Below are 72,089 nucleotides of genomic sequence, written 5' to 3'. Positions count from 1 at the left end.
GTTAGGTTAGGAATTGTGGAAAATTAACAGTATAAATGTTGTTTTCTTCTACTGAAGCAGACTCTTTGTTCTACTATTTATATTAGAAAAGTCTTCATTATTTTCTGAAACTCAACAAGTTAGTAATCATTACCTTTATACTTACAGTTACTAAATGGCACTTCTGTTGTCATTTTTCTGATAGTTCCTTGCATTTTTTGATGGCTTTTTTTGTAGCATTTTTCTACTATGAACCTCTTAGTGTTATGGTTTGATGAATGAGTTTCATAAATTCCTTCTTGAGTGTGCTATAATGAAATGTTATGTTTTGTGAATCTACATAAAGTTAGCATAAGATAAAAGGGTAGGGAAAAAAATAAAATGTTTAACTATTTACCATTTTTGCCTGCATTTCAGCATGCCATAGGTTCCAGAGGAAGATGTCATAACAATTATAGACATATATCCTTCTTTGGACAATGTATAGATAGCTGAAAAAATTTATATAATATGTGTGACATAATAAGAATATATATTTCATCTCTGCTCCTGGTTCTTGACAAAGAGCTACTAAATTTTTTGGAATTTCCTGAGTGATAGAAGCATCTTTTATTCCAATGAAGCAACTCTTCATGGGCTCCAAGGTCACTAGGAGTGACTTCACTCACAGTGAAGAGGACACTGGTCACCAGAAAGACCAGGCCATGATTCAAAACTTAGGACTTTCAGTCATACCTCCAACTTCTTGGGAGGGTAGAGATGCTAGATATTGAATTAATAGTTGATCATGCCTATGTGATAAAGCCTTCATAAGAATCTCTAAACCACGGAGTTTGGAGAGGATCCACTCTAATGAACACATGGAAGTGCTGGAATGATGGCATGCCTGTAGGATGTTGGAAGTTTTGTTTCCCTTCCCCATACCTTGCTCTATTTACTTATTCATGTGGCTGTTCATCTTTTTCCTTCATATTATCCTTTATAATAAACTGTTAAAAAGGCAGTAAGTGTTTCTCTGGGATTTGTGAGTCTTTCTAGACAATTACCAAACCTGGGGAGGGGGCTATGGGAACCCTGATTTATAGCTGATAGGTCAGAAGTGCAGGTGACAACCTGGGACATGTGATTTGAACTGGAGGGGCAGTTTAAAGGATAATTTTGCTGGGTATAGAATTCTAATTCTTTTTTTTTTTCCTTTCAACACTTCAAGTATTTCACTCCACTGTATTCTTGCTTACATTGTTTCTTTTGAGAAGTCTATTGTAATTCTTAACCTTTCTTCTCCTAGGAAAGTGTTCTTTTTTTTTTTTTTTTTCTTTTGGATCCTTTCAAGATTTTCTCTTTGATTTTGCTTTTTTGTTGTATGAATATAATTGTAGATTATTCATTGTATTATTGTATTATTATTATTATATTGTATTATTGTAATATTGTATTGTATTATTATTAATTATTAATTGTAAATGTAGATTTTTTTATATTTATTTTCCTTCTTTTATTTGAGCTTCCTGGATCAATGGCTTAGTTTATGCAGTTACTTTTGGAAAATTTTAGCCATTATTACTTCAAATATTTCTTCTCCTCTTAGTATTCTAATTACACATTAAATCATTTGAAATCATCCCACAGATTTTGAATAGTCTCTTCTGTTTTCTGTGATATTTTGTGTTTTTTTAATTTATTATTTATTTTCCTCTTTGATTTTCCCTTCAGGAAGTCTTATTAACCTATTTTTAAGCACTCTCGTTCTTTTTTAGACCACTTCTAGTCTACTGATGAGCTTATCAAAAACTTTATTTGTATTACAGTGTTTTTGATATCTAACATGTTCTTTTGATTCTTAGATGAGTTTTTTGTCTCTCTGCTTACATCATTCCTGTTATCTTTTCATTTGTCAACTTTTTCTATTAGACTTTAACATTAATTATAGTTCTTTTAAATACCTTCCTTATTAATTTCAAAACTTGTCATATCTGAGGCACTTCCTGATGCTTTGTACCTTCAGACAGTTTTTCCCCCTTGCCTTTTAGAATACATGGTAAATATTTGTTGAAAGCCAAACATATCATATTAAATAATGGGACATGAGATATATAGGCACTTAGTGTGAGGATTTATATTAATCTGGGAACAAACACAGAAGTTTATAATAGCTGTAGGTTCCAGAGGCTTCAGATTTCCCAGTGTTTTTATTTTTTAATCTCTCTCTTGACTTTGATCTTGAGTACTTCTTAGTGAAAATCTGCATCTTACAGCTTTTTCAGCCATAATCCATTATATTATACTGGCCCACTCTCGGTGTCATATGGGGCTAGTGTTCTACAATCTTATGGTTAAATGTCAGTGTTTGAAAGGTTTTGTATCTCTGGTCTGTGACTTCACAGGCATTTTTCCAGTTGAATAGCTTTTTCCTTCTTAGGTGAAACAGAAATGCTAGTCAGATAGAAGGGTAGGATGAAACAAGACAAAACCAGAGAGGGAGACAAGCCCCAGGAGATTCTCAATATCAGGAGACAAACTAAGGGTTGCTAGAGGGGAGGAAGCATGGGCGGGATGGGGTGGCTGGGTGATGGACATTGGGGAAGGTATGTGCTATGGTAAGTGTTGTGAATTGTGTAAGATTGATGAATCACAGACCTGTACTCCTGAAATAAATAATACATTGTATATTAATTTTAAAAAAGAAGAAGATGAAGAAGAAGGGTAGGGTGAACTTGCCCTACTTGAGATAAAGCTCTGGTAAAGTCTTTTTTTTTTTTAAGATTTTATTTTTTTAAGATTTTATTTATTTTATTTTATTATTACAAGTAGGCAGAGAGGCAGTCAGAGAGAGGAGGAAGCAGGCTGTCTGCTGAGCAGAGAGCCCAATGTGGGGCTCGATCCCAGGACCCTGGGATCATGACCTGAGCTGAAGGCAGAGGCTTTAACCCACTGAGCCACCCAGGTGCCCCTGGTAAAGTCTTTTTGCTTCAGAATAGACCTTTGATATGAAGAAATCTCTAATTGTATTTCACAAAAGATTAATCTTTCCCTGCCAGAGGCAAGAAGGTGTCTCTCTTGAAACTTTACTTTGAGAATCTTGAGGGTGAACCCCTTCCCAACACAAGAGTCACCAACAGTTTCTCTCTCAAGCTAGTCCACACTCATGCTCCAGCTAATTGTCATAATTACCATTTAAATATGCATACCAATTTATGGCTCTAGTTGCTTCTGCTGCAGTTGGTTCTTGCCTGTTTGTTTGTTTTCCTGACTTTATGTCTCTCCAGATTTTGTGTCAGTTTGCCTTGGACCCTCAGTTCTCTGATGAGTCCAAGAAAATTGATGAGTGAATTCTCACTTCATCTTTTTTTGTTGTTGTAAGGAAGGAAGTGGCAACTTCCACACTCTTTACACATCAGTGATGAGAACAGAAGTATCCCATTTTTGCTTGTTTGTTTACATAGCTCTTTCTTTTTTAAGATCTCAAGCTCAAATAGCACATATTTAAAATTGTCTTTCTGAGAATAAATGAAACAAGATGGGATTGGGAGGGAGACAAACCTTAAGGGACTCAATCTCACAAAACAAACTGAGGATTGCCAGGGGGAGGCAGGTAGGAAAAGGGTCGTGGGGTTATGGACATTGGAAAAGGTATATGCTATGGTGAGTGCTGTGAAGTGTGTTAAACCTGGCTATTCACAGACCTGTACCCCTGGGGCTAATAATACATTATATGTTTATAAAAAAATTAAAAATTTTAAAAAATTGTCTTTCTGTCTAAAATAGATACCTTCTACGATTACTTGCTACAGAGTAGTGCATACATTTGCTTAACAATTAAAAATGTTATCATTTTTAGGTTTGGTTTAATTGATAGGAGTAGTCTGATCCTCACATTAATACCTGAAATTACAAAGTCCCAGAAAAGCCACTACCAGAATTGAGATTTATAAGATTAAGAAATAAGCATTTATGGTTTAAAGCTGCTAACATATTTCAAAAGAGATAATGTTTATATGGTTAACGTGTATGAACTATGCTTCTCAGAAACACCAGGCAGCTTCTAATTGGTTATATGATTAGCATATGGTTTTTACTTAAATAGCTGTCAAGAACATATAATCAGTTTTTACAAAATGGAGAGTACCCAGCAATTAATGGCTGGGGGATGATAGGAAAGAGACTAGACCTTGGCAGAATTTGGCTAACATGGAGACTACATGAGGTTAGATGTCAGAGGTAGAGAAGAGAAAAGGTAAGAGACGTTGTGCCTGAATACGGTTGACCAAGACCAACAACCCATAGAACACCCGTGTCTTTGTGCTCTACAATCCTCACATAAGAAAATGTAAGGGTTTTTAAAAGTAGAATCTTGTTTGTAGGTAGGATGAATAATAAAAGATTAGCTGTACACCCCAGATAACTACTCCTACTCCCGTAATTATGGAGGTAATCAAAGATTAATATTCCTTTCATGAAAAATGGAGATGGAAAGAACATGTTGGTGTAAATCTTATGTATAAACCAACAGGAGTTCAACAGTCTTAAAAAGCAATTTAAACTGAGCACTTCCCAGCTTTGATTTACATTATATAGGCAGCCTGACTATAAAGTTGGCAGTTCTCTTATTACAAATGTAACTCTACCATGCTTCAATGAAACATTTTCCTACTTCTAAACCTAAACCTCTTCTTAAAAATAAATTAACATTTTGGTTTTCAATACTGTATTTTAGATGCAGTTTTATGTTACTTTAGAAACAATAGAACCTTTCATTTGTCCTCAAACATGATGGACAGTGTAATTTATGTTTATTAAATTTTGTATAATCATTAATATAAGCTGCAGCAGCCAAGAACCTTTATTTGGATTATTGGCAATGACTTGAAACACTGTAGATAGGATAACAGAAATAAGGCTTTCCCTTGGTGACCCCGTTTTTTTAAAAAAGATCTTATTTATTTATTTATTTATTTGACAGAGATCACAAGCAGGCAGAGAGAGTGAGGGTGAAGGGGAAGCAGGCTCCCCGCTGAGCAGAGAGCCTGATGTGGGGCATGACCAGAGCCGAAGGCAGAAGCTTAAACCACTGAGCCACCCATGCACCCCCCTTGGTGACCCTTTTGAAATCAAAGTACCTGTGCTCACAGTCTGAAACTTGCCACTTCAAAAGACAACAGAGACAATTAGAGTCAAATTACCTAAGTACTGTGTTTTTTTTCTCTACCTCTTTTGGAACAGATTTTGATAACAAATACAGCACAGTCATTAGGAACATGGATTTTGGTGTCAGCTGGAATCAGGTTTGAGTCCCTGACTCTGCTACTTCCTAACTGGTTTTATGGAAGTCTTATCCTTTTTAAGTCTCAATGTCCGTTTCCTTAAGATAGATACTAGTAGTACTTACCCCACAGGAATGTTTTAAGTACAGAAAAAGATAACGTCATTAATGTGTTAGCATTGGGAATAGAGGAGAGGAAACATTCAAAACATATTAAGATTATTTTAATAATATTCTTTTAACCGGAATCCCTCAGATGTGTAAGTTTCTTGCACTCTGGGGAAATGGTCATATAAAACCGAATTAATTCAATAATACAAGAAAAGTTTGCCAAGCAAACTGACTCTTTAAATTTTCATCTGTGACACTTTATCATATGTGTGTGTGTGTGTGTATGTGCGTGTGTGTGCATGCACGTACGTGTGGGTTTCCTTTTTGGCAGAATAGCCTCCATCTCTGCTACCGTGGATACTCTGTTCATAGGATCAGTGTGCAAGTACCAGCATAGCTAAGGACAGCAGCTGGCTGACACCTACTGGTTGAATCATTTTATCCAGTGGTTGTCCAGCACTACTCTTCTGGAGTAGGCACTTCCTACTGTGTACACTGATGCAAGACACAAACATATACACTACTTAGTGCCCATTCCTGTAGGTCTCCATCTCTGAATCTCTGTTCCCTTCCTCTATCCCCTGCCAACACAATTCTGACAATCTTGCTTACTGTGGTCCATCTTTGTCTCTAAACTTCAAAGAGCCGCTAGAGGCCTTTGTGAGGATACTGGATTCTGAATCACAAAAGATTGTTTTATTTTTAATAAATCTCCCCTTTCTTGCCTTATATTTGGAACCCTTCCCAAGGCAAAACTCTAAGTACATTCTCATAAGTAATCTCTTATTTTCTGCCACTACATCTTGTAAAGGTTCTTCAGATTTTTGGTGAACAGTCCATACCAAGGATGGATCTTACCCACTTATGCCAGGGGAAGACTTGATCCAAGTTACTGATCTGGAATTATTTGGAGAGAGGCAAGTAGAGGAGGGCTAACATCCTCTCTCAGGCACTGACCTCACATGAAACCTTTAAATGGTCTCCAGACAAGGGAACAATGCTTTCCTCTGGCAATGATGAAATTTCTTAAGCTAATTTACCCATTAAATGCCTCATCCAAGGTCCTGATGTCTCACTACTTTTCTATCATGGCCCTGACTTTGGCATAGAAGACTCTCGGGGGCTATGAATTTAGATTCATTTGAGATTACACCTCTCCTGTGATCAAATGATGGACCTAAATGCCAGCCTGTTCTGCACATCAGCTGCAGGAGAGGATCTCAAACACTGCCATGAAAGTGTTCTGCCTTTACAGATCTGGATTGATAGCTGGCTGACCTATGGCTGCCATTCTTTTTTTTTTTTAAGGCTTTTATGTCAGTTATAAAAAGTCAATCTGCTCCACAGTTCCCATATTTATTCTCAGTTCTTTCAAGTTCTAGAGCATTAGCTCTTAAACTTTGCACTGCATTAAAATTTCTTGGAGAGCTTTTTAAAACACAGATTTTTGGACCTCAATCCCTGAGTTTTTTATTCAATAAGTCTGGGAAGGGGCAAGACCCCATATGATGCTAGGGCTAGGGTCTGGGGACCACACTCTGGGAACCAGTGTGCTAGAGCCATTAAGTGCCAAGCTTTCTCTTCCTTGTTTCTTTTCCTAATATACCATAAATAAGAATGTATGTAACTGTGATGCTACATCATGACTGAATTATGACATCCAATTTTCCATCAAAAGTGGAATTCCTATTTCTCTCATCAGCAAGCAATTAGATTCCACAGTCTACTCCTGAAAATCTGCTTTCTGATGTGTCTATTGTAACTAAAATTTTCAGTTTGGATTCCTCCACAAGCAGGCCCTGAAACAAAGATTTGGGTGCAAGTAGTTTATTTGGGAGGTTTATGGGTCTGTCCTGTCAGGACACAGGACTCACACAGAAATTTAAGCATAGAAGCCTTTATATAAAGAGGTATTAACTATAAAATGAGATTGGAGTGACAGAGATTAGCTGGTAACTAGCAAAGAGAACTCTAAAGAATAAAAACAATAGCAGATATAAGGAATAGCCTCTATCCCCAATACTAACACAGACTGCCAAAGGAAGAACCTATGGTAGAGGGGCTCCACCATTCTACCACACACACACACACACACACACACACACACACACACACACACACACACACACACTCTTCTTTCCAGGACTAACAACCAGACCCTTTTTGAAGGGGATGCACCTTGCTTCCATGAGTTCACGGAGGCTGTGAAGAAGCCTAAGTGGTGTTAAGAAGAGCCATCCCCAGGGAAATGTTGTACCAGTGCCACTTCACTGCCAAGCTACTCTATGGGCTGCATGGAAAATTATTCATAGGGATGCTGTGCTTGAGGCACTTTGCTACAAAACTCTCAGAGAGTTGTGCCAAAAGAAGCTGTTCTTAGAGTGTTGACTGCCAGGTGCTACGGAAGCTTCAAGTGCTCTGTAGCTTACCTATTGGAACATACTGGAATCTGGAATCTGGGAGAAAACTCCCTTCCTCTCCGCTGTGTCTCTCCAGCACCCTCTGCTGAAACTGTTTAATATTATGACAACTGACAGGGGAGATATTCTAAAGGGGTCATCTCTATTGTCACAGAGTACGAGATAAAAGGTAGATTTGGAACAAATGAATTGATCACTGGCATAGGAAGCAAAATGTGGAGGTGAGGAAATTAGATGGGGAAAAGAGAAAATTCATAAAACTTCATTTATGAGCAGGTTACTCTTTTAGGAAACTGGAGTCCATACCTAGTGGGCATCATCTGATAGGATTTCCAGAACACATGTCAGAGAAGAAGCCTGGGGTTCTTGCTCACAAAAAGAAGAAGCAGTTGGGGTTCTTGCTCACAAATTCCCTTTTCTCATTAATCAGAATCACTCCTACAGGTGCTTCTTGCCTTATACTTCTGGTCCATCCATGCAAACGAAGGTTAGGTCTGTAGCCCGAGAACAATCCCAGGCAGAGATATATAGTTAGCAGTAGGCTCACATGGAAACCCTGTGAGGTCACTACTTGGAAAGCCCAAGCAGACATAGGCAGGCATGGCATCAACAGCATTAACCCCATCATCATAAAACCCTAAAACAAACAAACAAACAAACAAACAAACAAAACCCAGAAACTACTTCACTCCAAACCAGAATAAAGTAGAAAACAAAAGAAGCATATATCCAAAATTCAGTTTAAATAAAACTATGTAGGCATTTCAGATGGTCTGTATCAATTCCACAACTCCTGCCCAAGCTCTAAGACCTTCTCATAATGATAATGGTTAACACGTGTCAAATACTTACCATGTTCTAGGCAATGTGCCCACTAATTTGTTTACCTCATTTCTCACTCACAGTGAAAGAAAAAGTTAGATACTACTATTGTTATCACATTACAGCTAAGGAAATGTTGGTCTAAAGTTTAAATTAGTTGGTTAAGTCTCCAAAGACAGTAATTTCTGACTCTTACCTCTGGTCCTTAGATTCCTGATGCCACATTCCTGACCACTGGGCTGTGCTCCATGTGCGTTTGCTCTGTACACTGTACTCACTCAGAAAATGTTAATCAATGATGATGGTCTTCAAAATGAGAATTCTGGAATTCAGTCGTCTAAGAAATATTAAGTGACATTCTCAGATACCATAAAACTGCCAGATTTGTCTCCTTGCTTCTCATCTCTTAGAATTTAAAATATTCTGTATACTCAGTTTGAATACTGAATACTCTGCATTCTCAATATTTTGAAAATACTTGCTTTTTTTTTTAAATCTCTTCTCTCCGATACAGATCAATGTATTCTGACTCAATAGTGTGAATCTATTCCGGTCCAAAATATTTATTTTATCTCCTAAACCATACAATGCTCTTTTATTTTTAGCTAGTTACATATTTCCTTACATTATTGTTTTATTTTTATGTTAATGTTATATTTTATGTTATGCATCTTTTAATCGATAAGCTAATAAACTCTTTAGGGTTTATTTAGAGAATTCTCTATTATGAATCATTCATATTTGCTACTTTATCACTGTTGAGTCCATATTAATTCAGTAAGTGTTGTTTGAATAGGCACTATTAAAAGTAGGAATAGCAACAACAAGACATGGACTTTTTGGTCTTAAAGAGAGAATTAACAAGAAAATCCCATTATCCAAATTCAAATTGTTTCATTTAATCAAGTTTCTACTGTACTATGTTCCCTTTCTTTTCTATGTAATTAAAGCCCTCCCAAGCAGATTAAATAAGCAGAAATAGGGTTTTCCTTAATTTTATTTTCTCTCTTAAATTCAACCAGCATTAAACAGGGAGATGTTCCAATCTCCCAGTCAGAAGTAATTTCTTCCTATTCTAAAACAACTCCTACAACCTCTAAATTACAATTGCTCAGTGAACGCCGCAGAGCAGAGGTTACCATCTGTGAGAGTCATCTATGTACTTACTCATGTTACTTACTAGATTGCGAGATCCTGGGGTTCCCAAATTTTAATTTTGAATCCACAAGCAGAGGGATTAGTACATAAAACACTCCGTAACTATATGATGGTTCTAATTCGATTTACTGATATCTGGAAATATACCTAGCAAGATAATAGTAAGCGTAAATGACAAGCAAAGCTGTAAATGTTTTCAAACGTACTCTCCTAATCTTATCTTATCTTATCATTAATATGTAGTAGAAGTATACAATTATCATTTCACAAATGGAGGAACTAAGTCACATAGACAGTGAAGTTAGGGGTAATAACATTTTGAAACTCCAGCTGAACATTGTGCCCTCTATCATATGTTTTATTTAACCGCTCCATTTTGTGCTAATAACCAGGGCACCAAATGCTTATGCCTATCTTGTACTTAGGTATTATATTTTTATCAGATGTATGCAGTGAGGTTTAAAAAGGTTAAAGAATTTACCTGTCAATGCAGGTAAAGTGGAAACTCGGGTGTTTTTGACTCCCAGCACCACCCATTCATTTATTCAATGGTTACATACCACCCAGTCTAAGACACAAACAAAAGGCACAATTCCTGACCCCAGAAAGTTTACAGTCTGATTTATGAATTGATTCTGAAGACCAGTGGAGTTAGGGAAAGGCAGCTTAGGTGATTGTTTTCCTTCCTACACAACACTTTCTCATCCTAAAGGTCACAATGGTTTTAGAGTAAATGTCTCGGGTTTTAGTGTGCATAGTGGATACCTGAAGCACTAATTAAAATGGCAGATTCCTAGACTATATCCTCCTGGAAGCTACTGTCCAAGTTAATAATGATGCAGGTCACCTTTTCAGAATCTTATGGAAAGAGCTCTTTCAAAAGAGAAGTGATGAGCATTGAGTTCTAAACCAAAGCCAGAACAAAAAGCATGCATAGATAAATTGCCTCTCGTCTCCCCAGACTCAAATAAAAAGCAAAAGAAACAGAACTCTCAGAAAAACCAAAACACTGAACAAATAAATGAAAATAATAAAAAGCAAAAACACACTTATTTCTTTTGTATAAAGGCAGACTCTTTCCTACCAAGTCACAGAGGCTCCACTTTACAACTCTTAGCAGGAAAGGGAGCACCATGAGGGCTTCTGAGAATGCCGCTCTGCGGAAGGACTTGTGAGCACACGATGAGCATCTCTTCAGATCATCACTGAGACACTAGCCTTAATTAAAGGAAAACAAGAAGGAAGGCAGAGAGGGAGGCCAAGAGGTAGAAAAGAGGGGGTGTAAGCAAGCCTAAAAGAAGGAGCAGGAAGGGAGGGAGGGCAGAGGCAGAAATAAGATGGTGAGAGTGTCAAAAATTGCAGTTGCAGAAAAACAAGAGTAGATTTAGAGAAAAAGGGAACAATGCCATGCTCCACTATTATAATCTGGAGAGCCAGAGAGGGCAATTCTACTGCATGCTTTATTAAACTGACTTCTCCATTTCTCCCCAGGCTGGACTGCACAGAGGAAATTCATTAGCTCCATTTAAATGCACACCCCAGAGCCCACCTTCAGTTTCCAGCAGAGCACAACACATTTCACATTGGATAAACCACTATGACTCTAGAGAATGATTTTTTTTTTTTCCAACTTAAATCAACCTTCATGGAACAGTTTGTATTCTTATGATTTTTTCATTATATGTGAAGAACTACTCTATAGACAAGGACTGGGTAAAGTCATTATACTAAATAATTCATAGTAGAGAATTTTGTTGTAATGAGATCAACAAGGCGCTAATGCTCCAGGCCATTGGCCTGGGCTTAGAAATAATTTTATTATTGCAAACTTTTTCCCCCCATATTGGTTCTTGTTAAAATGGAATTTAACTGTGCAAATAAGCGTACATATATTTATAACTCACCAATGAATACCAGTTACCCATAATCAAAACTTTAGAATCATTTTTAACTGCTCGTGTGTAACACCCACATCCAATAAATGATCAAGTTCTATTCTCTACTGGTTTTCTTTGATTCCCCTTGGATCTTCCAACAGTGTCCTCTCAGATGGACAGTCCTTTACTGTCCCTTAAATGTGGATGATCCTTTGAGACTTTTTTCTCTTACTATAGCCTCCCAGGATTAAATTGTCCATTTTCATAAATTTAATTACCACTTCTATCCTGATAGTTTCCACAATTATGTTTCCAGACCACACACTCTTCTTAATTTTATTCGTATATTATCAACTGTCTACTGGTTCTTTTATATGCATGTAACAAAAACTAATGTGCCAACCCAAACTTATCCTACAACCCCCAAGCCACACTTTTATCTCCCCTTGTAATCATTAACTCAGAGAATGACATCACATTCATCTAATCAGCCATGCCAGATGTTCCTTATTCTACCACTCCTCTTTCAAATTATCACCATTGGAGAGACATTTTTAAAAGGGGAAAGTGATGCCTCCCAGCCATGGGATCCCCTCTACTGAGAAGGTTATGGCAACAGTAGTCACTGACTTATTAGAGTGACCTCCTTCTAATCTCATGGACATTACAGACAGAACTTTGTAGACAAGGGAAGGATTTTTCTATGGGAGACTTGTAGAGATCTATTCCTGAGTTTCTGTGAGGAATCCCTGGGGAATTTTTAGAAAAGTCTGTAGTGATACTTTGGGAAGAACAATATCCATCAAGTAAATCTGTAATAACTATGTAAGTTATTTCAGTGAAATGAGACAACATCCTTGAGTCAAAGGCTGGAGAAATCAATTGTACCATTGTAATAAACACACTTGATTGTAGAAGCAAGGAAATGTAGGCCATTGAAAGTGAGAAAATGCCATAAACTAAAGTAAATATGACTTACATACCTTTTCAAATTGCAGTTGATTTGATTTTAAGGAGAATCTGTGTGATTTTTGGCAAGTCAAAATACAAGTTGAAGAATTATAATAATTGAATTTTTATTCCAGTGACATATAGGGATGGGTTAAAAGAAGCAAAGTTAGATAAAGTAGGGTGTTTGTCAATGTGATTTGCTTTCAGAAATGGGTGAAGGTACTGCCTTGCTAGTTGCCCAGTAAGGTTCTGGGAATAAAGATAGGATTCATCTAGGTAATGGAGAGCTACTGGGAAGCTAACAGGAATGAGAAGATATTGTGGCAGGCACTTGACCTCCATGAACAGGTCTAATATTTAGAAATCAACTTTAAACCTGACAGCCCTGGGGAATGCAGCATTTCAGGATCCCGGCAGTAAGTCGCCTTCCTAATGAGCTGGCTGTCATACCAAACAGGTTCTTCACCATCATACGTCCTCTCCCATAGTCCTAGATAGTCTCATCCGTGTCCTAGACATTGACCGCAAATATTCACATGCCCTGCAGAGCTCTATAGACAAGCTCTCCTTCACCAGATATTCAGAGGCGGTGCTCTTCATTCTTGACCTTGCATCAGAAAGGGTTTTAACACTTAAAAAAGGAAAATGTTAACCATTATTTTTCGCACTATAGACCTACAGACTGAGAAAGTTTAGGACTAATCTATGCTGGCTCTAGCCGGGATCAGGAGGCTTGCCCAGTGCTAAGCCTAAGATGTCATAATGACTGGCACACCATGCTCCAGTAGACATGTTTCAGGTGAAAGAGAGTTTCTTCAAGGCAGGCGAAATTTGTAAGCTATACGAAAATATGTTAACTGCGTGCGTGCATGCATGCACGCTGGTGTGTGAGGTGTATGTATGTGTGTTTCTGCTAGTGGAGTATAGGAGTCACTTGCCTGAATGTAATCAAAGCAGTGAGAATCATCATTGAAGTTAGAGTCAGAGATGTCTGGAAGAAATGACTTATTTGCAGCCTATTACCTGTTAAGGAGGGAATTTTCATTGGTTCTCCACAAGGGATCAGAGACATTCAACCTCCCTAACAGTTTTTGAAACAAGAATTTATCTTAGAGATAAAATTCATGAAATAATGAGGAAATTTTATCACATACTTTCTCTTTGTTGTTGTAATTTCTAACTCCATAAAGGATGTCCACAGCCATCACTCCCAGGTCCTTGCCACCTTCTTAATTTTAAAGACTTCTCTGCCTGATAAACTTACACACTCTAACAGATGTTGGAAAGTATTCTGCCCAAAGTTTCTTTTTTTTTTTTTTTCTGTTACACAATCATCAGCTATCAAACATTGTGAAACACCCTATATGGTTTTTTACCTTTATATTTTTAGATTTCTCCGACTAGAAAATCACTTCTACAATTTTGGCCCTGGAGACCAGAGAGCTGGCAGCATTGCAGATGATAGCATTTCTTGGCTGTGATATCCACATCTGACTGCCTGCATTTCTCCTTTTCCTGGGCTTAATGGGAACCTTGAAACCATAGTCAAAACACAATAAATGCTGTTCTTAGCCCTCCCTCCTGCCCCGTTGATACTTTTCATAAATATAATATATTTGTTTCTATTTCTTCTTTCATCTCTTCTCCTTTTTTTTTCTTTTGTGATTACCTGGAGAATTATTTCTTCTAGCTCCAGAAGAGCAGCTGCTGCTATAAAAGTCCACTGAATTTTATCCCTGTGACAAGGAACCTTACACTGTCATAAAGATACCTTTAGCATCCCTCTGCATCCTTAGGCACAGAGGAGAGGAATGCCTCTGGGAACACATAGCTGCAAATAGCCTGAATGTTGCCAAGCATCAGAGAGCCCAGATCTGGCTAGTGGTCAGCTCAGGCCCTGGTATCTAGCCAAAGATTGCTGGGAGACCTGGAGGGGATTTAAAGCTATTAATGACCCTGGCCAACATATTTTTTGCAGTAAAATTAGAATAGTGGTGTCTAGCCGATATCAACATTACATTTCAGGGTTTATTTTCTTTTGCAAAGCTTTTGGAAAGTCCACCAATCGCAGCAATTTACCAATTGGTAAGCAATATGATTCCTACAGGTCACCTGGGAATTATTATGCCTACATAAATTAACACAGAAGCAAAATAAATCATCTGTATAATGTTTCCAAACCACCACTTCACTTTGTCAATGTAGATTTGATGTAACTTATCGTGCCATTTATTAAAATGTCAATAATGGTCTACTGAATCCCATATTAAAGTCTTTACCATCACTGCTTTTGATTGGCTTCAGTCTGGAAACTAGCAGGCTCAACAACATTCTCAAGTCCCCATTTAAAGTGTTCCATGTGGTGGGAGATGCTTTGCACCTCCAGATTAAAACCCATGCTCAGAATCTAGTTGCTACTAGATCAGCCTTGACTCAGTGTTGCACTCAGATAACAGGGTCTACTGGACCCCAACCCCAGGCTATTCTGTGTCATGTTTTTACAACTGAGCCCCATTCTTTTTTTGAGTTCTGGTAAATGACGTAGTAATCATGTCTTCTTTTGAATCAGTGTTGTGAGTTTGTTTTTTTGTTTTTTGTTTTTTTTTAAACCATCTTTTTTTTTAAATTTTTTTAAATTTTTAAGTAAATTTTAAAGTAATTTTTTTAATTAATTTTTTATTTTTTATAAACATATATTTTTATCCCCAGGGGTACAGGTCTGTGAATCACCAGGTTTACACACTTCACAGCACTCACCCAAGCACATACCCTCCCCAATGTCCATAATCCCACCCCCTTCTCCCAAACCCCAAGATGGGATTGGGAGGGAGACAAACCATAAGTGACTTTTTTAAACCACCTTAAATCTCATTTGCTTAGGGAATCTGCCATCATGTAAATCTTGAAGAAAGATCGGTCCCCAATGGGCAGCCAAGGAGAAAAAAGGTATTTTCTGTTTTAAAAATATAAAAAGCAGTTAATGGGAACTCACATGTGATTTAAATTTGTCCCATTTGACTCCTCCTGCCAGGGCATTTGAAATAAATGTTCAAAGAAGCATAAATGATTCAGAATTCATTTGGGCAGAAGTAGTACAGCATCCTTATAAAGTGATAGTAACAGCAAAAACCCAGCTTCCTCATCCCCACCCATGATGCTCCAGGTTTAATTATTTCAGCTGATGGCAACCAAGAAAGAAATCAGAACCTTCTTTGTTTTAGCAGTCTGGATCCGGAAAACCACACAGCAAGAAGCTACTGGCTGCAGAGATCGCTCAACTTCGGAGTGTCATCCAGCCCAGAGTCTCCCCGCCTGCAGAAACAAGGAACTGAAGCAACGATTCTATGCCAAACTCCCATTACCAAGCCATTATATTCACGTTTATGTTCATGTGCAACTTGTGTTTGAGTTAACCTACACACCTTATGCCTGCCCTGGATTCATCTTTCTCCGGAAGCACCTGCAACTGGGTTCACTCTTCCAGGACTGATTTTGTTAAAATGAGTGAGATTTGGTCAGAACAGGGCTTCTCTCAGCCTGACCCCTTCCTGGTCCTGTCTTCAGAGAACTGATAGTGTGTTAAGTGTTGAGATAAAGGTGGGAGGCGGGGGGGGGGGGGGCCAAAATAGATTTTCCAGGAGGCTGAAAGAAACTGAGCTACACTTAGCCAGTCTCAGAGTGGTGTTGCTTCAAAATTATAGGGAGTAACTCTCAAAATTATTGAAGAGTAATTGATTTTTATTACAAATTTTCGTGGAGGAGCAGTATTAAAATTTATAAAAATTTACACATTCTTCCCATAGGTAAACTTCCTTATGTTCCCTTTGCAGTTGTTTTCTCACTGCAGCTGCTCCTATTCATTCCATCCCAGCTGCCCCCCCCCACCCCGCCCAGCACAAGCCCCTCCCCCTAGTTATACACTCCCAGTCACCTCCTCTAAAGGCCTCAGGCAGCATCCCCTCCGGGAACCTCTCCACCCAGTTCCTTCACACCCCCATTCCCATAAATAATAGCCCCTGAGGGGTGCAGTCCCTTTTCCACTTGGGGACTTACTTGTTTTTGCTACAAATCGCCCCTTAGGAATTCTGGTTCTTCCTTGGGAAAATGACTTGTTGATCACCTGTCATATGCAGGTATTGCTCCCTTACACATGGAAATGGGGTAGAAGTTATAAAAAGAATTTTTTTTTTTACCATTTTGTTTTGTTTTGGTTGATTTAAATTTGAAAAGAAACTTTGAGTGAAATTATGCATGATTCTTATTCTATTTTTCATCATTGCTGAATTAAGGATTTTGTAATAGAGAATTTCAACAACATCTAGAAATAAGAAAACAGTTCCCTTCATTTGGGGTTTGCTTAATTCTCCTTTTCTGTAAAACAGCTGGAAATTCATGTAGTTTACATCATCAAATAATAGGTTGTATATGAGGACTGAGAAGCAGGACTGTGTAGGGTGCTCATTGTTGGTGAAATCACTTTAAATGGTTGAGGAGCTGAGGAGTCTCTGACCCTGAAAAATATCTAAAAGCTGCTGAAAGAGGAGAGATAAACAGTGATTCTGACGCAGCTCTTGAGTGACTCTGGGAAAACTGGGGGCAAGAAGTTATTTTTGTCAACAAAATAGCCACACAATTTCATAATTTGTCAGTACACACTCATAGAACACAGTGGAGAGTCTGTCACTTTTCTGTAGTTCCTGCTCTACGGGGCCCCTTGTGGACCATCTGTTACCAGAACTCAGTTAACAGACTTTAGAGGGGTCAACTCACTAATCTGGGTGGAACTAATTCTGTGGGGCCTCCTGAGCACTTCTCAGAAGAAGGAACTGGGATCACAAAGGGCACAGGGAAAACCCAGAAGGAGGCATCCCTTGTTCCATCGCTAAAGTACTCTTGGAACAGATAACACTGCCCTGTGGCTGCTGGGATTGTCTGTTCTGACCAAATCCTGGGGATCAGCCTATGCAAAATTATGGTGGAAAATACATGGGTATTTTGTTCTAGGAATGTAGAGTTGTGCAAAAGTCTACACAGAGAGGGAAAAAGAGGTAAGTATCAAAGACTCAGTGACTGATGTGGGGAAGATGAATTGGGAAGAGGCTGCAAGAGAATCTCAAGAGAATCACACCTTGCTACTCAGCCTGGGTTGAATAAAAGTCAACATTGCACTGCTATTCGTAGAGTAAACATCCCTGGGAATGTTATTAAAAACTATATAGCAGGAACTGCTTAAGAAAGGAAAATAGATTGCAGAGGCTATTCACGGACAGAAGGGATGGTGAGTTTTTAGATGACTAAGCCAAAGACCACCAAGCTTCCAACCGGCATGGCACGAACAGTCTACCTTGAGAATCATGCCCTGCTCAAGAATTCTTAGAAATAGGAAACATTCTAGCAAACAGGCTTTAAATAACCAAGTGTGCCTCCTGCATAAATTGTTAACTGCACATAGGCAAGCCTTCCCAAGGAATGATTTCCAGCTTATAGAGCCACAAGCCTATTCCTGATCCTAGGGACAGAAGGATATAGCTGAGAGAATGGATCTGCTCTCATTAGTAAGTGTCTTAAACTATACATCTTAGCTACAGACAGTTTCTTTCTCCTAAATATGCTCTTGATTACAGGAAAGTTCTCTATGTATTTACTTAGGGAATTTTTAATTTATTTAACCAAAACATCTCCAAATAGCAAGATACTCATATAGAGATCATAACTCAAACTTAGTATTACATGACTTTGGCAATGTTATATAACTTCTCTGGGGCTCAGCTTTTTCATCTATACAATTTGGAAATACAGTGCTTTCCTCACAGGTTAACCAAGAAAATCTATATAAAGAATTTTGAATGTGTCAATACCTAGGTATAAGCTCAATAAAATGTTAGGTAGTGCTGTAAAAGTGGTCAAGATTCCTATCATCATAATTATTTGACTAGAAATACCAAATGCAACTATGTAAACATATGTTTCTTATTTAATTTTATTATAAGACTTGAAGAGTGTGAAGTTTGGGAAGTGATGACCATGGGCAAATATGTTTGACACATTTACCTTTAGTAGAAAGAATAATATATAGTTAGAGATAACAGCCAATGATTTAAGATCACCATTACCAAGAAATGATACTCAATTAGTTCAAGTCATAGAATTTGAGGCACAAGAAAAAAAAAGAAGGAAGAGGAGGCAGAGAAGGAAGGAGTAAGAGGAAGAAACAGTACAAGAGGAAGGAAACAAGAAAGGAAAGGGGGAAGGAAGAGGTTATGTTGCCGTATGTCAGGTTACTGGAAGAATCCAAGAAAACACTACTCATTATCTGTCTGTCAGAACTTGAAGAGAAGATTGGGTTTACCTAACATAATAGGATTGCCATTTGCTAAGGTCTGAACGTGTTCACCCAAAATTCATGTTGAAACCCTGACTGCCACAGGTAATGGTACTAATGGGTAGGGACTTTAGGAGGATATTAGGTCCTGAGGGTGGGGGATTAGAGATTTTGCACAAGAGATTCCACAGAGCTCTCTAGGCCCTTCTGCCATGTGAGGATATAACAGGAAGTCTGCGACCTGGAAGAGGGCCCTTATCTGGCCGTGCTGGCACCATGATCTCAGACTTCCAGCCTCCAGAATGTAGAGTAATACATTTATGTTGTTGATAAACTACTCAATCTGTGGTATTTTGTTGTAGCAGCCTGAATAGACCAAGACAACTGGAGATATATGGAGCTGATGATATAGTTAGTCCTTCCTTCACAGTTTGCTTTGCAGGATCTTCTGCTTTCCAAGTTTGCTCCCCGAGTTGGTAGGCTGGTAGCTGGTTAGGAGGAAGTAGGGGGAACTAAGGGTGCTTCAAAGTAGTTATTTTAGGAGACAGCTGCTGGGCCACAGAGTTTTATGGGGTGGGCCCTCACCTCATAAAATTCAAGAAAAAATAAAAGGAAAAATAAATGTGAAATTTGTGTTTTAAGGGAAAGAAACTGGAGTCAAAGAAACTCAAGTTTGGGTGGCAATAGAGTGATAACAGACTAACTAATGAAGGAAAATGCAGATTGCAATTTTGAGTACTCTGCAGAATGTTGGCTTGTCTTGCTGAGGGAGGGACAATAAATAGACCAAGCTAAGCCAGAGAATCATCAATCCAGCCATCACCACTTTAGATTCTTTGAAAAAAAATTCGTTTTAGTTAAAGTGAGAATTTACAACAACAATTTTCTTCAGGGGAAAGACAAAACAAAAGCAAAGCAAAACACAGAAATCCATCTGATCCCAACAGCTGCATCAACAAGAGAACAACATTTAAAACGAATTCTGCAAATGTTAAGAATTTTATTAAAACATATTCCCAGAAACCATGCATAATTTCCTAATGTTGCCCAGAAGTGATTGCCAGACAGATCTTAGCAACTAACATGGTAGAGTTTTTGTTTTGCATGCTGAGCCAAATCAAGTAGCGTTTAGACAGTCATGTTCTAAAACATGGAGTTCAGTAAATACTAGATGAGCACCTAGCATATGCTGGGCATTGTTGGAGAAGAGAAGAAAGATGACCTCACAGTGAACCTGTGCATGTGGCAAATAACACTACAACAACCTATAAGGGCCTATGAAATCTGAGTGTCTTTGCCTCGATTTCCGGATAGGAGAGAATCAAAAGAAGTTCTTAGGACCTGAGCTCTGTTTTTGTTGTTGTTGTTGTTGTTTTTGTTTTGTTTTGTTTTGTTTTTAAGGTACACTATTTAGGCAGGTGCAGACCTTCCCGTGATTCTACTCCATAGACTTAGAACTGCTCAGCTGTGAATTTAGAGACTCTCTAAAGGACCCATCTCTTATCATATATAAAATGCTCTCGGTTATAAGGTGCAATATTTGACGTTCCTCTAAAAACAAAGACAAAGCATGGGAAAAAATAGGGGAAAGAGAGAGGCACACGTTCTGGAATTCTGCAAAATCCATCCTAAATCCACACTGCAGGAGTAAATAAGACTTAAACCCAACTTTCAAAAAAGGGCAGGTAGGGAAACTTGTATGTTTCAACATTGATACTGGATGGAGGAAGGGAGAAATAGCTCCCATGAAAACTTGAACTACAGTTTACCACTTTTGCAGGTATGCAGCCTGAATTCAGAGTGCTCATGTGGTCCAGAAATCCTCAGTAGAGGATTTAATTTGAAGTGGTCTCGGCTTGATAGTGCCCTCAGGTGACTGGCAAGAACAAACAAAAAAGCTTCCCTGGAAGAAGAAAAATGAGAGTTCAACCCAGGACAGTAGAATTGGTAAGATGCATCAAATGGGAGGGGCATCCTGATTTCAGAGATATGCAAATGTCAATACAGTGCATCCTAATCTGAAGAAATCAGGCAGCTGGTGTGAAATTCTGCTTGGTCAAGCAGAGTGGTTTTCATACATGCTAGATTATGCAAAGGCCATGTGGATTTTTTTTTTTTTTTTTTTTTTTTTTTTTTTGTCTTCATTGGACTTGTTCTGAGATTTCTTTGTTCTTCGGTGCTGTTCTGATTTTGGCCATCCCTGAAGTTTTGGCCTAAAATATCTCTATTCGTTTTGAGTGCACTCTCCTCCTTGTTTCTTATCTCTGGTTTTATAGTACATTCCTGAATTTCTACTTTTTATTAATTATTTTATTCAAGAATATTTATTCAGATGACTCAGAACTTCATGAGACAGATGGTTTCTTGTCTTCATGGAGTTTAAAGATCTACCTGGGGATTTTCAGACTTTAGTAATTATTAAGTTAACTTAGGAAGACTCTTAAGAATGAAGGGGTTCCTGTCCCTGTTTTGGACACTCTGATTCTTAGTAGAATTGTTTTTAACAATGCTACAAGTGAACTGGATGCACCCTAATGTTTGAGAACTCTGGGTTAGCTGTGTGTGCTCCCATCTCACCTCCAAAATTCCAGAGTGGATTCTGCTTTAATCCTGCAAATCACTGCTACTCATGGTCCTCGGTCTAGAGAAATAATTAGAATTAAAACTTGTCCATGAGAATTCATTAAGGCAGGTTTGACCCAAGCCAACAGAACCAAATTATCCTGTAATTAGTTGGATTTGATCAATGTAATGGACTCAGCCATGCAATTCCTACTGCTTCCCATTTCCTACAACCGCAGCTGAATTCCTGATAATGGCCCCAATCTTCCACACCCTCATAACACAGCGCCATGCTTTCTGGAATTCCTGCTAGGTGGTGAGTTCTCAATGGGTATTTACTGAAGTGAATGAGTTGGAGTCCCTAGAGGATTCTTCAGTCCCTTTTGAGTGATTAGGGAAAAGTTATATCAGAAAATGAGGTATTCTGCTAACAGCAGAGAATTATGGCTCTATGAGGTGAATTGTATTCTTATTCCCTGGGGGCACATAACTAATTGCTCATGTGTATAGAAAAATCAGAAAATCCCCTTTTATAATTATCTCAGACATCAGACACTTTTCTGTTTTGCTTGTTACAAGCAAATTTGCAAAGCATACCATATTAAGCACCCTGATCATTTTTCCACTTGATTATTGAAGTAGAAGGAGAGGGAGAGTGAGCAAAGTTTCAGAGTTCTAGTCCTGGCTGTGTCACAAGCAATCTCTCTCCTCTAGACTTCAGTAACTATGCCTGTAAAATAATGAAACTGACTTACACGCAGTCGAAACCCTCAGGTTTACTGTAAAATTCCTACAAATCAGCATGTGACAAACGTGGAATGCAAGGCAGAGCTCTCATTACTAATAATGTCATTAGAATGAAGGAGCCAGCTGTTGTAACTTGGTTACTTTCAATAATAGAGATTCAAAATATGACTGGGAGCATATTACAACCTGTTTGCATGCTGAGTGAATACATGCGCCTTCATTCACTTAGCACCTCTGTAGATTTTCAGGTTAGGAAATAAACCATGATACCACTTTAAGCTTGACATTGCTCCACACCTCTCGATCAGGATTATCCTACATCAGGATATTAAAAAAGACACACCATCCACTTTCTTGGTGATATCTCAAGTCTTTCCTTTATTTTCACTGTTAGCTGTTCCACACACCGTGCTGTGGCTGCATTCTTAAAAATGAGCCAGGGAAGGTTGATTGTCAGGCTGTGTAGCTTTTCTCTAAGGGCAAAACAGCTTTTCTGGATCCACCATTTTCCATCTTCTGTGTGTTATTATACAGACCAGAAAAGTGTGAGTAGGTCCTCAAGGTGATGGCAGATGTCATGATGGCAGATCAGTTGTTCCCAAAGAGCGTCTTAATGACCTTATGTTCTAGGACAAGAAGGAGATGGTATAAGTCAGCATGTCAAACCATTTCAAAAGTTTCAAACTCAACCTTAAAAACAACCCAAGTCATTTTCCTTCCTTCTCCAGGTCTTAAAGACAAATTTTGCAAATTGTCACATGATTTACTATTTGGTTTAACTACTTCAGTGTTATTATTACCTCTCTACTCCCAGTCATTCTTATTTAAAAAAAAAAAAAAAAAAAAGCAAAACAGTTCCTCTTAGGGGCACCTGGGTGGCTCAGTGGTTTAAAGCCTCTGCCTTTGGCTCAGGTCATGATCTCAGGGTCCTGGGATCGAGCCCCGTATCGGGCTCTCTGCTCAGCAGGAAACCCGCTTCCCTTCCTCTCTCTCTCTGCGGGCCTCTCTGCCTACTTGTGATCTCTGTCTGTCAAATAAATAAATAAATAAACTTAAAAAAAAAATTCCTTTAAAAAAAACAAAAGACAAAAAACAGTTCCTCTCCTCAAATCCATAAAGAACCCCCAAATCTGGGTGTTATACAAACTTTCCCATAGAGGCACTGTTGACTGGGAGAAGGGAAAAAAGCCCGTTTCACTGCAGTGCTTATTGGAGAGTTTTTCCTGATAATATTAATTTCCTAAAATAGGGCATCCCATCTTATGCTGGGGAAATTGGAAGCCTGGCACCACAAATCCCATAGGGATTGAAACAGCCATCCATAAATCTGCACAGTGTGCCTGATTCTCCCCCCATTGAGCAACTGTAATAGGAGTTCCATAGACACGGCAGGGGCTGAATCAAGACTACCGAGTGAAAGAAGGCTGCTGTCAGCACTGTGTATGCATTAAAGACAGTAGATGACTGGGTGTGCATCCTGGAGCTGTACAGTTTCCCAGAGAGCTAAGTCCTAGATTTTAAAACCATTTGCGTTTATTTACCAATACCTTGCTATGTTATTTATTAAGTTTGTCACTAGACCCTGTTTTGCATTCACTAGTACTTGCTCATGCATGCCTTATGAATATAGAAATTAGCATCTCATTAACTTGATAATTAGGCCAATGATAAACAGCTGTTTGGTTGCCGTGTAGGGCAAGATTTCTACCGAAGTTACTTATCTGCTGTACACAACTGCAGTGCAATTATTTGTCACACTATCAATTACAGACAAACAACAATAGGAGATAAACTTTTCTTTTACACATTTGCTTTCATTGTAATTAAGATCCAAATTCATGCTCTGCTTTTGGAAAAACAATAATGTAATGTTGTCTAACAATCTTGATAATGTACATTTTTCAGCTTGGGTTTTATATTTCACACATAGTTCAAACTTCTCGCATTGTGCATTCTGCTATAAATGACTGTTTCCAGGACATCTTAAAAACAACAACAACAACAACAAAACCCTCTCCTGTTTCCATTTTGTGATGTTGAGAACACTGATCATTGAGAATTTCTCAAGTTGTCTGGTGCTCTAGTTTCTGTCGACTTCCCCCTCCAAGATTAAAATCTACACCTTGACCTTCTCTTGCTTATAATGGGTTTTGTGCTGAGAGAAATCATTTGAGAGACGTTAGGAGTGCAATGAAAACCATGAAAACGTTTTCTCGATTGTTTATGCATAGCTCAATCCACATTACTTCTGAAAGAATAGGAAAAAAAGAAAAGAATAAAGAAAAAAGAAAACAATGTGTTTCCCTTCAATCCACATGGACTTAAAATTAGAGATGTAATTTAAACACACACACACACACACACACACACACACACATACACAAACAAAAAAAACAAAACCAGAAACTGGTCTTTCCGACTAATAAAAAAGGATATCAGTGCTGTGCTCACAGCTAAGTCATGGAAGATAATTTGAAACTTCAGTTAGCTTCCTGTAGAGAAAAATAACAACCACCAAACTAATGGGTAATCAATGGCCAATTGCTTCAGAAAAGAGGCGCCCCACAGAATTCCCTAGAAATTAATGTGCTACCTAGGAGGCATTGGGAAATGTCCTAAGACTATCCTGGTGATACCACCTTTCTTAACAAATAAGAAAGGTCTAGGGTGCTATTTTTGCTAATAAAGACCTAGAGATGAAATGCTGTCTTCATTTAAGTTTCCCTGTGCTGTTCTCTGAACCACTATATTAAAAACAATCCTTCCCCATGATTTCTAGTGCTGTAGTGGAGTATAGTTTATGTGAAAGTAAATCTGGAAAGATTACCTTTCAAAACTGCCAGATGCTTCGCATTTTCTGGTAGAAATCTGGATTCTAGGTCGGTAATGATATTTCCTGCTGTGCTCAACACTCAATCAGAACGTATGCTTCTTGGAGGGCAATAGAAGGATTCCAAGGCTAACTTGGCCGTTTGGCTTTTATATTTTTCCAGTCCAGCTGGGGGGTATAAATTTAAATTTGGGGCCTCCCAAGCTAAACTTCAGAAGAGGTCTTTGTTAATTTTAGATCTCCTGCTGTTGAAGCCCCTCCTTTCATAAACTTTCCCAGGCAATGCAGTTTATGATTTTATTTATACCAATGAATAAAACATACCTTAAAAAAAAGAAAACTAAATTATTGCATTAATGATACAGGAATGTACGGATTCTCAGTGCCCCTGGCTGTCCCATGTTTAGACTCCAGTTCCTACCCAGTTCGAATTACATTAATGTCCCCTTCCCTTTCTTCCTTCATCCATCTTGTACATTCTTTAATAGGGTATGGTGGTTCTTAGCACATACTCTGGAATCTGCAAGACCAGGTTTGGACTCTTAGCTCTTTCATGTTAATTCTGTTGGACTTTGGGGATGGTTAAGTTAACTTCTCTGATCAGTGATGTGCTCACCTATAAAATGGTGTTAATATTAGCATCTACTGTTACCCTATGATCCTGCAATTGCACTACCGGGTATTTACCCCAAAGATCAGATGTAGTGAAAAGAAGGGCCATCTGTACCTCAGTGTTCAGAGCAGTAATGGTCACAGTCACCAAGCTGTGGAAAGAACCAAGATGTTCTTCAACAGACGAATGGATAAAGATGCTATGATCCATATATACAATGGAGTATTATGCCTCCATCAGAAAGGATGAATACCCAACTTTTGTGATCAACATGGATGAGACTGGAAGAGATTATGCTGATTGAAATAGGTCAAGCAGAGAGGGTCAATTATCATATGGTTTCACTTACTTGTGGAGCATAAGGAATAACACAGAGGACATTGGGATATGGACAGAGTGCGTTGGGGGAAATTGGAGGGAGAGAGAAACCATGAGAGACTGTGGACTCTGAGAAATAAACTGAAGGTTTTGGAGGGGTAGGGGGTGGGGGGTTGTGTGAATCTGGTGGTGTATATTAAGGAGGGCACATATTGCATGGAGCACTGGGTGTGGTACATAAACAATGAATTTTGGAACACCGAAAAAAATTAAATTTAATTAAATTAAAAAAAAATCATCTACTTCCTAGAATTATTGTGAGAATTAAATGAAATAATATAAAGGCAGCATTTAGCACAGTGCTGCATGTAGCACACATATCGGTCCATGTTAGCTCCTTCCCCTAACTGGGGGACAGCCTTATGGAGAGGCAACAGAGATGTGGGGGACTCTGGTACCCGGTCACATTGGTTCAAATCCCTACTTCAGTGCACACTACCTGTCCGAACTTACACAGCTATTAACATCTCTGTGTCCCAGATCCCTCATTTCAAAAATGGGAATGATAGTAGAACCTACCTCATGAAGCTATTGTAAAGCTTAAGTGAATTAATAATTGGTTAATAGTGACAAGTCTATTAAACACTTATTCCAACCTCTCCTCCCCATCTCATTTTGGTCCAGACTTTTCCCCACTCCACTGTCCCCATTTCTCACGGTGCTTCTCTTAGAACTGCAGGGAATTATGTAAACAGGCTTTTCCTGTGTAAGACAGTGTCCAGTGGTGTCACACGAGCCAAAGGTGCTGAGTGAGGCAAGCAGGTCATTGAAGACAAGCAAGCTAGCCTGGGGTTTATGCCATCACTCACAATGGGCTGATAGGAGCCTCTTACATCTGGGGATTCTTTTTTATTAGCACCATTTATTCACCCAGGGACCTTCACTGTTCTCCAGCCTCTGACTCTATACAGTCTAGGACTTACTGGGATGCTTCTTGTCCTTCTAGCCTGGACACACCGGGCCTCAGCAGATCTTCAGTAACGCCAGTCTGGTGCTCTATGTGTGCTCTGCCATTTCCCGGCTTATAAATTGAACTCAACAAAACTTAGCATATAATTGTATCATATTAGTATCTCTGCCATCTTTGAATGATAGCTGCATCATGATTTGTCCTATTGAATATGTGTATTGCTTCCCGAGTTAGTTGGGACGATGCATCATGACTTCAAAGCCTGGCACTATCCTTAGGCTGTCACAGGTAGTCAGGACACTTCTGTGTTTGGAAAATCCCAATAAAACCAGTTAGGGTTATGTTGGTTGTAAGTACCAGAACAAGAAGAAAAGAAAAACCCAAATGATTATGGTTTAACTAAGATCTTAGATTTCCTCTAAACCCAAAAACAATTACTCTAAGGTTCATGTGATGGCCCAGAGTGCAAGGGATCTTGGTCCCTTCTCTCTCATTCCTCTGACTTTGGATCATGGCTTCAGTCCTGAGGTCATTTCATGGCCCAAGAAACTGTTGAAACCCCAGGCACTGTTTTCCCATTGCAGAAAAAAAAAGGGGTGAATAGCTCACTTGAAGAGAACTTGCTGGTAGTTGAACACCAGGCACACCTTCCAGGTTTGCTTTCACTAATGGACCATGCAGAGCTGCAAGGAAGACTAGAAAATAGGGCCCTTGTCCTGGTGGTGATGAGTCCTGCTAAAGGGCACATTTTGAGGATTAAAGAAGAATGGGAGCGTAGACACTGCAGATGACCAGTCCACTCTGCCCTAGCTGCCATGGCTTTTGAGTTCCTGATCTAGATCCTTCCCACTTTTCTTTTTGGTTTTTGTTCACAAAAAGAAGTGTATTTGATTTCTATGATTAAATGTAACTAAAGAAGTCTAAGTAGTTAACCAGCATGTCTATGTAACCATGGAAAATTTACCTTAAGTTTATTGATTTTCAGGATTGGCAACACAAATACCCAGTTCACTTGTCTATGATTGCTTTGCAGAGTTGTAAAAAGTAAAAACAACAACAACAACAAAACTAATGCTATATATTATGGACCAAGAGATGTGTATTTTTACCCTTACAACAATCCCATGGAGCAGATTTTATCCTTTACATATAAAAATAAAGAAATGGAAGAGGTGGCTCAGTGGGTTAGGCTTCTGCCTTCGGCTCGGGTCATGATCTCAGGGTCTTGGGATAAAGTCCTGTATCAGGCTCTCTGCTCAGCAGGGAACCTGCTTCACCCTCTCTTTCTGCCTGCTGCTCTGCCTACTTGTGATGTCTCTCTGTGCCAAATAAATAAATAAAATCTTTAAAAAAAAAAGACAAAAAAAAAGGAAAGAGAAACAGAAGAGGTTAAAAGTGTGCTTTGGCCATACTGTTGCTGAGGACCGTAAGTGAGATCAGAGTCCAAGGCATTTGAACACCTACATCCACTATGTAACTTCTTCCCAATGCTTAATAAAAGTTAACTGTTGAAAAAAAAAAAGTTAACCATTGAAATGCACTGTAAATCATGTAGACGCAGTTCTGTATCCCACACATTTTAATTATCTGATAGGTGCTTATTTCTCTTGATGATGATTTTAACTATCCTTTGCAGAACACAAAAACATATGGAAATCTGACATGGTAATATATGCCTTTTAGGAATGAAGGCATAATAAATCATCTCAAAATTTCTCAGTTTTGTTGCATTTATCATTAGAATATTCTTTATTTGAAGTTTGTGTCTTATAGATAACATAGTGAATTAGAGGCATTCTTTCCTTTTTCTTGATTTTCTAACATGGTTAAAATGAGTTAGCACAGATCATTCAAGTTCTCAGAACCATGTTTGCAAGAACAAGGGCACATGAGGCATAATTATTAATTTGCCATAGCTTTTTACTCAGCACTTCCTCAGATGCAAACCGTCTTCAAAATTTTCACTATATAGCCCTTTGCTTGGTGTGGCCATATTAAAACCCAAAATGAAAGTAGCATTCAAAAGAGGGAGGAAAAGGCTTGAGTTTCAAAATAAAGATGTGTTACAGAATACTCCTATCTCTATAAATATCTCTTTCATGACAATGAGTAATAAAATGCAGAAAGCAATGGCTGGGGCAACTGCCCAACTCAGTCTCCTGCCTTTCAGAGCTGCTTGTCATATGCCAACCCCATACGTGAGATCCAATAACAGGGTTTGCCACATATGACCCCACAACCCTGGCCATGGGCAACTGGACGTGTTGGGGTGGTTTTCCTGAGTAAAACTAGAGCAATCAGATTACGTCTGCCTTAGGTGTTTGTAATTAGGGCTGAGACAGCATCAGCCATTTTAAGTTTAGAAATGACTATTTTTCTTTCCACTGTGCAAAGAGATGGAGAGAGTTGAACTGTAGAGAGTCAAAAGTGAAGCACATTTGTTAAGAGGAACAAAGATAGAAGACAGAGTTTGAGTGCTCTGCATTCGCTAAGGCTGTTCACCTCCTAATTCCCTCATTTCTTTCCTTTTTGATTTCTGTTATTAAATGTAACCCAAAGAAACTTAACTAATTCAGGCAGGAAACAGAATATTAAGAAAAGCAAAGTGGGAGAAGAACTTCTAAAATAGTTCGCTACTGCACAGAAATGAGGCAGAAAAACCAAGACCCCCAGAGATCTAAGGTAGCCTTGTTGGTCACACCCCTCCCACCTGTCCCTGTTCAGAGGGGAGACGTTTCCTCACTTGTCAGCCTACTCACGACAGTATCTAATGGCCAAAATCTCTTCCAGAAAGGCGTTCCAGGATCTTTGCCCTGAAAAATATCTGAAACTGAACCGTACAAGTTTATAAACAGACTCCTACTATTCACAGTGTAATGGAAACAACAGGACTCCCTGTGCATATCATTGGACAGGGAAATCCCCTAGAAGCTATGAAGCCTGAAACCAAAGACTCTTTGGAATATAATGTATGAAGATGATCTTTTTCTTGGCGCTCTTCCACAGGCTTTCAATCACTCTGTGAACTAAATTTCTTTCCATATGTTTTTTATTCATTTACATTTAAGATAAAAATTATTGGCTCTGAGAGCCATTCGATGAGTGGTGATTCAGTGGTCTTTTTCATTGTGATCTCAGTTCAGTGATGATGCATATCATCCACAAGATATTCCAAGAAAGTGGAATCGTTGCTGGTGCTGACTAAAGTCATCACTTGGTAATAATAGACTTGCATAGTTTCTTTTACTCCCCAGCAAAGAAGTCTGAAATAGGATCAATATCTGTTTCATTGCTCTACTCCAAATTCATTTATTTTAAGTTCATTTACTGACAACCTAACATCCTCAGTAGGACAAAGACCCATTGTTTAATTTTGGGGAATTATATGTATATCTTATACTGATTGCTGCTCCTGAGAACATAGGAAGACACAATTCAAATCTCTCGAACTAATTTGGGCACCTCTTGCCTTAGTTTACATTCTAGGGAAAAGTAGTTATTTGATTTATTTTTCATTATTAGAAACAATGAAAAAGGTTTTTGATCTGCATTTATGCTACACTGAGCAGTTTGACATGCAATTACTTCAGTTCTTCTCCTGACATTGCCAGTATGCATCCTATTAACATTCAACATGTAAGCACAAAGAAAACTTTAAAAAGCAGCCAGTGATGTAAAATATTTGAGCTATTCACCCTAATATCTGTCTGGCCATATCCTCTCTTTGATGAAATGCAATTTTTCTCTTGCCTTCTCTGAAGCTGTATCTGTCTACCGGATGCCAAAATACCAAATCATTGTGATAAGACAGTCCAAAATCAATGGAAAACATCCATTTACCAAGTTCTATTGTGACATATAGCCCTACATTTTCTTCTTGATTGGGATTCTATATAGGAAAGTTTGCCTGGATGTAAAGATAAAATAGAGATGGTCTTGGAGAAACTATTTTAATCATTTAAAAAAATATATATATATTCCTCAGCCTTCACTGAAACTGTCCCACTTGGGTTTTTAGAATGACAAAAAGCATATTTTGCCTCATTTGCCTGTGAAAATATGCCTTTTTGAGTGCATAGAAAACCTATATTATTTGAAGTGCAACTTGATAAGTGTTTCATTTTTTATGAACCCCCGGAAAAGAAATTTATTCCATTTTTACAAATAGTAAAGTTTTTTTTTTTTTCATTCTTAGAACCATCTCTTTACTAGAAATTGGGATCATATACTGAATATTTCCTTTGTAGATAGGAATTATTCAAAAAAGGTAGCAGAATACAATTTTTTCTTATGACAATTATTAGAGCTAACAGTGAGGTTTTAATAAGTGGTGTGTATTTCACAAATATTATGTCATTTAATCTTGTGTAACTCTACATGCCCAATTATAGCCCCATTTTACACATAAGAAAATGAAATTATAAAGGGTTTAAATAAACTTGCCTGTAGTCACATAGCTGCTGAGAGAAAGAGCTAAGACTCAAGTCCAATTTTCATCAAAGTCTGAGGGTTTATCTATGATAAGTTTTAAAAACCACTTTTAAGGAGAAGAGATTCCAAGATGCAGGTCTGGTCCTGCCATTTTACCTATAAAATGGGGTTGAGAAAGGCATGTGCTTCTGCAAATATATTTTTTTGTCTTTCTATAACACAGGGATAATAAAAACTTCTGTGCCTGAGAGGGTCAAAGGAGATAGTTTCTGCAAAACTACTTCAATTCTGCCAAGTGTTCTTCATAGATACAATAGAAATATTAAGTTCATCTGTATCTACAATCTTAGAGCTTTGCATATGTGTTTGCTGTTTAAGGTCACAGATGAGAACCAGTGTGGGCTGGGCAGCCGAGAGGCACATTCTTTCTGAGTGAGGAGTGATTGGTACTGATTGCTCCAGCTTTTCAAGTCATCTGTAGAAACAGAAAATATTGTGTTTTATCTGACGAAACAAGATACTCTTTCACAGTATTCACATTCTCATCAATTTCTCTTGAAGAACATATAATTACACAATGGATGGCTCTGAATTCTGTGAGTGAAGAGTGAGAGACGGAATTGCAGAAATCTGTAAGATGCGAGGCGTGTGCTGGAAGAGTCATATTTGCATCCACTTCCTTCCCGGAAATGATGGTTTCATTTTCTGAAAGAGAAATGGTAATGATAGTTTATGAGAGAAATAGACTGTTCTCTGAAACATCTTGAAGAATAGTTTTGCTCAGAATAAAAAGTGGTTTGATAACTGATCATAGATCCTAATTTTTTCGTCAACTTTAATGTTAAGAGAAGTCCACTGGATGAGCTAATATTAGTAATGGCATTCTCTCCCACGTATACATACATGTCTATGTCTATGTCTACAAATGGAAAAAAAAAGGCAGCAATAGTATTTGGAAAAGCACCTCTTAAGGAGCACGTATTCTGTCCCAGCAAAGGCCTTCTTTTCCCTCATCTTATTTAGTTCTCCCAAGATGTTATAGGTGTTATCATCAGACAAAAACAGAGGCTTGGAGAGGTCAGTGACCTCCACTTCTTACCTCTGCTAATAACCATATTTGAGGATATATTATGGCCTGACATTTTGCATATATTATCTCCAGGCCTCACAACAACACTGCATATTCTTTCTGAATATGAGTATTTGAAACTATATTTTCCTCTACTCTTTTTATTTTGTCATTGCAGACACTAATTCTCAGAAGACTTGAAAAGACTTGAAAAAAAAAAAATACCGGAAGTCATATATTTGGTAAACCACATAGCTAAGAACCCACGCCATGCTGGTCCTACTTCAAAGCCCAAATCCACAGATCATGGTACAGATTATAAGTAGCCGAAATGTTCACTAGCTGTTAGCAGAATTCAGTTCCTCAAGGCATCACCTCACCTTCTCTGTTGTGTGGTGCACTCCCCAAATACCAGTTCACCTCGCACAGACCAGCTCCAGAGCATGTCTTTATAGGGTGCTAACACAGCCATAAAAAAACACAACATAGTAAGTAGAATGACATACCGTCGCCTTTGGGATATAACATAACCTCATTAAGAGAGTGACATCTCATCACTGGTCACTCGAGAGAATGCCTACCACAGCTAGTACACCAAATAATTTTACTTAGATTAGAAATACCACATAACCTAAACCCTACTATTCTGTTTTGTATCATTAAATTTACAAGTAGATGAGGAATCAAAAAAGGATACAGTTCTCTTTATAAAATTATGTAGACAACATGATCTATATTAATGTCTTGTTATCATTACTTCTCCACATATCTAGTTCTTGATAACCATTTTGTACATAAAAGTGAACACTCACAAGCATCACTGATTACTGCAGTATTACTCTTTCAGTGTTTTTTTTCAGTATTTATACTTCAGTTCACTGATAGAATTTACCATATAAAATTCAAAAGGAGATTTTCTTTCGAATTATATATAAATGTTTGCCTATATTTAAAAGTGAATATTTGGATATTAGCAATAAGCCAAAATGGTATATCTTATTCCTATTAACATAGTTGCAGTGATTACTTACAATAGGAAGCTACTTCTTATGATAGGAAGCTATGTAATCACATTAGCACAGATAATGCAGAATTCCAGGCAAGCCAGATATAATGTCGAACTAGGCATTAGGCTATTCAGCTTCCAAGATCCTGAGTTTCAAATTGGACCTAATATCAAAGCAAAAGTCATCAGTGTTGTTTCTGATGATTTTCACTCATGGTGGCTTTAGAATTGCTATTGTAGCTGTAGTTCTGACCCATTTTTCATCTTATATTCATTAATTTGTGCATTCTATTATTTTCTCAATTAATTTCACTGAAATGTTATCTATTGGTTTTATTCAAGAATTCCCTTTGGATTTTCTTTGTTGTTAAATTTTTCTATGCCTCATATTCTTATAAATTGGAGAATATAATAGTTCTCCTTAAAATTTGTTTTTTTATTTCAACTAATTGCTATTCTTATTATTTTGGGGTTTTTTTTCTGCAATATTTGGGTTTATCCTGATCTCCCTTAAGTTTGATCCTTTACTTTTTAGTTTCCAGGCTTTCTTATTTCTGAATATGAGTATTTGAAACTGTATTTTCCTCTAGCTACTACTTCAGCTACATTGGACAATTTTAACACTTTGTAATTTCATTATCTTTCAGACCTAAGTGTTTAAAATTTTTAGTAATATTTATTCTCTGATCTAACAGTTATTTGTAAGTCTGAGCTCCTATTTACAGAGGCCTTGTTTTAACTGACCTTTTTATTGCACTTTGGTGGGAAAAAATGATCTGACATTTCTTTTTCTGAAATTCATTGAGACTTGCTTTATAGAACTGGAATATGACCAATTTTTTAAGTTTTTGAACATTTCAAGATTAGACATTCTTTAATTGTTTTTATTTGGCAACCCAAGGAAGTCTTAAGAAATTAACATAATCAAAAGTTTATTTCTCACTGAGGTTAGACCACAAAAGATATTGGTAGTCACTTCTAGCTGTGATTCAGGGTTTAGGCTGCTTCCAGCTTTAGTTTCACCATTTTGAAATGTGATTCCCAAAATGACCTTGTAGATTATCTCCATTCTGAGTCCACTAGGGAAAAAAAAATCATGGAGAACAACTTGGTCACATGGCCACAAATGACTACAAGAAGAACTGAAAAATACAGTCTAGCCCAGAGCCAGGAAGAAGACACAATAGATTCCATTCATAAACTACAACACTACTTCAATTCTGATATTTTTTAACTGTACAAATTATACACTTTTATTGTTTTTTTAAGTACAAAACTACAAATATTTATTTAGATTTTCCTACATGTCTGCCAACATCTTTCTTTATCATTTTCTTAATTTGGGCTTTTTTATAAAAGAATAGGCAGGTGATAAGGAAGGGACCAACTAGCCCTGAGATCTCCATGGGTTAATCATCAGAATTTCCTCATTCACACTCAATGTCAATGAATGTGACAGGAGTTGTGTCTTCTTAAAACCAGTCTGGGACCCAAGCGGGTGTTGTTGTGCTACTACTCTGAGATTACATGCGCCACCAGTCCTGCATATCCCTCCCTCTCATGGCTCATTAGTCAGAACCTGTGGTGCACCCTCCAGCTGACCACCATCACCTTATAGCAGAAATGGCATAGTGAACACACAGCACTGTCTCTGTCACATTTCCCTCTGGTTTCAATTTCTTCTTTCCCTTAGAAACCTCCTCTTATGGGGTACGTGGGTGGCTTAGTTGGTTAAGCAGCTAACACCTGATTTCAGCTCAGGTCATTATCTCAGGGCTGTGAGATCAAACCCTGCGTTGGGCTCTGTACTCAGTAAGGAGTCTCCTTGAGATTCTCTCCCTCTTCCTCTGCCCCTACCTCAACCTGCATTCATGCATGCATTCTCTCTCTCTCTCTAAAATAAATAAATAAAATCTTAAAAGAAAAAAGAAAGAAATTTTCTCCTATGAACTTCTGTGGCTGGTAAACACTCCTATTTTTTTGTTTGTTTGTTTCTCTGAATATGTCCTTATTTATCTCCATTATTTAAATATAGTTTTATTGTAATCACAATTTCAGGTGAATTATAACTTTCTCTTAACATTTTGAAAGTATTATTCCATTATCTCCGGGTCTTCACTGGCCTTCTTGAAGTTAGAAAACATTTTACTCTTTTTTTTCTACAACTTTAAAATTTATAAAGTTTTAGCACAATATGTGTGTATGCCTCATTAATGATGTCTGGAACTCAATGGTCCTTTCTGGAATTTCAAGCTTTTTTCTTCAGTTCAGTGAACTGGTATTCTATTACTCCTTTGTTCATTATTGCTCATCTGTTCCCTTTTGTCCCCTAGTAATTACATTATTCATACATTAGCTATCCCAGAACTCCCTTCCTCATCTCATATTATTTTGATCATATTTTCTGTTTCTTTGTGAATTTGTTCTGCTTTGATGATTATATCTTCAATTTGATCTTCCAAGGTAGATATTATCCAAAATAACTATTTCCTATCATGTTGTCTTTCTTTAGAACTATTGTATCTCTGAAGCACCTGGTGGCTCAGTCGGTTAAGCCTCCAACACTTGTTTTTGGCTCAGGTCATGATCTCGGCATGGAGCCTGCTTAAGATTCCATCTCTCTCTCTCTCTCTCTCTCTCTCTCCCCTTTCCCTCCATTTGTGTGTTTCTGCACACACACTCACTCTCTCACTCTCTCTTAAAAAAAAGAAAAAAAAAAAAAAAGGAACGGTTACACTGTTTTCCTTTTCACTGAGGGCAAGCACCATACTTCCCTGAGTACTGAATCTATTAAAGAGATCTTCTTCATCTTCCTACTACAAAATCTGCAAGTAACTCCAATGCCCCTCTTCTCTTTGCTTTTGCCTCTACTGGAATGGGTAAATATTCCATCTGTGCTATAAATCCTAGTACTTCTCATATTGTTATTCTTTTTTGTATTATCATTCATTTCTCTCTGATATTTGCCTATATCAGCACACAACCATGCTATATAGTAGCAGGGAATATAACATGGCGCTTCTAGAATCAGACTACGGAGATTTAAAACTTCACCCTGCCCAATTTTTAACCCTGGAACCCTGGGTAATTTAATCATGTTTGTTTTAAATCTCTTTTCTCTTCCAATAAGGGAGGAAACAATAGTACTTGTCTCTTGATATTGTTAAGATGAAATAATTTATTAATTTGAAGCAACTGGCATAGTGCCTGATCCATAGCATCACATAAATAGAAATTAATATTTTTCATCTTAAAAAGTGTCACTTGACCTACAGAAAGCCCTGCTTTCTATCCAGTTGTCTTTCCTTTTCACATAAAAACTGTTCTCACAATGTGTCCACACACACTCTCACTCCTTCTCTGAGTCATTCCATACATCCCTTGACTTGAAATACAATCAGCATTCTAGTAGCTCTCAAATTTCTCTCCAACCACCTATCTCTTTTGCATCCTCGATTCATGTCTGCTTATTTAATATCTCTGTATGACTCTTTTGCATCTCACTCTTACCATGGTCAGAATTCAGTTTTTGTCCTTGACCCTTCCCCATTAAATGTTTTCTTTGTCCAGTCTTTATGATCTCCTTAAATGTCACCACCACATACCAAATTTCTTAAACCAGACTCTTAAAAAATTATCTTCAATCCCTGTATTTCTCTCACCAGCCACATCAGCATGTATATAGTAGGTTTTATCTCCAAAACATATCTTAAATCTACCACAGTCTCCACAGCAACAACCTTCTTCAATCCAACATCATTGAGCCACACACTGCATTTTGCAATAGCTTCTTAATTACCCTGTCCACTTCCATGCAATAACAGCCTGACTAACTATCTTCCAGATAACTGTCAGCATCATCTTTTAATAATTAAAATATTATAATGTTGTGATCCAACATAAGATTCCTTATTTCTTTTTTGAAGCTTAAAAGTTGAACTCGTGTAAAACTTATAAATCCTTGCCTGATCCTCTCCTATTGCCTGCCTCTCCTAAGACATCTTGATCATTCTTCTGACATTCACTGTCTTCTAACTAGCCTACTGATAGTTCACAGGACAGTTGAGCTCCTTCCTGTCTCAAGGATCTCAGGCATAGTTTCCTATGACTGGAATAATATCCATTTGCCAAAACCCTCCAATTCTTTGGGACCGTGCTAGCACCATGTGGAAAGGATTTTCCTACAACCCTACATAAGGTGAGACCTCCTCCTTTATTCCCTATTTTAGCACCCTTCTTATCTTCACAGTATTTCATACAACCTCTCATTTTCTTATATTGTGGTCTCTTGTATACTTCTGATCTTCCCACTTGAATGTAAGTTCCGTAAGAGCAAGGCCATCTATCTTATAGTCTGTTAAATACACTCTGCCTGGTACACACTAAGTTCTAGGTGATTTATTTGTTAAACAAATGAATAAATAAATGAAGAATAAATTGTTTCTGAACTATATTACTTGTTAATTCATCTTTCTAATTTTAAAGTGAAATCATATGTCTTATTTCATTGCAGAAATATATTCTTATGTTTAATTATCTTTCATCTAAAGACTTCATTACAGTTGTACTCATTTTTTCTTTTTTTCTCTTTTTCTCTTTCCTTTCTCCCTTCCTCCTTCTTTTGTTCTTTCTCTCTTTCTTTTTTCTTTTCTTTCTTTCTTTTTTTGCTTTTGTTTTTGTTTTTGTTTTATTCCAATAGATCTACCTGCACAGCACCACCAAGGTTCGTTGACTTGGTTTCCTCTCTTGTAATTTATTGTATCAACTTAAACTGATTGTGTTGGTTTCTTGGCTGGTCATGTTTGAATTGGCTAATGGTTTGATGTCTCTCAAGGAATGATGGACAGTAAGTCGGTGAAAATAAGGAAGTAAATTGTTTTTCAGTGAGTCAAATGAGCTGTAAATCAAATGAATTGTAAATCAGGAACTCTTTTAATAAAGTCATGAGTAGTGAAACTGCCATGTTTTTCAGGTACAAATGCAGAGAGGCTGTTCTCATTCCAGCAATGCAGAAGATACTAGTGCTGTCTCTACTGAAAGAAATAATAATATCAGTCTTTCCTAAAATGGGGCATTGTACATTGACCAGAATATCCCACTCCCTGTGCTGAGAGGATTCTCCTAGGATATCATTTTTTGTCACCCTCACTGGCTTCCTCCTAGACTTGAAAATAGAAGTATAGCATATTTCCAAGTCTCCTGGTTCTTAATGTTTTCTACCACCTTCTGTTTAAACAGTTATATACCATTAATGTACCTACTAAATTAGGTCTGGATATGAAGATGTATCAGGACTTCCTCCATTTCCAGCTATGATAATCTCAATGGGAAATTAGGAGAGAGATGAAGGGTAAGAAAAGGTTTTTAAGCCCCTATATCCCACCTATGTTTTATTTTGAAAACCTAGATTGAATCAAAAGAATTAAATGTCCCTCTATGTCCCTACAACATAAAACTTGACTCAGGTATGAAATGAAATTGGGTTTGAAAAGAGGGCAAGTGTAGTTGAGAAAGGGTATCATGAAGAATTAGCTAGAAAATTCCATGACTTTCCAAGTGTTTTTGACAGTGACAAAAAATTTCGATTTCTGTCAATTAATTAAAAGCCAACAACATTTAAAATCTTAAAACTTGTTGCAATACAGCTTATAATGCATTATAATGTATAATTTATATGGTATATATATTATATAAAATGTCAGGATCAAACACCTTGGTATTAACTAGATTCTATTGACTGGTGGATTGCCTTAGATGTTGACCTTGAACAGATATTATCAGTAAAAATATGTTGGGGAAGTTATAGAGAACTCTCCAATTGTGATTTAATCTGGACCTCAAAGAATAAATTTGATGTTTATCTTGAAGTTTGTTAAATAACAAGAGGTATCAAAAACTAGACCATAAGACAATTTATACATAAACAATGTGATTAAAGAAGCTAGCACAATTCAACTAATAGTATATTCCTCTGACATTTTTTGAAGTTACTTCCTGCTTGTTGACTCTAATTCCAATACTTAGCACAAAGCATGAGACACAGAAAACACTCAATGAGTGAAATGATTGACCTATGTTCTAGAATGGAAAATTTAGTCTATAGGTTAATCATTTTGGATTCTATTCTTCATTACAAGATGTAGCAGTCAGAAACAAAATTATACTTCCGTTCAAAAATAGTATTGATTTTATAAAAGTAAATAAAATATATAAAAAATAATTACTGGGAGGAGCAACAAAAAATAGGGATTTTTCAGAAAGTCAAAAATCAAAGTAGAAATCCAAAGAGTAAGAAAGAACCAGAAACAATAAAACTCTGAAGAAAAATGTATGTTATAAAAAGTAAATTGTAAGCAATAAGAATACCAGTATGTTCCCTCTTCTATATAAAATGTTTACCTGTGAAGTTATTCTTACTTAATAAAACTAATCAAAGGAATATGTTCAGGTGGTATAACTCGATAAGAGTTCCCACAGTTTGAGAGGTCATTGTTTTGAGGCAATCAGTCTTTCATTTTTCTCTCATTGTCAAACTAACCCAGAAATAATAATTTAAGAGAAGAATAAAAATGAGTGGGCATGTCTGGACAGAAGCTTTTACTTTTTCTGAGTCTTGATTACTACTAGAACAAGTTCTTTTTAAATATACTTCTTGAAAATAATTTTTTTAAAGGCAGTCTATGGGAATATTGGTAAGTTTTTCCTTTCAGTGTACTGATAACTGGCTTTATTGACACTTGAATTTTGTAACACAGCCCACCAATAAATCTTGATGAAGGGGTACAGACTACATAGGTGGCAAAGGATGACACATTTACCCTTAGTTTGTTTCTATTTAGAGAGGATGATTTTTGTTGGCTGAATTTCTGCTGAGTAGAGTAATTTCTAGACTAAAATGCAATGCTTGAGAAGTATTCCTAACATTTGGAAAGGGCTCAAGAGCTGGTACATTATCTTAAATGTTATTTTGATGGCATAATGGTATTTAGATTGATGTGAAAATGCCTCCTCCTGTATCCTTTGTGGGAAGGCACTGTGGGAATGTGCATTTGGAATCATCCCATGACCTTTTACATGTTTATAGTGATAGCTGCTTTAGGACAAGGAGAATCTGAAGTTTATGGGCTATTATAATTAATCTGATAAGATACAAAACTTTCTGCTTATAAATGAACATGATCAAATATGTCTGAGACATGGAGGCTAAACCAGAGAATTCCAGAACAGAAGAATTAATGAACTAAGAATGCCAGGTATTGGCATATATGGGGTTGGAAACATTTAACTTTTGCCAGGGCAAAGGAACAAAAATATCGTTTCTTATGGTGTTATTAGGGAAAAGATGGCTGGATATGAAAAGAAATCTAATTGACAATAATAACAACTAAGGTATATTGAGCACTTACTAACATGTCCAGCCAGCACTGTGTAGTCAGTACTCTATAAGCAATAGGTGATTGCATCTTTTAAAATCCTAGTAAGGCAGAAACTGCCTTATCCCAATTTTAAAGAAGGGAAAACTGAAATTCAGAGGTTTAATGACTTACTCAAGATGACAAAGATATAGATGTAATGCAGCTTTAAGTTTTAACCCATGAGTCTCTGACTCCAACATGCTTATTCTCTATCGTCTCAATAATATGCATTGATTAATCTGTATAAGATCCAAACATCTGTCTGTTCTTCTAAATAGAATTGTCTTCTGATGTCTACAAAGAGCAGCACTTTTGAATCTAGAACAAAAAGCTGCCTTTTCATTTTGGCTTAACTATGGGCTGTAAAATTTTAATTACCTTTTGTTTAGAAAGTGCTATAGAACCTGAACTTGTAATCAGTGCTGGAAGTAGGCACACCAAGGGGTTGTTGATTTCCCCAGTGAATTTGAGTATCATTTATGGAAATGTAATTACAGTGGAATCCTGTTATAACGATCAATTTGGGCAACCCCCATTTGATCATTACATCCAAATGATCACCACACATAGACCATAAAACAGCGAGCCTCTCAAACCAGACAGGCTCAACAGTAAAATATCCATCTTGCAAAAACAGTATTATTACCACTAAGTACTTCAGAACCAGCACAGGTCAGTCAAATTATAGGCTGTAATTAGCCCTTCTAAAGGCTGTAACATTCTTTAGCTAAATCATAACGGCTTCTATGAAAGGTTTGAAATTCAACTAAGTCAACAAGTATTTATTATGTACCTGCTGTGTACTCCAACGGGGGTCAGGCACTGAGGAGAATGTAAAATAAATAGGAATTTCTTTTGGAAGCTCACTATCCATTTCAGGAAACAAGTTGCATAAACTCCTTGAACAATCTTTTTTAAAATGAATGGGTACTCACAAACCGCCATATAGTACGATCAGTTAGTTTCACAGGTGAAAACTTTGGCACCAGTAGAAAATAGTTTGGAGAATAATCGTTTGTCACAAAAATGATTGCAAAAAGAAATGGTACAGGCAATGGAAATAAATAGTTCCTTCCCACAAAGCCAGCACCTTAAATCAGAGACAGCAAAGGGGAATCATCTCACATTCCAATTTCAATGAAGTGTTACTTAAATCAGGGAGAGCAATGAGATTTTCTCTCTCCTATCAGTATCTGCTAATGGCTAACTACATTGTTGGGCCAAGAAGGATCCTGAGGCCAAATTGAGATTCATGGAAGGTATAATATTAAGGGTAATTCCTGGCATGGGGATTATAGGTGGAAGCCACAGGTGAAATACTGAACGTTGTCCTTTCTTGGAATTGTTTAATTTCAAGATCTCTGAATTGACATGTCTAATATCTAATGACTCTCTTAGAATCATAGCACAGAAGACACTTTACTGTGCATTGCACATAGTGGACTGTTCTCTTACTTGCCTTTTTAATTTTCCCTTCCCTTTTACTTCCCTGTTCACTCACACTCTGCTGTAAACATAAGCAGAACTCAAGTTGCTACTTTGTCCACATCAATAATCCCCAACTGACCACTCTTATTTCTGTACTCAACCCAGATACTGTAATCAACCACTTTCACATTCCTCTAACATTTTATGTGCCAAGTCCTTGGTATTCAACATTTTTTTTTTCATATCCTGTTCCTCAAGCCAGTGCATCTATAGAGCCTAGCAGAACACCTCACCACTCTTAGGCAGATACTTTCTCTCTCTTCTGACTCCTAAGAAGCCACAGTGTGTGCGAGAAGTAGTATCTACTTACACTGCTGTCTGTCCCTGTAACTACATGTTTCTAAACACCTGTCTATTCCTTAGGGTAGAAAGCAGTTTCCTTGTACTTTGATTGCTTCCAATACCCTCTTTATTTCCCTTTCTTCCCCAGAGAGAATCCACTACAGAATATTCCCTGATGATTCTCCAATGTATTAGATTCCTGAACTTTAGTCCCAATTCACATATGTTGTATTTTAGCACAGAAGGTATATTCTGTGACGCTCCTCCTAACCTCTCAATCTTCTGTGTAACTGTGATATCTTGAAATGTGCTAAAACGGTGTCAGGACAGAATATTATGATGATATCTTTTCAAGTCTCTCTCTCTCTCACGTAACTCTGGGCTATGTCTTTTCATTTTGGGGCCCTTATCATCTGGCAGATTTCCAGATAGCTAGTAATTTTCTCAAGGTACTTTTTTCAAGCTGTCTGGTCATTTTAAGAAGGAAGCCATAACCAGACTTCATGTTCATCGTTGTTTTTGTTTTTTACCACCTATCTTAGAGAAAAGAAATATGGCACCCACACAACAATATTCTGGACTAAACTAACAGTTTGTTGGGAATGCTTACCTTATGGAGCTGACCACTGATATTTGACATACCCGTCAATTATCCCCATTACTTTAGCAATCAGTGATAGAGTCCCCGTAACTCTCTGATAAGAATAAAATCACACATGAGAACTATAATTACTTACTGAGCCACAACAGTCCAGGGGCAGTGGCTATATTTACCTAGCAGTTCTCATGATTATTAAGGTCCTAGCATTTTCAGCATTTAGGGGCTTTTCTACTCAGACCTACTCAACTCAGCAGGATAAAACTCATACAGTAACTTATAGTCTGTGTTTGCTCTGAGGTTGGAGTAAGTAGTAAGGCAGGATTCAAAATGAAGAAATAACTTGTTAAAATTCAGAAAAAGAGAAACAGTCATTTTAAAAAAATACTGAAAAAGAGATCAGTAAATTTCAAACAGGCAAGAGAACAGAGGAGCCTAAGATTGCAAAAGTGAAAATAAATGTGTATCGTCTTGGCAGGCCTATGGGTTGGAAGGGATAACCCAGATCGCCTGCACCGAAGCTACCATTTTAAGAAGTGCATTTTGTAATTGCATTTCTTCTCCTAGAAGCCCTAAGACAGGGGTGGGGGGCAGGGTGGCAGGGGAGAGACAGATTGGGATCTACTGAAACTAGGACTTCCTCCAATGTTAATAGTAACTATGGTAAAACCACCACATCCCATTTTTGCTTATGACTTTTCCCATATATCCTTTTCAGAAACACAGACAGTTGTGTTTTTTTTTTTTTTTTCCATTTTCCCAGATCCTGGAATGCAAATTACTCCTTCTACTCATTTTTTCTGATTTTTCTATTACAGTGGTTAGACCTAAGGGTGTGGGCTGCAAACTGCTTGGATGGTAACTGTAGTCTTAAACAATTAGAAGAAGAACAAGGTTGTGGGAAGATTTAGCAAAGGTTAGCTTTGAGCTCAACCTCAAAAGGACAAGAGAAGGACCCTTGACTGCGTCCCCATCATCTAGCCGATCACTGAGGTAAGACAGCAGGCTTAGGACAGACACCCAGTCAGGGCATTTGGTTCAAGTGTTCTGTCGATTGTACTTCTTAACATCCTAAGAACGGCAGTTAGAAATTGTTTTCTCTATTGAGCACCTGGAAGGCACATGACCCTAACGCAACTCCCAACTTCAGTTATTAGTGAGCAAACTTGCAGGATTAAGTAGGCCTAGAAAAGGAACCACAGACCAGGTCAGATTCATTGAAGATCAAAACAGTCAACTGGCAAGAACAGTTTATTTTAGGGGAATAAGCAGGAAAAGAAGACAGAGGTGATAGAGGGATTTCTTGAGCACAAATTTTTCTATCCACTGTAGGTTGCCTGCCTATCATATACAGAAAGAAGAAGTTTGAAGGAGATACTTCAAATGGGAATTACAGCTCTGCCATGGGACCTTGGCCAAGTTTTGAATTTCTGAATGATAAAAATGGGTCAAATAGTGCTTTATATCAAAGTTGTGAGGACTCAATAAAACAGCGTTCTGCAAAATGCCCGGTACAGTGCCTGGTATATAGGTGGACATCTGTATATGCTGTTTCCTTCCTTTGCTTCGTGCCCTTTCATTTTTATTAGGCTATGCAGAATTAATCTTGAAGATACTCATGAGTTTGGTTTGTGTTCCCAGAGCCACTAAGTCAGGATCAAGGAATCCTGGGGGCTGGCACCCCTTGCCTTGCCACCACTTGCCCTTCTGGGCTTGATCCTTTCGGTCAAGCTGTGCCCTGCGTCTCCAACATAGGCTGCTTATTGTCTCCACTGAGCTGCATGAGAACAGGAAGATAAGATCCCTGAATTTGTGGAAGCACGTGTGAGACTAAGACCAAACACATGATTTCTGCAGGTGCCAGCCCTTCCTTGAGTGAACCAACTTAGCTTTAAGCAGAGTTATTATGTGTGTCATTTGGTGCTGTTGCTGTTACCCCAGATGAATATAAGATATCAACCTCAAGACTGTGAAGATTGTGGAATGCAGACATTGATGGATGACAAAGATTCACTCAATTACAATTAGGACAAAACAAACAGCTTTTTGAAATGAAGCTTGTAGTGGGAAGGGAGGGAGAGAAATATCTATCCTGTTGTACTGATAGGTTTCTCTTTCTAAATGAGCATGGCAGCAGACAGGTTATACAGAAATGCCTCTGGCAGTAGAGATGACAGTGACATTAGCAGCATTTGGGAAGGAGAACAAATTGGCATCATCAAAGTACAGCATGCACCTTGTAAATTTATTTCTTTATTATTTCTTTTACAACTTGCATAGCATACATATGTATCTATATTGGCTGTTGAATGTAGTAACTCTGCAGTACGGAATATTCCAGAACTGCACAGATACACAGTTCAGTGCACTAATTATGACATTGAGTATTGCACCTTTAAATAGAGAATTTGGCATAGTAAGAGTCAATTAAAAAAAAAAAAAAAGAGGCAATAATATGAGTTTTAGAGTGACTCAGACCTGGACATGAATTCTGCCTCTACCTCACCGTAACTATGTCTTTTCCAAGTTCCCTTTTTTTTTTTTTCTCTTTTTCCATTGGAAAATGAGAATATTAACACTTGCCATGCAGGATAGTTCCCCTTAAAAAACCCTAATGAACACCAGCTACCTCGTTACTCCTCATTAATTCCTACTCTCTGTAACTAAGATAAGATCCTGGACCCCCATCCCTAAGTGCAAAAGAGAATCAAGTGGCCTTTATTTTGAGAAGTTTACCTCCACTACTCCAAATTATAAATGCCTGTTGATTTTGCTGTCTCTTCCAACTAAAGGGAATATTTTTGAGAGAAGGAACCAATACATATTTTCTATAAACATAAATAAGTGCCTGAATACCTGAATGAAACAATCAAAAGTTAGGCACCTCCTGCTTCCTATCAAACAGTATCAACCCTGTAACATTCAATGTTAAAAGTGGTAAGCTGAAATGGTATCTTCTAAATCATTTCTCCACTGAGCCATCAGGGAAAATCAGTCACCAATATAACTCGAACTGACCTTCATGCTTTAATCACCCTCAGATAGATGGGCATAATATGACGTAGGTTTTCATATTTATTTTGAGTATAGAAACAAGATCAGAATCTGGAACTGGAAAGTTTCAACATTTTCGTGAATGACTTTTTCTTGAATTGTTTGTCCCATTTGTATATATAAATAATAGTATGTCTTTATGTGTAAATTGTCCAATATAAATCCAAGTGCTATGTATTGAGATTAAAAAAGACCAATATCCATTTAAAATTTTTTCTCCAAGGAACTCTAGAAAGCTAGTTCTGTAAACACATAATGTAGGAAAACAATCGAAATAGAACTATGTACTTCTAGGCAGGGAATAAACAAGTGACCAGATGGCTGTCAGCAAAATTTTACTTGGGCCTGAAGGCAAAGGTTTTTGCATATTTTATGGAAAAATGTCAAGCTTATAAAAACATTAAAAGTATTATATATGCATATGCATATATAAATATATGTGCATATATGGTATGAATGCATATATTATGCATAATAATATACCATGTACATACTATATATAATAATATACTATAGTATATAGTACAATAATACTATAATATGTGCATACTATTTGTGCATATATTATATGTATGATGTATGCACACATATGTATTTTAATGTTAACCTATGTTTATGTATACAGGCATAGTGTGTATATAGGCTTACACACACAAATATATACGTACGATGGTGTTATGACCATGCAGTCCTCATCAAAAGGGATAATTATGGAACTATTCCATTCATGACATGACTGCTTTTTTAGTAACAGGAGTGTGGCATATAAGATACTCACTGGGAACAGAGGTGCTTTTTTTTTCAGTGAAATTACCTTCTTTCCTAGTTTAGATTAGATTATTTTCAAAGGGCTAATCAAAATGTATTCTTAGAAAACCAAGAGAGAATAAGACACACACACACACATACACACACACACACACAAACCATAATAAAATCTCAGGATGAAAAATGCTGTTCAGATTAATCTTTCTTACCAAATGCTGCACCATTTAGTTGTGTTTTGTCCTGCCCAATGAACAGTTTTCCACTCTAGGCCTCTCTGCATCTTAGACAATTGAGAGGCTAAGAAGACAGTTTACAAAGGTTTTTCTTGACCCTGTGGACTGCCCTCTTCGGGGTCCCTGCCAACTCCCATTCTTGGATCAGCATTCATGGTGTTGAGAATGAATGGCATTGATAACATTGTGCATTCCATTTTCTTCCTCTCTGACTTGTGTTGTTTAGATGCACTGAACCCATACAGTGTTATGAGGTAAAAGCTACACTCATGACCTGTAAAAATAAATGTCACTTTCTGAGATATTGGGGAAGGGTTATGCCCCGGGAGAACGTGCTGCCCTCCCTAACAGAAACGCATGCATCACTGCGATGCTCAGAAAGTAACAATGTTCTCTCTTTCCAAAGAAGAATGGAACATATGTGAAACAGTCATTTTACTCACAACAAGGTCAGAGAACAAAACACTGGGAAACCAAATGAGGAAATCGGGGCATAAAGATAATTATTTTAGAATATTTCTGGAAATATGTTAACCAGTCAAGACAGCATTTATTCCAAAGTGTGGCATTATAATTTTGCATGGGAATTTTTTTATGAGCATTTTTTGTCACTTTCAGAGAGATCTATTATGATATGTAGTGCTGAAGGGAACATGTTGACATGTCTGAGAGCTAAAACAAACGTGAAGAATGAAGCTGAAAATAGCAGGCTGTGAAGAAAGCATTAAGAAGCACTGGGTGGCACTCAGCATTGTACATCTAGAATTCAGAGATACGTTAGGAGAAGACGTTAACATGGCACTCGTGGCACGTTTTCTGTGAAGGCATTAAGAAAGGCACATCATTTGCTATTATAGACTAAGGTAATTGGTGTCTACATCTCTGTGCTCCTCCATTTGCCAATAGGGAAACACATGAAAAAGATGCAGTGCCTCTCTCCTAGCACAGTGCATTCCTGAAGGTTCAGTGCAAATCAAATCCTATTATAAAACCAGAAATGGTTATTCTTTTCTGATTAATCTTCAGTGGAAATGGCTCTTAATATTTAACTTTTCAAGATTTTATGTCTAAGCCACATGAGGTTCAACTCCCTTTCCTGTGCTAGCAGTACCTAAATATTAGTTCTTTTGTATTTTTTCAACTGAGACATAATTGACATAAAACAGTGTATTCGTTTCAGGCTTAGAACCTAAAGATTCAATATTTGTGGACATTGTGGAATAATCATCACAATAAATCCAGTTTCCCCAGGCACCATATAAAGCTACATAATATATGATACAGTATTACCAACTATAGTCACCATGCTGTACCTTACATCCTGGTGACTTATGAATGGAAGTTTGTACCTGTTGACCTCCTTTTTCCATTTTGCCTACCCCTAACACCTTATCCCTCTGGTAACCATCAATTTGTTTTCTCATTTGTTTTTTGGGTTGCACATATAAGTTAAATCCTATGATATTTGTTGTTCTCTCTCTTATTTCCCTTAGTGTAATGCCCTTAAGGTCTACCCATGTTATTTCAAATGGCAATATTTCATTCCTTTATATGGCTGAGTAGTATTCTTTGTAGCTATATAAATACACATATACTTCATCAATGATAAATGGATGCTTTAGTTGTTTTCATATCTTGGCTGTTTGAATAATGCTGCAATGAACATAGGGGTGCATATATATTTTCAAAATAGTGTTATTATTTTCTTTGGATAAATACCCAGGCATAGAATGACTGGGTAATGTGATAGTTCTATTTTTAATTTTTTTGAGAAACGTCATACTGTTTTCCGTGGTGGCTACAGCAATTCATATTCTCACCAACAGGGCATGAGGGTTCCTTTCCTTCACATCCTTCGAACACTTGTTATTTCCCATTTATCTTTTCAAAGAATAAGCTCTTAGTTTCATTGATTTTGTTCTATTGTCTTTTCAGTTGTCTCTGTTTCATGTATTTTTACTCTGATGTTTATTATTTTTTTTCTCTACTTTGCTTTTCTTTTTCTAGATCTTTTAGGTGTAGCATTAAATTGCTTACTTGAGATTTCTCTTATTTCTTGAGGTTAAGCCTGTGTTGCTATGAACTTCTTACTTGCAACCATTTTTGTTGCCTCCAAATTAAATGGCTCTTTTATTATGAGCCTGTGCTTTTTTTTTTTTTTTAATTTTGGTGTTAAAAAGACGAGACTTTTTTTTTTTTAAGAAATAATGCTAATAATAGATACTCATTATATTGTGTTGCTTAGAATTTTACTAGTTTGCGAAATCCAGAACTATTCAGACCAAAATATACAATCACACAAACAATTTCAATCAAAACTTTGTCAAAAGTTATTGGATTTTTTTAACAAATAATTATGGAACTTTTGTATAGTGAAAATATGCTATGCCTATTTTGAAACACAAAGAGGTGACTTCTGGCATTTCTGGTGTTTAGCATATTCTTTGTTTCCTTTTTCTTTTTAGAAAACTCATCTGACTGGTGATATGATTAATAATGAGGCCTACCCACTTGAAATATGGTAATTTAACCATCTTGAAGTTCACATTATAGTGGTTACATTATATAGGTTACATTAGTCAGTGCTCTTAGTAATAAGTATTCCCAATTCTTTAAATTGTTTATGGAAATTAAATAAGATAAAGCATGTAAAACACACAGTCAAAGCTAAAAATTGTTATGTATTTTTATTTCCCTGAAAAATTATTTGGTGGTGAAAAATGTTGGTTATCTTAGCAGTCACACTGTTTATAAGAAAAGCCAAATTAGACTAAAAATATGATGCCTATAGTATCTAGTATACTCTGATTTCCTATACGGAATTGGTTCTGCCAGAGTTTAACATAGGAAGTTGAATGAGTGGTTTTGTTCTCAGTCATGAGTCCAAATAACAATTTCTCTGCCCCCAAAAGAGATATCCTATTCAGCACCCCATACCATAATGCATATTTTAGTGGGGATGAAAGATATTAATCCATCACTGAAATATATCTTTACAAATGGCAATAAGTGCTGTGGTAACATAAAAATGTATGGTGTGTATCAGCATCACCTCTGAGGAAATAACATTTGAACCTAGATTAATAGGGCAATTAGAAGTTAGTAAAGTGTCCCCTGCAAAGGTAATGGTCAGGATCAGGAGTGAGTAGGGTGAATTAAAGAAATTAAAAGTTAACCTGATTATGGCATAGTGAGTTAGAAGATGGAGAATGGTATCGTGATAAAGAGGCAACTTCTCGAGCAATATGGTAGGATAGACTTATTCGAACAAGAAGAAATTTCCATAAGGAAGGAATAAAGAGATAAATGAAAACTAGAGTGGTGAAGACTTGTACCGTAATGATCCACTCGGTTTTCAGACCAGATATCGGCCATTTCTAAAGTCCATGTAGAGGTAAGAGACAAATCAGAGAGCTGTGTGAGAGGTGGGATAAGACCACACTCCCTCCAGAAAATCTGGAAGACTATGGAAAATCCCAAGGCTTTCAGCAGAATAATATTCTGTTATGCTGTGTAGGAAATTTAACAAGGTGTTCATGAACTCCTCAAAATTTTTGAAAAATTAAAATCCTGTTGAAGATGAGTTCCTAATTAAAAATGACATATCATATCATAAAATAAACCACCATGGGAGAAAATCAGAAGAGACAATTTTACCATGAAGCTAAAGAAGTTGACATTTCAAGGCTCTTTAGTCGCATATGTCTTTTCAAAGGTCACGGGGAAAGGCCTTGATAATACGTCCTCATGGCCATTTTTGACTTCATAAAATTTTCAAGCACCATATCATAAGTGTAATCAATTTAAACTGTTTTCTCTTTTTGCTTTAATTTCCCCTCTGTCACAGTTCCTTTTGTGTTGAGTGGTGGGAGAGAGACCTTAAATATTTTTTGAATCTACCTAAAAGAAGTTTTTGTTTACTGGACTATATTCATGTGACCTTCAGTCACTTTCTTGTATAGGTTAGTTATTACTAGCTGACCCAGTATAGGAATGGCTTCCAGTCATACTCCCATGGCTCACTGGAGCAACTCACCTGATGCTGTAACTTTAAGGTACAGGACAAGAGTTTGCATTACCAAGTTTGTCGTCCTGTGAAATCAGGCACCCCAGATATGTGGGTAGCAGGAGAAAAAAGAGAGAGAGATCACAAAGTATTAACAAGTAACAAAACAAAGTGAATGATATATAGGAATTCATTGTACTATTTTTGCTACATATCCTAGAAAATAAAAATAAAGTAAGTGTAAAGTTAAGAAATGGGAATTTGAAAGTCTTAAAATTTAGTGTTTATCTTTTTAAAATTTTTAGTTAACATATAGTGCAATATTGGCTACAGGAATAGAATTGAGTGATTCATCATTTATATACAACACCCAGTGCTCATCACAACTGCCCTCTTTAATACTCATTGCCCAGCTAGCCCATCCTACCCGTCTCCTTCCCTCAACCTTCAGTTTGTTCTCTATTATTAAGAGTCTCTTGTGGTTTGTTTCCCTCTCTCCTTTCTTCTCCTTTTCCATATGCTCATCTGTTTTGTTTCTGAAATTCCATATATGAGTGAAATCATATGTATTTGTCTTCTCTGATTGACTTATTTCACTTAGCATAATACATTCTAGCTTCATCCATGTTATTGCAAATGGCAAGATTTCATTCTTTTTAATGACTGAAGAATATTTTATTATATATGTATATACCACATCTTCTTTATCCATTCATCAGTCCAAGGATATTGGGGCTGTCTCTGTAGTTTGGCTATTATTGATAATGATGCTATAAACATTGGGGTGCATGTACCCCTCTGAATCTGTATTTTTGTATCCTTTTGGTAAATACCTAGTAGTGCAAATGCTGGATTATAGAGTAGTTCTATTTTTAACTTTGTGAGGAACCTCCATGCTGTTCTCCAGAGTGGCTGCAACAGTTTGCATTCTCACCAACATTGCAGAAAGTCTCCCATTTTTTGGCATCCTCCCCAATAACTGTTGTTTCTTTTGTTGTTAATTTTAGCGATTCTGAATGGTATGATGTGGTATCTCATCATATTTTTGATTTTTATCTCCCTGATGATGAGAGATGTTGAGCATCTTTTTATGTGTCTGTGAGCCATCTAGATGTCTTCTTTGTAGACGTGTCTATTTATGTCTTCTGATTCTTTAACTGGGTTATTTGTTATTCAGGTGTTGAGTTTGACAAATTCTTCATAGATTTTTGATACTAATTTTTTATCAGATAGAATGATTGCTAATATCTTCTCCCATTTTGTAGGCTACCTTTTAATTTTGTTGATTGTTTCCTTCTCTGAGAAGAAATTTTTGTTGTTGTTGTTGTTTTGTTTTGTTTTCCTTCATGAAGTCCCAATAGTTCATTTTTGGTTTTGGTTCCCTTGCCTCTGGTGACATGTCTAGTAAGAAGTTGCTGTGGTCTAAGTCAAAGAGGTTGCTGCCTATACTTTCTTCTAGGGCTTTGATGGTTTTCTGTCTCACATTTTGGTCTTTCATCCATTTTGAATTTATTTTTTGTATGGTGTAAGAAAGTGGTGCAGTTTCATTTTTCTGCATGCGGCTGTCCCATTTTTCCAACACTATTTGTTGAAGAAATGATCTCTTTTTATTGGATATTCTTTCCTGCTTTGTCAAAGATTAGTTGACAGTATAACTGTGGGTCCATTTCTGAGTTTTCTATTCTGTTCCATTGGTGTATGTATCTGTTTTTTCATGTCAGTACTATACTGTCTTGATGACTACAGCTTCATAATATAGCTCGAAGTCTGGAATCATGATGCCTCCATCTTTGCTTTTCCTTTTCAGGATTGCTTTGGCTATTTGGTGTTTTTTGTGGTACCATACAAATTTTAGGACTTTTTTTTCTAGCTCCATGGAAAATGTCAATGGTAATGTGAAAGGGATTGCATTAAATGCATAGATTTTTGGAGTAGTATAGACATTTTAACAATGTTTGTTCTTCCAATTCATGGAAAGATTTTTTTTTTTTTTCATTTCTTTGTGTCCTCTTCAATTTCTTTCATAAGTGTTCCATGGTTTACAGATCTTTTCTCTCTTAGGTAGGCTTATTTCTAGATACTTTATTATTTGGGGGGGGGTGACGATTGCAAATGAGATCAATTCCTTGATTTCTTTTTCTGTTGTCTTATTATTGGTATACAGAAATGCAACAGATTTATACACATTGATTTTATATCCTGCAAATTTTTGGTGGAGTCTTTTGGGAGTCTTTCTGGTTTTCTACATAAAGTTTCGTGTTGTTTACAAATACTAAAGTTTGACTTCTTTCTTGGTGATTTGAATAACTTTTATTTCTTTTTGTTGACTGACTGCTGAGGCTGAGACTTCCAGTACTATAAATAGTAATGGTGAAAATAGACACCATTGTCATGTTCCTAACCATAGGAGAAAAGCTCTCAGTTTTTCCACATTGAGGACAATATTAGCTATGGGTCTTTTGTATATGATCTCTATGGTGTTGGGGTATATTCCATTTATCTTTACTTTGTTGAGGGTTTTTATCAAAAATCGATGCTGTATTTTGTCAAATGCTTTTCTGCATCTTTTGGCAGGATTATATAGTTCTTATCCTTTCTTTTGTTAGTGTGCGGTATCACACTCATTGATTTGTGAATATTGAATCACTCCTGTAGCTCAAGAATAAATCCCACTTGGTCATGGTGAATAATTCTTTTAATGTACTGCTGAATTCAATTTGCTAGAGTTTCACTGATAATTTTTGCATCATCAGGAATTGTATTCATGAGCAATTTTGGCTTTAATTTTCCTTTTTAGTGGGGTCTTTTGCTGATTTTGGAATCAAGGTAATTCTGGTTTGAATGAGTTTGGAAGTTCTCCTTCCATTTCTTTTTTTTGGGGGGGAACAGTTTGAGAAGAATAGATATTAACTCTTCTCTAAATGTCTGGTAGAATTACCCTGGGAAGCCATCCAGCTCATGACTTGTATTTGTTGGAAGAGTTTTGATTACTGATTCAATTTTTTTCCTGGATATGGGTCTTTTCAAATTTTCTATTCCTTCCCTTTTCAATTTTAGTAGTTTGTAAGTTTCTAGGAATTTGTTCATTCCTTCCAGATTGCCCAGTTTGTTGGCAAATAATTTTTCATAGTATTCTATTCTAATTGTTCATACTTTTGTGGTGTTGCTTGGGATTTCTCTTCTTTCATTCATGATTTTATATATTTCGATATATATATATATATATGGATATATATATATATGGATATATATATATATATCTAACAATGGTAAATATTTATGCCTATATATATCCATATATATATATATTTTTTTTCTTTTTGTTAATTCTGGCTAGGGATTTATCAATTTTACTAATTCTTTTGAAGAACCAGCTCTTAGTTTCATGAATCCATTCTATTGTTTTTTTTTTTGTTTGTTTCTGTATTTTTTATTTCTACTCTAATCTTTATTATTCCCCTTCTTCTGGCTATAGACTTTGTTTGCTGTTTCTTTTCTAGCTCCTTTAGGTATAAGGTTATGTTGTGTATTTGAGACATTTCTTGTTTCCTGAAGTAGGCCTGTATTGCACTATACTTCCCTCTTTGGACTGCCTTTGTTATATGCCAAGGGTTTTGGATGTTATGTTTTCATTTTCATTTGCTTCCATGTACTTTTTTATTTCATCTTTAATCTCCTGGCTAATCCATTTATTCTTTAGTAGGATGTCCTTTAACCTCAATGTAGTTGAGGTCTTTCCAAGTTTTTTCTTGTGGTTGACTTCAAGTTTCATATCACTGTAGTCTGAAAATATACACAATATGATCTTGATCTTTTTGTACTTGCTGAGGGCTGATTTGTGACCCAGTATGTGATCTATTCTGGAAAATGTTCCATGTGCACCCAAAAAGAATGTGTATTTTGTTTCTTTAGGATAAAATGTTCTGAATATATCTGTTAGGTCCATCCAGTCCAGTGTGTTATTAAAGTCATTGTTTCCTTATTGATTTTCTGCTTAGATGATTTGTCCATTGCTGTAAGTGAGGTGTTAAAGTCCCCTACTATTATTGTATTTTATTGGGTTTCTTTATGTTTATTATTAACTGATTGAAGGCATAAATATTTACCATTGTTAGATCTTCTTGATAGATAGACCCTTTAGTTATGATATAATGTCCTTCTTCATCTATTGTTACAGTCTTTGTTTTAAAATCTATTTTGTCTTGGAGTGCCTGGGTGGCTCAGTCAGTTAAGTGGCTGAATCTTGATTTCAACTCAGGTCAGAATTTCAAGATCATGAGATCAAGCCCCACATTGGGCTGTGTCTTCGGCATGGAGTCTGCTTGGAATTCTCTCTCTCCTTTCCCTTGCCCAGCCCAGCCCCCAATTTTTGTGCTTTCTTTCTCTCTAAAGAAAGAAAGAAAAAGAAAAGGAGAAAAAAAGTAAAATAAAATAAAAGGAAAAAAAGAAAGAGTCTCTTCTAGGCAGCATGTAGGTGGTAAGTGAGTGTGTGTGTGTGTGTGTGTGTGTGTTTATCCATTCTGATACACCATGTCTTTGATTGGAGCATTTGGTCCATTTATATTCAGAGTGGTTATTGAAAGATGAATTTAGTTCTATTGTGTCACCTGCAAAGTTGGTGTTTCTGGTGATGTTTTCTGGTTCTTTCTAGTCTTTGTGGCTTTGGTCTTTTTTTCTCCACTCAGAGTCCCCCTTAAAATTTCTGGCAAGACTGGTTTAGTGCTCACAAACTCTTTTAGTTTTTGTTTGTCTGGGAAACCCCATATCTCCTTTTATTCTGAATAATAGCCTTGCTGGATAACAAATTCGTGGCTGCATATTTTCCCCATTCAGCATGTTGAATATATCTTGCCATTTTTTTCTGGCCTGTGAAGTTTCTGTGGACAGATCTGCTGTAAGCCTGATCTGTCTTCCCTTATAGGTTAAGGACTTTGTTTCCCTTGATGTTTTCAGAATTATTTCCTTGTATCTGTGTTTTGTGTTTTTGGCTATGATGTGCCTTGGGGATGGTTTTGCTGAATTTGATGGGAGTTCTCTGTGCTTCTTGGATTTTGAAGTCTGTGTCCTTCCCCAAATTAGGGGAATTTTCAGGTATAATTTGTTTCAATAAATATTCTGCCCTTTGTTCTTTTTTTTTTTTTTTTCATCTTCTGTGACTCATGATATGAATCTGATTATGTTTTAATAGGTCACCTATTTCCCTAAGTCTGCCTTCGTGACCAATTACCTTTCTTTCACTCTTCTTTTCAGCTTCATCATTTCCTATAATTTTATCTTCTGTGCCACTGATTTGTTCCTCTCATTTGTCCATTCTTGTTTTTATGGCATCCATTTGGGTTTGCATCTCAGTTATAGTATTTTTAGTTTCAGCCTGACTAGATTTTAGTTCTTTTATCTCTGCAATAAGGGATTCTGTAATGTCTTCTACGTTTTTTTCAGGGCAAGCTAGTAACCATATAATCATTTTAAATTCTGTTCAGACACCTTACTTATATCTTTATTAATTAAATCCTTGGCTGTGAGTTCTACAGTTCTACTTCTTGTTCTTCCTGTTCTTTCTTTTGGGGTGAATTTTTCCATTTCATCATGTTGTCCAGATAAGAAAGAAAGCCAGAAAGCAAAAAACAAAGGCAAAAACTCTCAAACCAAAAAAAAAAAAAAAAAAAAAAAAAAAAAAAAAAAGAAAAGATAAAAGAAAAGAAAGAAAAGAAAAAGATCCTGTGTGTGTTTTAGTCTGCTTGTTAAAATAATCTAGATCCCAAAATTTATAAGTAAATAAATAAATAAAATGAAAATAAACATATATATGGAATTAAAAAGTAAGAAAATAAAATGAAAAAATGATGAGAAATAATAAACTATAAAGAATAAACATAAAAAGAAAGCTAGGTCCTATTTATCCTAGAGCTGGAGCTTTACGGAACGCTACGATCAGCAGACTTAGTGTCAGCAAGTTGTTTGTGCTGGTCTTTTGGGGAAGGGGCCTCTTGCACTAATTCTCAGGTGGACTTGCCTTAGTGGAAAGGGACCTCCAGGTTGGGCGGGGGGAGGGCAGGTATTCGTGTAGCATTTCTTGCCTACACTAGGTGGTGCTGTTTTGCTCCCTGAAGACTTTCAGCACTGAAGGATGGGATGAATATGGTGGCACCCCACTACCTAGCCCTGTAGCTGAAAGTTTAGGCCCCCGACTCTTCAGGGCGCCCTCACAAAAGACCAGTCAATCACTCCTCTTTTGTCCCCAGTTTCTTTCGAATCCTGTGTTCACCCTGCCTGTGTCCAAGGTGTTTTCTCAGGCTTGCAACTGAGTTTCAAAATGTGAAATTTTAGGGATTTCCATGGTGCAGACCCACACTGTTCCTCTGGGGGAGTGTCTCACCAGGCTTTTGCTGTTTCCCAGGCTGTTCCAGGAAAGTGGTTGTATGATCACACAGCAGTTTGGAGTTTATATTTATGTAAAACACAGCAGAAAGTCAGCACCAAGACTCACTGCTCTCAGCCAGTGTCCCTGCTCCTATGCCTGGCAACAGTGTAGCATATTGGCGCCATCATTCTTGTGACCCAAGAATGATGGGTCAGACCTCTTCACTTCTGGGATTCCTCTCCACTGCACCACCTGAAGCACCATCCCTCATGTTAGTGGACTTCTAAAAATTCATATTTTGTGCTCTGCTGATTATTATACTTTGTGGTAGCCTCCATGATCAGGGGGCTCCCTTCCTGCCACCATATATAGAGTTAATCTCCCCCAAATCAACTCTCTGTACCTCCTACCTTTCAAAAGGTGGTGACTTTTCTACTTGTAGACTTTTACTTAGTTTTTATTCTTTCAGACCTCCGGTTGATTTATTGGATGTTCAGAATAATGTGGTTATATGTAGTGATGTTCAAGGAATGAGACAAACTTAAAGTCCCCCTCCTCCTCTGCCATCTTAACTCCTTGCCCTACTGATGCCATTTATCATTTTAAAGAAATATTTACTTTAACATCTAAATTTGAATTAGTAATTTTGTATTATTCCCTTACAGAAAGTCCCAAAACTTGTACAAATGTCAGATCCCACAGTACCTGGATGAGCCAGCATAAATAACAACAAAAAAAGAATTAAAACCTGAAGAAATAGAAATAACCCCCAAAATGCCCAAGAAAAAAAAGGATAACGTGAAGGATTATAAAATAAGCATGTTCAACTTGATTAAATATGTTTTTGAAGAAAAGTAAATCACAAAGAGGAAATGTACTACATGAAAAACCATAAGACGTCTTGTGACATAATCAACCAGACCTTCTGGAAAGAAAAATATATACATATGTAGTCATAGAAATTATAAAGCAAATGGACAGGATATATAGACATCTTTTGAATTAATTAACTGAAAAGTATAAATCTGAAGAGATCACTTTGAAGGAAACAGAGAACAGAAGAGATAAAAATTATAAAGAGAATATTAAAATATATAAGTCATTGAAAGGAAAGTCACAATATATATTTAAGAAAATCCCAGAAGAGGAGAATTTTAAAATGAAGGGAAAAAGTTATTTGCAGAAAGAATAGGTAAGAATTTTTTAGAATTAAAAATGTTACAAGTCTTCACATTGAAGAAGCACATTGAATCACAAGGAAAAGTAACAAGAAATATAAGCTTGGGTACCTCATGCTACAACAGCAGTTCATGAACACAAAGACTACATTAAGTTCCTAGGAGGAAAAATAGTTTGTCTACAAAATGACAAGAATCAGACTGACAACAGACTTCTTATTAGCAATAATACATGCTAAGAAGCAGCCAGAGTAAATGAACTGTCACTACAAAATTCTATAAAACATTCATTCACATTTGAGTGAAATAAAGGTATTTGCAAAACAAAAACCTAAGAATTTTTTTACTCCTCACAGAACTTTATTAAAGGGCTACTCAAGAAGAAATAAGTTGTGTACAAAAAATAATGGTAAGGGGAAAAACAGTGTATATAGTAGTAAATCTAAAACACTATAAATAAATAATCATAATCAATAACTTAGAAAAAGTATGAATAAAGGTAGAAATAACTTACTAATATATGAGGAAGTGCTCCTTTCAATGGTTAGAAACATAGGGACAGTGATTCATTTAATTTTCATTAAGTTAGGTAAAACTGCTAAATATTAAAGATACTTATAAATAATAAATTTAAAGCTTCAAAACCAAAAGGAAGAAAAGTAGAGAGGAGAGATTAAAATAACTTATTTGCCTAATAGAAGGTAGGAAAAGCAAAAAAAAAAAAAGCACAAAAAATTAAAAATAGAAATTAAGTTGATAGTAATAATTCCAAATATGTCGATAATTATAATAATAGAGATGATCACATGTACCCATCTAAAAAATAGGATTCTAGGGGCACCTGGGTAGCTCAGTGGGTTAAAGCCTCTGCCTTCGGCTCAGGTCATGATCCCATGGTCCTGGGATCGAGCCCCGCATGGGACTCTCTGCTCAGCGGGGAGCCTGCTTCCTCCTCTCTGCCTGCCTCTTTGCCTGCTTGTGATCTCTGTCTGTCAAATTCAAACAAACAAACAAAAAATTATAAAAAAAAAAAAAGAAAAGAGAAGAGTTCTAAAAAATAAATAAATAAATAAATAAAATTTAAAAATGGGATTCTATGATTTGATTAACAAAAAACCTACTATCAGACTAAATACAATTCATGAGAAACACATAAAATGTTAAGAACACAGAAATATTGACAGTAAGGGCACCTGGCTCAGTGGGTTAAGTCTCTGCCTTCAACTCAGGTCATGATCCCAGGGTCGTGGGATTGAGCCCTGCACCTGGCTCCATCCTTGGCCGGGAGTCTGCTTCTGCCTCTCTGCCTACTTATGATCTCTCTGTCTCTGTCAAATAAATAAATAAAATCCTAAAAAAGAAAGAAGTATTGACAGTAAAGGCATGGATAATAGCATGACTCAAATAACAACCAAAAGTAAAGTGACATAATAATATGCTAAACTAATGAACATTAATTTATAAACTACTATTAAATGAAAGAAAATTACTTAACAATATATAATGGGGAAATGACAGAAAGAAAAGTTATGACAATATATATATCTAAAGGTATAAATTAAAAATAAGTTAAAAAATTTAATGAATTAAAAGGAAAAAAATGAAATATCCATAATCATAATGGGACATTTTAACACAGCTCTTCCATAATTGAGACATCCATTAGGCAAAATATTATTATTACTCTTTTGAACAAAACAACCAGAATTCTTGATAGATATATATTCCCCAAACTCCAATTTCTTTTTTTTTCAAAACTCCAATTTCAATAATATGCCTAATTTTTTCAAAGAATAATTTATAAACATGGACATTTATAAACATTTATATATGCTTTTTTCTGAAAAAAGTATATATATGTACATATAAAAATGTACTTATTGAATTTATACAATTGAAAATAATTGGTAGTCAACTCAAGAGAAAAATTAACAAAGAATATTACCAGATTTTTTTTTTTTATCAAACGATTTTTAAAACGACTTGTATGGTCAATAAAGATGTGAAAAGTTGTTTATTAATCAGAAAGTTGCAAATTTAAATGAGGAAATGTTTCCTATGTATCAGGTTGTCTAAAAATATCTGATTATCCTGGTGATTGGGAGAGTAGACAGAGAACCGGGAAATTTAAAGTCAAGAGGAAAAATGGGAGCAATCACTTTGAAAGGAATTGTCAATATTTACAAAATATCAAAATACCCTGTGGTCTAGCAGTTCTACTTTAATTTATACACTCTACAAAAGCAACTTTCAAACTTTTTTGACAGTAATCCTCTGTAAATATAAATTTATTATTATATATGTATATAAATACATATTACATGTGATACATAAACACTATGTATAATAAGTATACATAAATAATAAAGTATGCAGTCGACCTTGAGCAATATAGATTTGAACTGTACTTGTCCACTTATATGCAGATTTTTTTATAACAGTACTATAAATTGTATTTTCTTTCCCTTATGATTTTTTCTTTTATTTTTTTTTAAATTCAATTAACCAACTTAAAGTACATCATTAGTTTCAGATGTAGGGTTCAATAATTTATAAGTTGCCTGTAACACCCAGTGCTCATCACATCACCTGCCCTTCCTTACAGTATTCTTAATAAGATTTTCTTTTCCATAATTTATTTTATTGTAAGAATAAAATATATTGGGCGCCTGGGTGGCTCAGTGGGTTAAGCCGCTGCCTTCGGCTCGGGTCATGATCTCAGGGTCCTGGGATCGAGTCCTGCATCAGGCTCTCTGCTCAGCAGGGAGCCTGCTTCCTCCTCTCTCTCTCTCTGCCTGCCTCTCTGCCTACTTGTGATCTCTCTCTGTTAAATAAATAAATAAAAAATCTTAAAAAAAAAAAAAAGAAAAAATATATAATATATATAACATACAAAATTTAAATTAGTCAAAAACTTATGTTATCAATAAGGCTTCCAGTCAATAGTAGGTTGTTAGTAGTTAAATTTGAGGTGGGGGTAACAAAATTTATACATGAATTTTCAATTGTGTGAGGGGTAGATACCCATAACCTCTACGTTCAAGGGTTAACTGTATATAAATATAACTGTATATAAACATATAACATATATATGTTATATATATGTTATACATATATATGTGTGTGTATTTTTTCACATTACAAATCAGTATATATATGCATACTCATATACATAACAAATAATTGCACAGTATAATCCTTAGCCTTTTACATCCCTTTTAATAGAATCTTCTATTCTATTCTATAGGTTCTTCTAGTCTATTCTATCCTATCCTAGTCTATCCCACCCATTTCACTCCTATCCTTGAGTGGTCATGAGGCACTCAACAGGGTTCATGACATCAGTTGGTTTTATATTTCAATTTTAAAGTCATCCTGTTAGAAAAATTCTCACACATGCTCAGAATTGTCCAAAGGTATTTACTGAAGTACTATCTGTGATGAAATGAAGTCAAAAAAATGGATGAATAAATAACTATGTAATCACACAGTGGAATTGGCTGGAGAGGTTAAACGCTCCTGATTTACCTGGGACAGTCTCTGTTCCCTCCTACCATCTCAGGATCTCAGGTAGTTAGCACCTCCTTCCACTGTCAAACATGTCAAATTTGTATAATGAAGTCAGGGCCAGTTTCATGGGCCATTAACCAATACAGTTGCACAGGGTCTCAACCTCAGAGCAGTCCCCCACTTGGGGCTTAATACTCTGAAATATTATCTTTGAACCACCATTTTGGAAGGAAATTGATGAATTTGATGTGACAATGGACAATAGAATTATGTGTGGGGGAAGAGAGGCTTAGACACTCAGGCCCTATATTATTGCCACCTCCTACCACCTCTTCACATTCCCTGATGCTTTCTGCGCCCCTCCCCACTTCTCTGTCCACGGGTGCCACAACTCCCACCTGGGCCCCATTCCCTGGCAGGGGCCATTAACTTTCTGTTGGAGGCTCAAGGAGGCTCAGGGTCAGTTGATTTCCTCATAGCATCTTGGGGTGGGATGTGGCATGTCCAACTCTTAAACCTCTGTTCTGACTGATCCATGTACAAGCACAGAAGTTGCAATCCTTAGGGATTACCTATCTGCTGTGGGTTGGGGCATCAGGCCTATGAGAAGGCAAGATGCCTGAGGGAGACCAATATCTCCACGCCGGAAGGAAAACATTTAACAGCAAATAAAATACACTGTGGTAGGGGGAGGAAAAGCATGTAGAAGACAGACAGCTTTACATTTCAGTATATTTTATGGGCATTTAGCATCTTTCTTCTTCCTGCCTTTTGAAATGACGGGGGTGGGTGGGGTGGTTCCAGCAAATTTTGTAGGTAGGCCTGGATAAGATAGATGATATTTTATTTTACTTTCCCACAGAGCAATGAGAAGCCATCAAATAGTTTTCATCAGGGAACTGACACAATTAGATTTACATTCTACAAAGATCGCCCTTGACCTTCTGTTCTTGCTGTGAGTTCTTGTGTCCCATCTCCCCCACCTGAATGCAGTCCAGTGAAACAGCCCCAGCTTGAGACCTGGTCTTCAGCTATTCTGAATGTGTTATAATCCCATCATAAACTTGAATCACTAGAAGTCAAAAAAGGAAAGAAAAAGAGCAATCTTCTGCCACTTGGCCTGTCGTCTTCCTACTCCATGTCCACTCTCTTATCAGATGCTCCCCTTCACCCCTGATCATCATTCATCTAGGCCTCCCTTGTCTGGGTGGAGGGTCCTTTAGTAACACTGCACCTGGTGCACTTAGTGTACATTGAGGTGATTACCTTTGTTGATTAGTTTTGTCAATTCCTCTCATCCTTTCAGCAAATTTAGTCGGGTCACCTTGACGATACTTCAGTTTTAATTTAAATACTTTTTTTTTTTAAACTTGCTTGTATTCTCTGACAGCTGCTATCATTCAGTTTGCTCTGTGAGATATTCTAGAAGTTTATTCTCCCTTTTTGTTTTCCCCTAAGATATATTGAGTTCAAAACCAAAATCATAAAATAAGACTGAAAGTTGGCTTCCAGAGTTTATTAAATCCCTTCTCTCTTCAGAAGGACTGCAAGGAAGCCACATCTGAAAAAAAGAAAGACTTACTCTATTTTCAGAGATTTCTGGGGAAAGGAGAATTCACAGCTGCTCTCCATACCCATGTTGGGGCTAAAGAGGCTTGTCAGGGAATTTTTCCTTATATCTAAGCTAAATCTCACTTAATGTTCCTTTTAGGGCAGGCAAAGTACACAGTGTTCCTTTCATACCCAAACTAAGGCTTTCTTTTTGCTCTGATATGCTCCAAGTTGTTTTAGGATGGTGTTTGAGTATGTCAGAGAGAAAATAGGGTTTTTTGTTGTTTGGTCTGAATCTCCATTAGGTGCCTATTTGTCTGGACATATAGGCAGGAGGGCCCATCTTTAAATAATGAGCTCAGAGTTACCTGGAAAATTATTTATCAATGAGTGTTACCTTCTGGATGAGAAAAAATAGCTGATAAAATCACTACTAATGGTTATAAAACACCCAGGTGGGTAGTATGTGCGCCTTTCAGCTGGATAAATCATGGCTTTCTAATCTATTTGGAATTTTTGAAAGAGTTAACAAAATAGTGAAGTGTAGAGAAGTAGTGGGCATTAAATATTTAGACATTCAAAAGGCTTTTGATCAAGCCCCTAACCAGAAGACATTTAGGATCCATTTCAGCCTTATGGAGGACCCAAGAGGTGAGAGGTAAAAATTTTGCCTTGCAAAAGCTTAAAGTTAAAAAAAAAAAAAAAATGGTTAGCAATGAAAATGAAAGGTAGAAATAAATGATGTTGTTAGCCTGAAAGGAGGTTAATAGAAAGGTGCCCCGGGGAATGGTATTGGAACCAGATTTTTTATATATGTTAACACCAATCAATCTGGAAAGCCATCTGAATAATGAGGTTGCAAAATGTGTTGGTAACAGAGAATTATTTAGCTAGTGAGAAGTGGGGAACATTTTGAGGAACTCCAGAAGGACCCACAAAAAACAGGTAGTTGAATAATCTTTGTCAGATACAATCGAACCAAGACAAGAGAATGGTACTTTATACTACGAGGCATAATTTAAGCTACTGATAGATTTTGAATTAACTGTAACCTTTCAGGAAAAAGGTCTAACAGTCATTATGCACATCTCAATAAAAGTATCTGCTCACAGCCCAAAGACTGGAGGAAAGGCCTACAGGAGTGCAAGTGAAATGATTAGAGACACATGAGAAACGATGGAGAAGGTCAGGATTATTTCATTTGGAAAGGAGAGAAAGTAAGAGGAAATTTGTTAGAGGAGGGTGAAAGTTGAAATGTTAAAACAAAAAGTCCAGTTGAGTACCCCTGGTCACTCTTTCCCATGGTATGAGGAGTTTAGGGAAATTAGTTCATGGAAAATTTAAATGAGAATGGAGGGAACTGCTTACAAAATTCATAGTTAACATTAAGAGCTCCCTGCATGGAATGTCACTGAGCTAGATACCAACTACTGAGCAAGGTACCAAATGGGTTACACATTCACAGGGGTGGGCCGAGATTAAACTCGTTCCCTAAGATCCTATTAGAGATGGTGTATGTATGTATGTATTTCAGCCTTTCTTGTAATTGAGTTAATTTACGTCTGTCTCCCTTCTCAGGTTATACATTCCTAGAAAGCACATTTTTGTCTACACATTTTTGTATGCTTACTCCTTTCCTCTTCAGTGTCTAGTAATATGCTATGTGTCTACAAGGTACTCAGTAAATGATTGCAGATTTAGAGCATGTGTGGCTTGGGGTGGAGCAATGAAAGGGAGGATTTTCTTCCTTGAGTCTATCTGCCCCAGCGCTCCCACTAGACATGTTTAACTCATACTGCAACCACCAAACTGCAATGAAATGAGATGACATCAGAGAAAGGAAAGGAAGCAGAGAAGTAGGATTGGAAGCCATTAATCATAATTAACAATCTGTGTGTACCAAGCACTTTGCTGTCTGTCTTGATGCATGTCCTTTTACTAACACCTTAAAAAACAGTTGTAGTAAAGTCCAGTCACCACTTATTTGGCAAGGAAATATTCCTAATTTTTCTCCCTGTGCTTGGGCCCATTCCCAAGAATATGCAAGTGCTCAGGAAGATGACCCTTAGTGCCTTTCTTAGAAGTTATTACCTTAAATAAAAAGCACATAATACAGAACCAATAGGGTGTGTGTGTGTGTGTGTGTGTGTGTGTATACATTTCAATTTTAAGGAATTGGCTCATCTGCTTATAGAGGCTTAGCAAGTCCAAAATTTTCAGGGTGGGCCAGCAGGCTGGAGACCCAGAAAAGAATTGTACTTTGAATCCAAAAGTCATTTGCTGGCAAAAATTCTGTTTTCTCCAGAGAGATCAGTCTTTTTCCTGTAAGCTTTCAACTGGTTAGATCAGGCCCACCCACATCCTGGAAGATGATCTGCTTTACTCAAAATCTGTTTATTTTAAATGTTCATTTCATCAGAAAATATCTTCACAGAAGCATGTGGGATCATGTTTGACCAAACATGTGTTTAAGTTGACGCATAAAAGTGACCATCCTGGTACCGCCTTCCTATTCAGTCACTGGGAGAGTGCAGCTTACAAGAAATTCATTTTTGGCCCGAATGCAGCCATGGATTTCAAGTAAAGTAGTGGACAGAAAAATGGGACCCTAAGAGTGCATCTAAAGTGATTCAAATAGCCACAAATGAGGAGCGGAAAGGGAGTGGCCATGTGAGCAAACCACTGTGTTAACAGGCACTATGCTAGTGTGTTGTACATGCATAAGCTCATCTCAAAACACAACTCAGCATTAATTAATACCATTGTGGAAAGGAGATACATTGGCTCAGAAAGTCTATGTCACTTGGGCAAACTCTTCTGGCTAAGAGTAAAGAAGCCAGATTTAAAATTCGTCTTCCTGGTCCCAAATCCTATCCCTTTGTACTCTATTCTACTGACTTTCTCATCTGTCTCGGGATTAGAAGAACCATGAAATGAAGAAACAGGCATGAGGCAGCAGAAGCAAAACATCTTGGGCATGAAAGAATCATCCACTTCAACTGAGAGGCATCCTAATTTATTTCCTCCTAAGGCAACTTCCAGTCCCCAAGGAAGTCTGGGTTCAGGCCCACACGTGAAAGCAAGAAAGCAACTAGATGCAGTCGGTGGCAGCAGTGGGTCTGAGGGCAGAGGCACGGGCTGATCCCGACATAGCTTTGTGAAATGGGAATGAACTATCAGAAACAGAAGGCAGTTTTCCTTTGAACGTCTGTCACATTCACAATGAGAGTGATGAAAGACTTTGCTTCCTTGCCTTTTAGGTGACTTCAATATGGCCAGACTTTGAAATCTAATACTGTACTGAATTTTGTATTGAATGTGGTGGTGCGATATTGAACTATAAAGAAGGGGCTGGAACAGTACTTTTCAAATACTTGCTGCTCAGAATCCTTTTGCCCTTTTCCACTTACAGGTATGATCTTATCTATTGATATTTTCTGTCTGAAAAGACCCTCTGTCTATTCTATCGGGTTGCCCTATTTTTCATTGTGTAATAGGCTGTATTTTGAAAATGAATAGCCCAAACAACTTCGATATATTGCTATTACTGTGCTGTTCTTTTGAAGAAATTCTTCACTTGGCATTTGCACTTTAATCAGACTTCAAACTGCTATGATAGCGGTGTCCCTTCTTTGCCAGGTCCCACCACCACCTAGGCACTGTCTTCTTTGTAAATCTCAATGACGTCCGTCTTCCTTAAGGCCGAGAGTGCCCCTCCTGACATGCTGAGTTGGTAAGGCGTAGCTGGAGGCTTTCTTCCCACCTCTTCCCGCCAATGGCCATGGCCGCCATTCTGTAGCAATCAGCACACGCACTGTGTGGCTTTCTTGGTGCTCCTCACTGCCTTGTTCTGTCCACCTTTGTCTGGATGCCCACTTAAAATCCTTGTGCATCACGTGTGCAGGTCCTCGTGGGCACTAAACCTAAAGTGAACATGCCAGAAGGAGCTACAGGGAGGCTGTATTTTTTTTTTGTATATTCATATATTTCAATATTCAAAGCTATTTGTGTTCTAGAGGCATACTGAAGAGCAATGCCACTTGTGGAAACACCCAGCACGTTGCAACAGTGGTATTTTAGCTGCAGTTCGGAGAACTTCTAAATATGACTGGTCTGGGTACGGAATAAAATTATACAGATATGAATAGTAGCAGCAAGCTGTGGTCCAAGTCATAAAAGAAACAAAGCTAACAGTATTGTCTGTGGAGCATCTCCTTGAAGACCGGCACTGAAGCTCCCAGCGCTGGGGGCACTCAGGTGCCATGCCGGCACCGGCTCAACCAGTGGGTATGTAGCTGAACAGAATTTAAAAGCAAGGAAAATTGTGTTTCTTAAGCTTATTTATGTGGGATGCGTTGCAGAGTTTGGGATGATCCAGTGAAAGTGAAGAACCCTCCCTCCAGAAACACGCACACACAAAAATTTGCATCAAGTTTTAAGTGGTTCTGTCACTCGCCTAAGGGTCTGCCGGGAAGCTCATCTGGGATTTTCATATACTCCAGAGTCTAATGGAAAGATTTAAAAATCAGAGGAAAGCCAATGAAGTATCAATAATCGGAATTATTGATCCTCATCTGACAGAAGGTTGATGATCTGACATTTAGATACAACCCCGACATTTACTGTATCTATGAAAACATTTCTTAACCTACCTAACGTTGTTTTTTTCCATCTCTACGCTATTGTGGCATTCGATATAACAATTTATATGAAACAGTTACATAAGCTCTTCAGAAACTGTATTATGATTGAGAAAATCTAAGCTATTTTATTTTATGTCTGCTTGTTTCTTTTCATCCTTTTGTTGTTCTTCTCCTCCTCCTCCTTTTCCTCATCGTCTTCCTCCTCCCCTGCTCCTCTGTGTTCTTATTCTTACTCCTTTGGCTCCGTGTTTGGTGAAAAATGTTAGTATTTAGTGGTTGTCCCGTATACAAGAAGAGTCATCGGCAATGAAGATACCTAAATATCTCATTAGCATGTAGGGGGTGGTCACCAATATGTATTCCTCAGCTCACATGGTTTATGCAAAAAACTTGGGGTCAGAGCTTAAAGGATGGTAGATTTGAACACTTCCTTCCATTTATTTTAGGACGATTACATAACAATCTTGTTGGTATGACTGTACTTTGTAAAGCTTGCACACTTGGAAAATGGGGATAATGACAACAAGATTATTTGAGAATTCTAGAGACCTTATACTTTAAAATAATACTTTGCGAACTGGAAAGCACTCTGTAAGAGTGACTCGCCATTAGAAAATAAAGATGAGAGAGGGCCAGTCCCACTGCTCGTTGACTGTCAGTGGATACTAGGAGACTGAACTATGATTTTTGTCTGTGCAGCCCCTCCTGTGAGGTCTGAATTGCTCTCCAGATCTCACCCTGTGCCAGCACATCTGGGAATGACAACTCCTCTGTAATCATCTTCCCAGCACTGTGATTGGTCCTGGGTTGGCCCAATTAGACTGCCCCCAAAGTTTTCCACATTAGAGTAACAGAAGAGGAACTTTATCTTTCAAGGAGCCAAGCTGGGAAGTTTTAAGTCTGGAGCTTCAAGGGGCCATAGTTTGGCCTCAAGTGAAAAGCTGTTTGGAGCGGATAAAGCCAACATACAGCAGGAAGCTTAGAGACAGGACGGAATGGATCCTGAAGTGATTTTAATCCCTGACATCCCGGAAGTCACCCCAATCCCTGCTTTCTCGAGGCTTGGTTGTTCCACTGTTTCTTGAATGATAGGATACATTTCTGTTACCTCATTTTCGAAAGGTTCTTTGAGGTGGGTTTCTACCACTTGCACACAGGAAAATACAGGCTGACACGGATTCCTGCGTGTGCCTTCACAGAAGGCACAGAACGGAGCTATCACGATGTCTTTGCAAACCTAGAGATAACAACCTCTCTGGTCTCTCTCTGGTCCGAGGCCAACCAAACCCACTTGCAAGTTCTGCCTCCCAAGGAAAGCAGTATGATCCATTTCATTTGCCTAAAAAGCCAGGAAGACACATCTCCGCAATTTACAAAACGGTGTGTTCCTTAGCCCAGAGCTTGTGTGCAAAAGCACCGTGCTTCCTATGAATCATCGTGCTTCTCGCAGCCAGAGTGTGTCTTTAAGCAGCCCAGTTGAGGGAGACCACAGGAATAGGGCAATTTAAATTGACTGGAAAGGAGACAAGCAGGAGGAGACAACAGCAGGAAAGAAATGATTTCTGAGCGAGAGTAGATTGCCTCTCTTTGGCTCTTTTAGCCCATGGGACCCAATAATAATTTTCCTCAAGTTTCAGACGCCTTTCCAACACAGTCCTATAATCACATGTGTAGCGAGGTCTGACTGACTTTGCTTGTCAAAAAGGAGAGCTGTTTGTAAGTGGAGTGTTAACATACTTCTCTGCCCTCAAGTCAACTGAAGACAGATCCGTCTGGATGGAAATAAGGGAATACCTAAAAACTCCTACTTAATGTCAAAACAATATGGAATTTTTAATTATTCCGAAATTCGATCATAATATTTTGTTTTAGGCCTCACCAGAATTAATCCTGTCATGTTTACATTTGATGCTGTGTCAAAGTAATATACTTTAATTTTAAAAAATCAGTTTGTAATTGCCTGTGTAAACCTTTCTATAGAAAGCTTCACCCTCAAAACAGAACAGATACAGAGACTAGGGACAAATATAAAAATAGGCTTTAATTTTCCTTAAAGCCTGGGGGGGGAAAATTTCCTTAAAGCCTGGGAACTCTCTTAAAATGCCACAAAATAAAATACTACTTCATATCTTGGGACTATGTAGTAAAAAAATCTTCTATAGGAATTCCTAAAAGTGATTGTCTTTTATCCCCTCCATCAACACCTACTCCTAATGCCTACTCTCACTTTATAGTTGTCACTGTTCTTGAGTTTTCTATGTTTGAAATTCCAGAACTTTCTCCATGCTTAAGGAACCAGCTAAGTCTAAGGGATTCTGCTTGCTTGTTCCTATCTTTAGGTATTTAAAAAACATTTTGTCCTGTTAGCCCCTTCTCAGTTTCAAGAGTCTCTGCAAATTAAGTAAGTATATAGAAATGCTTGCTAATTCCTTACTGCTGTACTCATTTTTCTGTAGGTATTACTGTACGTATGTCTAGAATTACTCTTTAATGTAATTAATTTATCATTTGCTCATGCTACACCTTTACATCTTCACATACTCATTAAAAATCCTTGATATTTTAACATTTAATTTTGAACTTCATGTTAAAAATAAATAAATAAATAACAAGCATTATTTTTTTTCAGTTGCCTCATTTTCTACTAGTATTTATATTATACACTTTCCTGGTAACCCCACTCTACTAAAGATAGATTTATAAGTGTCAGTTAGAAACAACTGTGTCATTATAAGTATCATTTAATAGATTTTTATTTCTCCCTTTCAATACTCCCTAGGTCCACTCAATTTTTTTTAGACAATTAGATTTTAAACATTATCCTTCAGGATACTATATTGATCTAAATATGATTCATGTTGTCAATTGAGTTTTCAAAAATTTATCAGCCTGTGCTCACACATAATTCAAGGTAGGTATAGTTTTCTAGTCTTTTGCCCTTTTGCCCTGCATAATGTATAGTAAATCCATAAATACAAGTAGTTTATGTCTGGGTGAATTATTGAACTAAAAGTTTAATATATGATCTGGGGGAAATACAACATTTTCACTGAAGGCAAACCGTGAATCTCTTCGGGGCAATTCAAGTTGACTCCTTAGATGTTTATTTCAAGGTTTTTTTGTTTTGTTTTGTTTTTTTAAGACATGCAGTTATATATCTATATCTTTATACTTATGAGTGTATTTCATTTTGTGGTTAATAAAAGCATTATAGAAAATATTAAAGAAGACATTTCTGTTTCTGTAGAAACTTTAAAATCTGCCAATGGGCAAATAAATGGCAAAATTAATCTAGTGCTTTAGGTTGACTGTCCTATGAATTGCTTTCATGTTTTCCAAGCCTTTACCCCACAACATAATTTTATTTATTAAAGCAATAATATATAGCACAATCCTAAATTATAATGAAGTAGAAGCATGTAAGAAAAAAGTGAGTATCCCTTTTTATTCATCATTCCCCCAGTCTCACACTTGCACACACATGTACACACACCTTACACCCAACTGCTGAATCCCACTTCCTTTGGTATATGATTACTTCTGTGGTTTAATGTGC

This window comes from Mustela nivalis, assembly GCF_964662115.1.
Source record: "Mustela nivalis genome assembly, chromosome: 10".
Taxonomy (NCBI): domain Eukaryota; kingdom Metazoa; phylum Chordata; class Mammalia; order Carnivora; family Mustelidae; genus Mustela; species Mustela nivalis.
This window is presented reverse-complemented; position numbering follows the sequence as displayed.